This window comes from Bidens hawaiensis, unplaced genomic scaffold, assembly GCF_021521415.1.
Source record: "Bidens hawaiensis isolate Kalapana, Puna unplaced genomic scaffold, B.hawaiensis_p1.1 tig00000780_1, whole genome shotgun sequence".
Lineage (NCBI taxonomy): Eukaryota > Viridiplantae > Streptophyta > Magnoliopsida > Asterales > Asteraceae > Bidens > Bidens hawaiensis.
The window spans coordinates 3,737,263-3,809,351 of record NW_027491045.1 but is presented as its reverse complement, the minus strand read 5'-3'; the positions used below and the strand labels follow the sequence as shown (position 1 = coordinate 3,809,351).

Genomic DNA, 72,089 nt, shown 5'->3' with positions numbered 1-72,089 from the left:
GCAATACGGGCAAAATTTTGAACAGGCCACGTGGTGGCGTCAGGGCCTAATTATTGATCCGATTCTTTCTTAGGGCCATAACATATTGTATGGCAGTCTCCATGATCAAATTTATGATTCGATTCAGTGGTTCGAACCATACACAGTTTTTCCTCCAGCTCGTGTACTACCCCCTTCGGCAATACTTGCATAACTTCGAACGGGTCACGGGGTGGTGTCAGGGCATAATTATTGATCCGATTCTTTCTTATGGCCATAAAATATTGTATGGCAGTCTCCATGACTGAATTTATGATCCGGTTCAGTGCTTCGACCCATACCCCTTTTGCAATACTAGCAAAATTTTGAATGGGCCACGGGTGGGCGTCAGGGCATAATTATTGATCCGATTCTTTCTTAGGGTCACAATATTTTATATTGCAGTCTCTATTACCGAATTTATGATCCGATTCAGTTATTCCACACATACTCAGTTTTTCCTCCGGCGCGTGTACTACCCCATTTGGCAATACGTGCAAAATTTCGAACGGGCCACGTGGTAGCGTCAGGGCATAATTATTAATCCAATTCTTTCTTAAGGCCAAAAAAATATTGTATGGCAGTCTCCATAACCGAATTTATGATCCGGTTCAGTGATTCGACCCACACTCAATTATTCCTCCGGCTCGTGTACTACCCGTTTTGGCAATACAAGCAAAATTTCGAACGTGCCACTTGGTGGCGTCAGGGCATAAATATTGATACGAATTTTTCTTAGAGCCATAAAATATTGTATGGAAGTTTCCAAGACCGAATTTATGATCCGATTCAATGGTTCGACACATACTAAGTTTTTTCTCCGGCTCGTGAACTACCCATTTTGGCAATATTGGCAAAATTTCGAACTGGCCACGAGGTGGCGTTAGGGTATAATTATTGATCCAATTCTTTCTTAGGGCCATAAAATATTGTATGGTAGTCTTTTAGACCGAATTTACGATCTGATTCAGTGGTTCTACCCATACTCAGTTTTTCCTCTGGCTCGTGTACTACCCCCTTTAGAAATACGGGCAAAATGTCGAAAGGGCAACGGGGTGGTGTCAAGGCATAATTATTGCTCCGATTCTTTCTCAATATCATAAAATTCTGTATGGCTGTCTCCATGATCGAATTTATGATTCGATTCAGTGGTTCGACCCATACTTAGTTTTTCCTCTAGCTCGTGTACTACCCCCTTTGGCAATACTTGCAAAATTTCGACGGGTCATGGGTTGGCGTTAGGACATAATTATTGATCCGATTCTTTCTTAGGGTCATAAAATATTGTAGAGCAGTCTCCTAGACCGAATTTATAATCCGATTCAGTGGTTCCACAAATACTCAGTTTTTACTCCGGCGCGTGTAATACCCCTTTGGCAATACGGGCAAAATTTCGAACGGGACACGTGGTGGCGTCAGGGCATAATTATTGATCCGATTCATTCTTAAGGCCATAAAATATTGTATGGCAGTCTTCCTGATCGAATTTATGAACCGGTTCAGTGGCTCACCCATACTCAGTTTTTCCTCTGTCTCGTCTACTACTCCATTTGGCAATACAGGCAAAATTTCGAACGTGCCACGGGGTGGCGTCAGGGCATAAATATTGATCCTTAGGGCCATAAAATATTGTATGTAAGTCTCTATGACCGAATTTAAGATCCGGTTCAGTGGTTCGACCTATATTCAGTTTTTCCTCCGGCTCGTGTACTACCCATTTTGGCAATACTGGCAAAATTTCGAACCGGCCACGGGGTGGCGTCAGGGCATAATTATTGATCCCATTCTTTCTTAGGGCCGTAAAATATTGTATGGCAGTCTCCATGATCGAATTTATGATTCGATTCAGTGGTTCGACCCACACACAGTTTTTCCTCCAGCTCGTGTACTACCCCATTCGGTAATACTTGCAAAACTTCGAACGGGTCATGGGGTGGTGTAAGGGCATAATTATTGATCCGATTCTTTCTTAAGGCCATAAAATATTGTATGGAAGTCTCCGTGACTGAATTTATGATCCGGTTCAGTGGTTCGACCCATACACAGTTTTTCCTCCGGCTCGTGTACTACCCCCTTTGGCAATATTAGCAAATTTTTGAACGGGCCACGGGTGGGCGTCAGGGCGTAATTATTGATCCGATTCTTTCTTAAGGTCACAAAATATTATATTATAGTCTCCATGACCGAATTTATGATCCAATTCAGTGGTTCCACACATATTCAATTTTTCCTCCGGCGCGTGTACTACCCCATTTGACAATACGGGCAAAATTTCGAACGGGCCACGTGGTGGCGTCAGGGAATAATTATTGATACGATTTTTTCTTAGGGCCAAAAATATTGTATGGCAGTCTCCATGACCGAATTTAAGATCCGGTTCAGTGGTTCGACCTATACTTAGCTTTTCCTCCGGCTCGTGCACTACCCGCTTTGGTAATACTCGCAAAATTTCGAACGGGCCACGGGGTGGCGTCAGGGCATAAATATTGATCCGATTCTTTTTTAGGGCCATAAAAAATTGTTTGGCAGTTTCAATGACCGAATTTATGATCTGTACAACAAAATCCCAGATTATTTATCATTACTAAAACACAAGAAACAGCTCGACATATTGACCGCGATTGCCGGTATTGTTGTCCACTTAAACCCAGCCACTAACCAATCAAGCCCTCAATTGCATTAAGCGTTTTAAGTCTAAAAATCAAAGCTACACCTACCCCATCTCAGACAAAGAGAGCTAGAAGAACTAGAGTCGAAGCAAACTGGTTCGACAAATCACCATAAGCTAAGGACTCGTTGATGGTACTAATTAGATGCACTCGGTGAAATTTGATGGATGAATGGTCCTGTGGAGGTCGTACGAGCTATTCCTAAATATTATTGGACTTTGTCCTATAAATTCCTAATTTGATATTTATTGACTAAGAACCTTCGAGCCCCAATAGTGTATCCTCAGAGTCACTATCCCCTTGGTAACATGTAAACTCTAAGTCACGTCTAGTATGTGCATCTTTGGCCTCTTTTACTAACTTTAAAGAATGCTTCTTTGGCATTTTACAATGCATAACTTTCTTCACATTCATTTTTTTTTCGGAATGATTTCTCATAATACACTTTCAAAACATATTTCTTTTTGTGTTTTATTTTCTTTTTTTTTTCTTTTTTTTTTGTTTTTTTATATCACCCTAAATTATATAACTATTTTCTATGCTCGTAAAAAGATGGATATGTGGTGGGGTGCTGGTTTGAGTGCATCTAAGTATAACCATCTCAAAGTTTTCAGATTATGGTAATCCTCCCTAAGCATCGAAATTCGGTTTCACCGTTTTTCAAATTATTATATAAAAATCTGCTAAAGAGGACTATCAAAGCTAGTTGGGCCTACCGACACATCCCAAATAAGATATGCAAACCATCTCTTCTTTTATTATTATATTTTATTTTTCAAAAGTTCCGAGAGTTCGTTAACACAACGGTAATAATCCATTTCCTGCTTAACGTAGAAGAAAAACAATTTCAAGGGACATTTTTCTTTAAAACCTTTTTTGTAAAATATTAACTACCAAGATTTTCAATATTCTTTTATGTTTCTTAAAAATGAAAACGTCAGTTCCCCATCCCTATACTTAAATTTCACATTGTCATCAATGTTAGTGTGCGGTGAAAGTGTGCTCATGAAAGTGTGCGGTGAATTATGTTCCTCGCCCTCCTATTTGAACGCAAGCTTAAAACTCCGTGCTCTCTATCAAGCTATCGCTCACAAACGGAAGCGGCAATCTTTAAGCAAATTGCATCCCCACACTTGTTTAAAACTCAAGCTCATCAACCAACTTCAACCAACCAAGGAATAACCTGCAAGTAAGAGAAGAAACACCCGGCAAAACACGGAAATTAAAATAAAAATGAAAATAAAATAATAAGGAAAGATATTACCAGGTTGCCTCCCGGGAAGCGCTAAGTTTATTGAATAGTCTTCAGCCGGACTTGCTCCCGAAACCTCAATCAGGAGGCTTCTCCTTTAAAGCCATGAAATATTGTATGGCAGTCTCGTAGACCGAATTTATGATCTGATTCAGTGGTTCTACCCATACTCAATTTTTCCTCCGGCTCGTGTACTACCCCCTTTAGCAATACGGGCAAAATTTCGAACGAGCCACGGGGTGGCCACAGGGCATAATTATTGATCCGATTCTTTCTTAGGGCCATAAAATATTGTATGGCAGTCTCCCTGACCGAATTTATGATCTGCTTCAGTGGTTCGACCCGTACTCAGTTTTTCCCCCGGCTCATATACTACCCCCTTTGGCAATACAGGCAAAATTTTGAACGTGCCACGGGGTGGCGTCAGGGCATAAATATTGATCCGATTCTTTCTTAGAGCCATAAAATATTGTATGGCAGTTTCCATGACCGAATTTATGATCCGATTCAGTGGTTCCACACAAACTCAGTTTTTCCTCCGGCTAGTGTACTACCCCCTTTGGCAATACAGGCAAAATTTCGAACGGACCACGGGGTGGCTTCAGGGCATAATTATTGATCTGATTATTAGGGTCACAAAATATTTTAGGGCAGTCTCTATGACCGAATTTATGATCCGATTCAGTGGTTCCACACATACTCAGTTTTTCCTCCGGCTCGTGTACTACCCCCTTTGGCAATACGGGCAAACTATCAAACGGGCCACTGGTTGGCGTCAGGGCATAATTATTGATCCGATTCTTCCTTAGGGCCATAATATATTGTATGGCAGTAACCATGACCGATTTTATGATCCGATTCAGTGGGTCGACCCATATTCAGTTTTTTCTCCGGCTCGTGTACTACCCCCTTTGGTAATACTGGCAAAATTTCGAACATGCCACGGGGTGGCATCAGGGCCTAATTATTGATCAGATTCTTTCTTAGGGTTATAAAATATTGTATGGAAGTCTCCATGACCGAATTTATGATCCGATTTAGTGGTTGACCCATACTTAGTTTTTCTTTCCGCCCGTGTACTATCCCCTTTGGCAATACTTGAAAATTTTCGAACGGGTCACGGGGTGGCGTCTGGGCATAATTATTGATGCGATTCTTTTTAAGGCCATAAAATATTGTATGGCAGTCTCCATTACCGAATTTATGATCTGATTCAGTGGTTCCACACATACTCAGTTTTTCCTCCGGCTCGTGTACTACCTCCTTTGGCAATACGAGCAAAATTTCGAACGGGCCACGGGGTGGCATCAGGGCATAATTATTGATCTGATTCTTTCTTAGGGCCATAAAATATTGTATGGAAGTCTCCATGATCAAATTTATGATTCGATTCAGTGGTTCGGACCATACACGGTTTTTCCTCCAGCTCATGTACAATCACCTTTGGCAATACTTGCAAATTTTCGAACGGGTCACGGGGTGGCGTCAGGACATAATTATTGATCTGATTCTTTCTTAAGGCCATAAATTATTTTATGGCAGTCTCCATGACCGAATTTATGATCCGGTTCAGTGGTTCGACCCATACTCAGTTTTTCCTCCGGCTCGTGTACTACACTCTTTGGCAATACTGGCAAAATTTCGAACTGGCCACGGGGTGGCGTCAGGGCATAATTATTGATCCGATTCTTTCTTATGACCATAAAATATTGTATGGAAGTCTCCATTATCGAATTTATGATCCGATTCAATAGTTCGACACATACTCAGTGTTTCCTCCGGCTCGTGTACTACCCCTTTGGCAATACTGGCAAAATTTCGAACGGGTCTCGGGGTGGCGTCAGGACATAATTATTGATCCGATTCTTTCTTAGGGCCATTAAATATTGTATGGAAGTCACCATGATCGAATTTATGATTCGATTTAGTGGTTCGACCTATACTCAGTTTTTCCTCCCGCTCGTGTACTACCCCCTTTGGCAATACGAGCAAAATTTCGAACGGGCCACGGGGTGGCGTCAGGGCATAATTATTGATCCGATTCTTTCTTAAGGCCATAAAATATTGTATGGCAGTCTCCATGACAAAATTTATGATCCGGTTCAGTAGTTCGGCCCATACTAAGTTTTTCCTCCGGCTCGTGAACTACCAATTTTGACAATATTGGCAAAATTTCGAACGGGCCACGGGGTGGCGTTAGGGTATAATTATTGATCCAATTCTTTCTTAGGGCCATAAAATATTGTATGGCAGTCTTTTAGACCGAATTTACGATCTGATTCAGTGGTTCTACCCATACTCAGTTTTTCCCCTGGCTCGTGTACTACCCCCTTTAGCAATACGGGCATAATGTCGAACGGGCAACGTGGTGGTGTCAAGGCATAATTATTGCTCCGATTCTTTCTTAATATCGTAAAATATTGTATGGCAGTCTTCATGATCGAATTTATGATTCGATTCAGTGGTTGGACCCATACTCAGTTTTTCCTCCGGCTCGAGTACTACCCCTTTGGCAATACTTGCAAAATTTCGAACGGGTCTCGGTGTGGCGTCAGAGCAAACTTATTGATTCGATTCTTTCTTAGGGTCACAAAATATTGTATTGCAGTCTCCATGACCGAATTTATGATCTGATTCAGTGGTTCTACCCATACTCAGTTTTTCCTCCGGCTCGTGTACTACCCCCTTTGGCAATACGGGTAAAATTTCGAACGAGCCACGAGGTGGCGTCAGGGCATAATTATTGATCCTATTTTTTCTTAGGACCATAAATTATTGTATGTCAGTCTCCATGATCGAATTTATGATCCGACTTAATGGTTCGACCCATACTCAGTTTTTTCTCCGGCTCGTGTACTACCCCTTTTCGCAATTCGGGCAAAATTTCGAACGGGCCACGGGGTGGCGTCAGGGCATAATTATTGATCCGATTCTTTCTTATGGTCATAAAATATTGTATGGCAGTATCCATGACCGAATTTATGATCCGATTCAGTGGTTCGACACATATTCAGTTTTTCCTCAGGCTCGTGAACTACCTCATTTGGCAATACTGGCAAAATTTCGAACGGGTCTCGGGGTAGCGTCAGGGCATAGTTATTGATCAGATTCTTTCTTAGGGCCATAAAATATAGTAAGGCAGTCTTCATGATCGAATTTATGATCCGATTCAATGGTTCGACCCATACTCAGTTTTTCCTCCGGCACGTGTACTACCCCCTTTTGGCAATACTTGCAAAATTTCGAACGTGTTACGGGGTGGCGTCAAGGCATAATTATTGATACGATTCTTTCTTAAGGCCATTAAATATTGTATGGCAGTATCCATGACCGAATTCATGTTCCGGTTCAGTGGTTCGACCCATACTCAGTTTTTCCTCCGGCTCGTGTACTACCCCCTTTGGCAATACAGGCAAAATTTTGAACGGGTCACGGGGTGGCGTCAGTGCATAATTATTGATCCGATTCTTTTTTGGGTCATAAAATATTGTATGGCAGTCTCCTAAATCAAATTTATGATCTGATTCAATGATTCTACCCATACTCAGTTTTTCCTCCGGCTCATGTACTACCCCCTTTGGCAATACTGGCAAAATTTTGAACGAGCCACGGGGTGGTGTCAGGTCATAATTATTGATCCGATTCTTTCTTAGGGCCATAAAATATTGTATGGCAGTTTCCATGACCGAATTTATAATCCGATTCAGTGGGTCGACCCATAGTCAGTTTTTCCTCCGGCTCGTGTACTACCCTCTTTGGAAATACCAGCAAAATTTCGAACATGCCATGGGGTGGCGTCAGGGCGTAAATATTGATCCGATTCTTTTTTAAAGCCATAAAATATTTTACGGCAGTCTCCATGACCGAATTTATGATCTGATTCAGTGGTTCCACACATACTCAGTTTTTCCTCCGGCTCGTGTACTACCCCCATTAGCAATACGGGCAAAATTTCGAAGGGGCACGGGGTGGCCTTAGGGAATAATTATTGATCTGATTCTTTCTTAGGGACATAAAATATTGTATGGCAGTCTCCATAATCGAATTTATGATTCGATTCAGTGGTTCGACCCATACTAAGTTTTTCCTCCAGCTCGTGTACTACTTCCTTAGGCAATACTTGCAAAATTTCGAACGGGCCACTTGGTGGTGTTAGGGCATAATTATTGATCCGATTCTTTCTTAAGGCCATAAAATATTGTATGACAGTCTCCATGACCGAATTTATTATTCGATTCAGTGGATCATCCCATACTCAGTTTTTCCTCCGGCTCGTATACTACCCCCCTTCGACAATACTGGAAAATTTTCGAACGGGCCACGAGGTGGCGTCAGGGCATAATTATTGATCTGATTCTTACTTAGGGTCATAAAATATTGTTTGACAGTCTCGTAGACCGAATTTATGATCCGATTCAGTGGTTCGACCCATACTCAGTTTTTCCTCTGGCTCGTGTACTACCCTCTTTGGCGATAATGGCAAAATTTCGAACGTGCCACATGGTGGCGTCAGGGCATAAATATTGATCCGATTATTTCTTAGGGTCATAAAATTTTGTATGACAGTCTCCGTGACCAAATTTATGATCCGATACAGTGGTTCAAACATTACTCAATTTTTCCTCCGGCTCGTGTACTACCCCCTTTGGCAAATCTGGCAAAATTTCGAACGGGCCACGAGGTGGCGTCAGGGCAAAATTATTGATCCGATTCTTTCTTAGGGTCATAAAATTTTGTATGACAGACTCCATGACCGAATTTATGATCCGATTCAGTGGTTCGAACCATACTCAGTTTTTCCTCCGCCTCGTGTACTACCCCCTTTGGCAATACTGGCAAAATTTCGAACTGGCCACGAGGTGGCGTCAGGGCATAATTATTGATCCGATTCTTTATTAGGGTCATAAAATATTGTATGACAGTCTCGTAGACCGAATTTATGATCCGATTTGGCAGTTCGACCCATACTCAGTTTTTCCTCCGGCTCGTGTACTACCCCATTTGGCAATTCGGGCAAAATTTCGAACGGGCCACGAGGTGACGTCAGGGCATAATTATTGATTCGATTCTTTCTTAGGGCCATAAAATACTGTATGTCAGTCTCAATGACCAAATTTATGATCTGATTCAGTTGTTCGACTCATACTCAGTTTTTCCTCCTCCTCGTGTACTACCCACATTGGCAATACTAACAAAATTTCGAACGTGCCACGGGGTGGCGTCAGGGCATAATTATTGATCCAATTCTTTCTTTCAGTTATAAAATATTGTATGAAAGTCTCCATGATCGAATTTATGATCCTATTTATTGGTTCGACCTATACTCAGTTTTTCCTACGGCTCCTGTACTACCCCATTTGGCAATACTGGCAAAATTTCAAACGTGTCACAGGGTGGCGTTAGGGCATAATTATTGATCCGATTCTTTCTTAGGATCACAAAATATTGTATGGCAGTCTCCATGACCGAATTTATGTTCCGATTCAGTGGTTCAACCCATACTTAGTTTTTCCTCCGGCTCGTGTACTACCCGGTTTAGCAATACTAGCAAAATTTCGAACGGACCACAGGGTGGCCTCAAGGCATAATTATTGATCCGATTCTTTCTTAGGGTCATAAAATAATGTATGGCAGTCTCAATGACCGAATTTATGATCTAATTCAGATGTTCGACCCATACACGGTTTTTCCTCCGGCTCGTGTACTATCCCCTTGGCCAATACTCGCAAAATTTCGAACGGGCCAAGGGGTGGCGTTAGGGCATAATTATTTATTCGATTCTTTCTAAGGGCCATAAAATATTGTATGGCAGTCCCCATGACCGAATTTATGATCCGATTTAGTGGTTCGACCCATACTCAGTTTTTCCTCCGGTTCGTGTACTACCCCTTTAGGCAATACTGGCAAAATTTCGAACGGGCAACGGAGTGGCGTCAGGGCATACTTATTGATCCGATTCTTTCTTAAAGGCATAAAATAATGTATGATAGTCTCCATGACCGAATTTATGATCCGATTCAGTGGTTCCACACATACTCAGTTTTTCCTCCGGCTCGTGTACTACCCCATTTGGCAATACGGGCAAAATTTCGAACGAGCCACGGGGTGGCCACAGGGCATAATTATTGATCCGATTCTTTCTTAGGGCCATAATATATTGTATGGCAGTCTCCATGACCGAATTTATGATCTGCTTCAGTGGTTCGACCCGTACTCAGTTTTTCCCCCGGCTCGTGTACTACCCCCCCCCCCTTTGGCAATACAGGAAAAATTTTGAACGTGCCACGGGGTGGCGTCAGGGCATAAATATTGATCCGATTCTTTCTTAGAGCCATAAAATATTGTATTGCAGTTTCCATGACCGAATTTATGATCCGATTCAGTGGTTCCATACAAACTCAGTTTTTCCTCCGGCTCGTGTACTACCCCCTTTGGCAATACAGGCAAAATTTCGAACGGACCACGGGGTGGCTTCAGGGCATAATTATTGATCTGATTCTTTCTTAGGGTCACAAAATATTGTAGGGCAGTCTCTATGACCGAATTTATGATCCGATTCAGTGGTTCAACACATACTCAGTTTTTCCTCCGGCTCGTGTACTACCCCCTTTGGCAATACGGGCAAACTTTCAAACGGGCCACTGGTTAGCGTCAGGGCATAATTATTGATCCGATTCTTCCTTAGGGCCATAATATATTGTATGGCAGTAACCATGACCGAATTTATGATCCGATTCAGTGGGTCGACCCATATTCAGTTTTTTCTCCAGCTCGTGTACTACCCCCTTTGGCAATACTGGCAAAATTTCGAACGTGCCACGGGGGTGGCGTCAGGGTATAATTATTGATCCAATTCTTTCTTAGGGTCACAAAATATTGTATGGCAGTCTCCATGACCGAATTTATGATCTGATTTAGTGGTTCGACCCATACTCAGTTTTTCCTCCGGCTCGTATACTACCCGGTTTGGCAATACTGGCAAAATATCGAACGGACCACGGGGTGGCCTCAAGGCATAATTATTGATCCGATTCTTTCTTAGGGTCATAAAATAATGTATGGCGGTCTCAATGACCGAATTTATCTTATTCGAGGCCAAAAACCAAAAAACGCTCAAAAGCCAAAATACAAAAAACGCTCAAAATCCGTAATACGCTCAAAACAGGTTTCTTGAAGAAAGGTATAAAACTGATCGATTAATGATCCAAATCTGTTTTTTCGTTGAATTGATGATTAATTGGTTACGTATTTGATAATTTCGAGATCTTGTGATATGATTTCATGGAATAATTTAAAGAATATATGTATTTTTGATAAATATATGTATTTTTGTACATTTAGGTAGGTTAAAGATTATCTTATTATATCTTTTATTAAGAACATGAAAAATATAGCCATTTTTAAAAAGTATATGAGGATAATATAAAGGATAGAGTTAAAATAAAAAGGGAGACAAAAATGGGAAGTGTGAGAGAAGGATTTGTGGCCACATAAAAATCTCATCAACAAAAAATTAATAAATAAATAATAAAAAAATCATAACTTAAAATATAAATTAAAAACCAAAAAAATTTAAAACCAAAATGTTTCCTCCGTCATTCTGGTTAACAAAAAAAATACTCGTCGAAAAGACACAATGTAGTGAAAAATGAAACAATGCCGAAAATGAACAAATAACACAATGATTAATAAAAAAACACAATAGGTCGCAAAATCTACATAATGCCGAACAAAATATAATACAATGTTGAGTAATATAACATAATATCAAGAAAAAAAACATAATATTAAGGAAAAAAGAAACAATCAATGACGAAATAAAAACAAAACACAATGATGTTTTTTACTCAACATTGTGTCTTTTCGAATTTTTTTTAGAACGGGGTCGATGGTGGAAACATTTTTGCGTTTTTACATTTTTCATTTTTAATTAAATTTTGAGTTATGATTTTTTTTTATTTTTTAGGTGTTTATTTTATGCCTAGAAATTCTTCATATCCTTTTCATTTTTGTCCCAATTTATAGAATAACTTGACCTTAATATAAAAAGGAGTGAAAAAATATAAACTAGTTATTTAAATAAATAAAAACTATTCAAATAATTAAAAATATCAAGTAGAACCCCGTTCATTCATATAAACTGGATTATAAGAGGGGAATGGCACCCATATGGTTAGGGTGTATGGCTTTCAAACCACATGGCAACACCACCCCATCTTATGTGGGTAAGGTGCATGGTTTCATTTCATGGCAAAGGTTTGCCACACAACATTGATTCATTATTGGTCATTGAAGAATTAAAATCTGATAATAATAATAATAATAATAATAATAATAATAATAATAATAATAATAATAAAGTTTTAGGGTACTTGTGGGTAGGTGTTGCCTGTAAGTTTGTGATCTGTTGGTAATTAAGAGTAAAAATGAGGTGGCACTATATAATTGACCAATGCATGGGTAATATCCTTAAGTGCCCCTTCCCCTCTAATAGTAGCACGTTTTATCCTAAATTTGAAGTTTTGAACTATGATGCTCATATTTTAATATGTAGACATCACACACTCACGTCCTTAGTATGACAAGCTATCATATTCAGGTCATGCATACATGACCCTTTTTTATTTAAAGATCTCTCATTACATAAGGAATGATCGGTTGAACTTACTGATCAAGTGGATCAAGAAATCAAATACGATATTATATAAATCTTATATGATTACTTTTTATATATATTAAACGAGAACTTAATATACTAAAATGAAAAAAAATAATTAGAAAACAATTTATAATATAACACCCACAATCCTAGTCCTAGTCTTGCTTTTTTTAGAACGATATTTTTTTGTTGTGTTTAGACCATCACACTCTTCAATTTGAAGAGTCTCGTTGCCCCACTCTAGCTACACTATGCTATCTTAACCAGGCCCATGCTAGCTTCAAAGTTTGGCTTGAATGTTCCCCCGAAAACTATACCGCCGGATACCACTTACAGTTGTTGTGCCGCCACAAGAGCAGAACTCTATGGTGTAACACAAGATGGGATGAAAAACCAGGTGGACTCGGGATCCGAATTGATAACATCACAACGCCTGCTTTAACTAGGAAACATTTAATTATAATGTAAAATACTAAATAATATTTATCTTAAACATTAAGAATATAAAAAACTTAGATTCCAAGAAATCTAAATTACCCCTTGTAGTTTAGATCTTTACCAAATTGCTCTGAGATCTTTCATATTACCGTTATACTTTTCGTATTCGTCATTCAAGTCCTTCAAATTGGTATTGCACTAAATCGACACTTAAGATAACGAGATGAGGTTTTGATGTTAGTAATGTCTAATCCGAATAGGGGTGTTCATCGAATTGAATAACGAATTATCAAGTTAATCGAATCGAATAATTTATTTTTTTGATGGTATTCGTATTCGATTATTATTCGTTTAAAAGTTGGATTATTCGATTCGTATTCGTATTCGTATTACATCCCATATTCGAAATTCGATTTTATTCGTATTTGAATCGAATGCGAATAAATTTGAATTGATTCAAGTTCACATATGTCAAAAACTTCAAAATTTATAATCATCAACGTAAAACATATAAATATAAATTTAAAGTAGCTATAATAACACAAGAAAATAAGTTCAAAATTAAGTATAGTATGGGTTATTGTGATTTATTATTATTTTTTGACATTTATTATTTAAGGATTTTACCCAAATTAATAAATTAAATATATATTAATATATTATATAATTTGAATTCGAATTCTGAATCGAATCGAATAAAAAATCATGAATTAGTATTCAATTCCCATTTGATTACCATACTCGAATACGAATACGAATCGAATCTAATTCGAATCAAATTTTGAACACCCCTAAATCCTAATCCGAATGTTGACTCTCACGCAAATATAGCACAATAGTTTAATTTGTTGTTTAATATAATATTTTACTTTCTTAAATAAAAATATAAAATTAACACAGTCTTAAATATGATTATTATTTCGTTGATGACTCAATGGAAACCTGATTTTATATAGCAGCCACATCACACACATAAACCCTAGAAAGCCATCCATAATCTCAAATCACAATGTCAGACAACATACCACTCGAAATCCAACAGGAAATCATCAAAAGGTTTCCTGTCAAATTATTGATTCAGTTCCGGTCGGTCTCCAAAACATGGAAGTCTCTCATCGACAGCACTGATTTTATTATTAAGCATTACAACGGCCACCACGCACAGGTGCATCATCTACTAGTGAAGTATGAGTCTGACCAACCTGATTATGAAAACAAATATGTTTCACTTATTGATGATGACACCTTACACCAACAGAAATTAGTTTCACTAACTCTTCCTACTGTTGTTAAGACGCTTGTATGGCCTAGAATAGTCGGTTGCTCTGACGGCTTGGTATGTTTGTACAGCCCCACTTCCTCCGATGACTATACAAAGGGTGGTACGGTTGTTCTTTGGAATATTTCAATTAGAAAAGCTATTGCTATTGTTTTGCCTAAGGTCATAGGACGTATATATAGATCTGCTATAGGTTTTGGGGTTTGTCGTAAGACTAATGACCTTAAGATTGTCAATATTACATATGCTGATCGCCACATGACGAAGGGTATGGAAACCGAAACTTGCAACCCTCCCGAGGTTGAGGTTTTTACATTACGCACAAAGGTTTGGAGAAGGTCATATGGCAATCTCCCTCGTAAATCAATTCATTTTAACCGCCATAATGAGGTAGTTGCAGATGGAGTTTTTTATTGGCTTGCTGCCGATAGGGGTCTTGATTATGGAATGTCATATTGTAATATGATTATTTCATTTGATATGACAAGTGAGGAATTTAGAGAAATAACCTTTCCGGATAGTTTAACAGACATTGTTTGGTCTTTGACCATGTATAAGCTAGGGGAGTCTCTTGTTATTATGGGACAAGAAGATGAGTTTGAGAATTCAGGTCTCGATGTATGGATGATGGGGGGTGGTGATTCTAAATCGTTCACAAAGCTCTTCACTATTACTTCAGAAATAGATTCAGTAGCGGGATTTCGGAGGAGTGGTGAACCTGTAATTGTAATTTCGAAAGGAAATGGTTGTAACCAACTTTCTATTTACGAGCCCAACTCAAAACGCATAGATAATGTTGGTAATATTGATGGAGTTGGGGGGGGGGGGGGGGGGGTTTCTGCGTATCCCTACATGGAAACACTGCTTTTGCTTGATCAGCCAGATCTTAAGGTTTATAACGGCGTTTTAAAGTGGGACGCTAAGAACAAAAGGCCTTGGATTGATGCAACCAAAGTATAAAGTTTGAGGTGCAATATAAGATGACCCTCAAGTTTCAAGCTGATCTGGTTTCATTTCATCACCCCGTGTTTTCGGAACAAAATTTATGTTTTTATTATGTTTAATTATGAATTTCAATTTCCTGTTGCTTATAACTAGAATGCCTATGTTACCTATGTTATTTGATTTTAAATCTGTCAACTACTTTGCTATTATTTGGAAGTTTGAATGGCTTCTTGATGATTTTATTATTATCATTATTATTATTTAATCCAATCCAGAACAAGTAGAGTCATAAAATCTTTGGATCAATGCAGTTATGTGCAGCTTTGATTCAAGTAGCACATAAGATTTTTAATTTTAAAAGTAATTGCTAAATCTTAAATCAAATGCCGTGTCATATACATTTATAATGACAACAAAAGAAAAATATAACAGTTGATAATAAAATGTATTTCTTCAAGGAATGGTTAAACTGTTAGTGCCTAAAACCTAGGAGACTTTATATTTCATGGAAAGAATCTGGGTACCGAAAACCAGGGTCCTGCGTGAGTTAGTTTTAGACAAAGCTCACAAGTCCAAATACTCAATACACACATACAAAGACCTTAAGGAGTTGTATCGATGGACCAATTTAAAGGTGATATTGCCACATACGTAGGTAGGTGTTTAACTTTTGCAACATGAGATATACCACAATGGAAATGGGAGCAAATTTCCACGGACTGTTAAACTTTTAGCAAGTGAATCAAGAACACAAACACGAGATTTGATCAACACACAATCAACTCTTTTATTAAGAAAACAACAAACGAGAAAAACTTAATAATTACTAACACATTAAACCTAGGGTATATATAAACCCACGGTTCTAATCCTATACTAACTCAAATACACAATTTAAAACCAAATATAGTTAGGATTAAAGATAAGAATAATTTATCTATAATAATAAACTTTTTTTCATATTTTACTTCCTGTTTAGCATTTTTATAATTCACTATAAAACGATTACAATAAAGTGGCAGGTAAACGGGCAACAAGCTGCGCCGCAACCCCCTTTTGAATAGTAAAACCAATCCTGCTAAAAACGAAGCTTTGGGACCTAGAAGCTGAAGAGGTTCCGAGTACGACGCGCTGAACCCTACTCAAAAATTTCATAGCCTCTGGGCCAGAAAACCAAATGTATCAAAGGCAAATGGTAGAAAGACATGTTAATTATCTAAACAAGCTTTCTCGTGTTTAGCAACTTTGCCTGATTCAGCCTTCAACACAGCCTGACCCACAACAAACCCACGGTCCCTGAGCCCAACAAGAGGAGACACTCCTGTAAGATCCACACAGGCGTGTTTCCCCCCTGCCCACCCGAACACAAGAATATCAGTTGGTCGTAAAGTAGACCTCCCTTCAAGAGGATCCGTGAGAAAGTTAACAGGGGCCTCATTTTTAGCAGAAATCCCTGCCCGTTTAAGAACATCACACAGAACATCCCTAACCAAATCATGTCTGTATTTAAAGCCAGGTAATTCTTTGCAATGCACCGCATGGTCACCAAAAGAATCCAAACATACCTTGCGACAAATTGGGCAAGGTTCATCAGTCGGGAACATAGGGATCATTAACCGGTACTTAAGGATAGCCCGATACTTAATAATAATAAACTTATTATTATTATTATATTTAATATTCTCCAAGATTTTAGGTGACTTCAATCTAATTTGGTGTTGGACACGATTAACATAGACTTCATCACAAAATCACCCAAAACATCTAGTGGTCCTTACGCTATTTGGATAATTGTTGACCGATTGACGAAGTCCTCACATTTTGTTCCCATCAGGGAATCCAACCGGATAGAGAAGTTAAATTGAGCCTACATGAAGGATCGTAGCCAGGCACGAAGTGCCTATCTCCATTATCTGTAACAATATAATCGTTATACTTCATGATTTTTCACAATAGCAAGTGAATTCAAACATGATCATATATGGAGAAATGGGTGCACACAATGCAAAATAAATGTTTCCTTCATTTCATAACCAAACACCATTACAGAGAATGATTGACAATGTGGGATTACAATAATTGAGCAAAATCAACAAAAAGACCTATATTGCTTTCAGACAAGTCAGCATTCTACCGATGCGGTATGATAGCATACCAACACCCTTTATGTCCACACCAACCGTCAGTTCTACATCAACTGTTTCATAGCCGGCACAGTTGACTTCATTTTCGGCAATGCTGCAGCCGTTTTGCAAGATTGCGACATCCATGCCCGCAAACCAGGCCCAAAACAAAAGAACATGGTCACGGCCCAAGGCCGAACCGACCCTAACCAAAACACCGGGATCGTGATTCAAAATCAAGAATTGGAGCCACGTCAGATTTAAAACCGGTACAAAAGGACTTTCCAACGTACTTAGGGCGTCCGTGGAAGGAATATTCAAGAACGGTTGTAATGCAAACGACGATAAGTGATGTGATACACCCGGAGGGATGGTTCCCTTGGGACGGGAACTTTGCGCTTAATACATTGTATTATGGTGAGTATCAGAATAATAGGGTTGGGGCGGGTACGACAAAAAGAGTGAAGTGGAAGGGGTTCAAGGTGATTACTAGTGCTTCGGAAGCTCGAGGTTTTACCCCCGGAAGCTTTATTGACGGCGGTAATTGGTTAAAGAACACGGGTTTTCCTTACTCTCTTGGGCTGTAACGTGTAACGTTTTCGTTTGTGTCGAATAAGTTGTTTGAATTAATGTGGCATTTTGTTAATAAGCATTTGACGTTAATTCATTGTTTATTGTTGAGTGTGGTATATGTATATAGACTCTTTTCCAGGGGCGTCTATGATTCCGGGGGGGGGTCGATGGTCTCAGACCCGATCACCTAGATATGCCCGAAAATTGTAAAAAAGAAAAAATATATATTTTATATATACATGTATATTTGAAAAAAAAATTGTATCTATACTCTCTAATAAAAGACAAATTTTGCCACTTGTCACTCCTACATTAAACCTCATTCTTTTTAACAAATTTATAATAGTAAAATAATAATTACCATTCTTAAAATTTATGCTCCAAATTTTGTTATTTCAATATTTACTTCCTATTTCTTTCAAACATTTGATATTTAAAATTATCATTTACTTTAATATTGTTTTAAGAACATTATACAACAACTGTATTAATAGTGTTTAACAGGTTTATTGTTTCTTATATACTGATTATTTATTAAATATTGTATTTTCAAGAACTACTCATGTAATACACGGGCCTCAAACTAGTTTTTAATAAAATAAACAACACCAACCCATTTTTAATCAAAGAAATTACAATTACTATTGTATTATTTACTTTTATATATAATTTATCGAATTTATATTTTACTTAAAGTCCAAACTTTTACACGCCTTTGACCCAAGATATTTTAATAATTTTCAGGATGATCGTTCTCTTTTCTTGTGGGCTCCTGCCAATTTATTGCAGCCCATAACTATCACATGAGCCCATAATAAATGTTAATAAATGCAACCCAACTTTCATTTATTTTTTTATGTCATCCACTCCCAAAATAAATATCGGATCAGTTCGGTTCATTAAGTAACAAATTATATGTCTAACTTATGTAGTTTAACATTTCAAAAATAGTATAATTAAAGTAAAGTGTTGTAGATTAAAATTGTTTAGTTAAATAATAAAATGTGCGTAGAATGAAGGTGCCACTTTAGGTTCATTTGTTAAAACTTGATCTTGAGGTGATATACTTCTTATATGATCTTTCTATGATTTCAAGAATTACGGATAATCTTGGCTTAAGTGAAATCGGATCCAACAATATGTATATGAATAGTCAGATCTATAGATCTATCGATGATGCGATCAAAGACTCGTAATTTCAATAACCGTGTAATGCAAGAAGCTTCACAGTAAAAGAGTATATCAGAGGTAAAACCGAACAAACAAAATAGATAAACAAGGAAAACACTTTAGGACTTAAAAAATTAAACCAAATATTATCGGGAAAATAAAACAAAAAAGCATATAATATTAAGCGCACTAGCTCCACATACAACTACAATACTACATTATGATAATCGTCCTTAATTCATGCAATGGCTTAAAAGGTAAGTAAGGTATCATATCTACGAGATCATGCACTTTGTTAAAAAAAGGTGGTTTGGTTCGTTGATTTTTATTAAAAAAAAGTTGTTTGATTCGTTTATTTTGTTAAAAATGTGGTTCGGTTCGTTTATTTTTGTTAAAAAAGTTGTTCGGTTCGTTTAGTTTTGTTATAAAAATTTTTTTGATTCGCTTATTTTGTTAAAAAGAATGGCTCGGTTAAATTTTTTTTTTGTTAGAAAAGTAGCTCGGTTCATTTATTTAGTTTAGAATATTTTAATTTAAAAATAACTTTTGACCACATAAACAGTCCATGGCACTACTCTTGCCACATCATTGTACACGTCATAAAAAACTAACAGAATCTAACCCATATATTGAAAAGCTCGTTGGCAGCCAATATGTTGAAACTTGAGACTTGTACATTTTTTAGGTTTAGCTTAGCACTAGCCATTGAAACAAAATATGAATTATTAAAATCCGATATCTCTATAAAATAAAAAATTCAAAGTATTTGTTGACAAGGACATACATATAATTAGCGTTCCACTCCTCAAATAAGGGGAATGTTCATGTACATTTTGATCTTAACATGAGTACGTAGGAAATAATGCCAATTTATTTAAAAATGCGAACGTAAGAAACAATACCAACTACAATACCAATCTACATAAACAATGACTTATAATAACAAAGAAAAGAACCTAAAAACTACAACAAAAGAATCAAAATCAAGAACAAAATAATAACATATACCAACAAATACTTATAACAGCAAAAGAAAACATCTAATAATAACAACAAAATATAAATAAGCAAATACTTATAACGTCTCATAATCGAAAATTAGCAAATACGAACACAAAATAGCAGCAAACACCTATAAAAATAAACCTAATCATAACAATAAATTGGTTCTCACCGTTTTCATGTTAAAAATAAAATGTATTTGATCATGTTTCCCTCAGATAATGTTCATAATGTGAAAATTATTTGCAGGCTTAATATAAAAATTTGTAGGAATTAATGAATTATTGTGACAATGAAAAGTTGTAAGCTTTTGAATATAAGTTAAAAACGTTATTATTGTTATGGATATTTTTCAATGATTCTAATTATAGTAGGTACAAGATGATCCACAAATAATAAAACATGTACAACTAAATATATACATAAATGCAAACAGCCAAACTACTAGTGGTTGCTATTACTATACACAATTGCTCCCACAAGGCCACAAGTTCATTCAATTGTTGGCTCCATTACAAACTAAAACAATAATGATCAAGCAACTCTTTCTTGGAGTAATGCCGGAATCCGGCACGAAAAAATATATATTCTTCATAGTTTTCGCTTCAATCCTATTGCGGCACGAAAATATTATTGTGGTTGCTACGTCTGACAACATAAGAGCATCAACGACTCATGACATAGTGAAATCATCTTGTAGTGTCACACTCCACCCCGAGTTATGCTACTCCACGCTTTCCAACGTCCCTGATATTACTGGAAAACTTAAAACGTCGAAAGATGTGGTCGAACTGGCTATTAATCAAACGAAGGAGGGGATCATAAAGAATCACTTGATCATAAAGAATCTTACGGCTAGGACGAATCTCACAAAACGTGGGAAATTTGCTTTACAGGATTGTCTGGAGATGGTGGCCGATACATTGGAGGAGCTCGACGAAGTCATAGGTTACTTGAAAACATATCATGGGAGAACAGGAAATCGTCGGCTTGTTGACGACATAATTACTCTTATGAGCACCACTATAACCAACCAGGTAAATACCAAAATGGTTAGCTAAGAACATATAGTCTGACATCTAATCCCACATCGTTCAAGCGGCCGTCTGAATAGAGGTCAAACAGTCGTTTTGACCAAATGTTTTCAGTTTTCAAGTTGAGTGAATTGCGGTTTTCGTCCCTTTGGTTTGCCCAAATATGTGGTTTTAGTCCAATAGTTTCGAATTTGCGATTTTCGTCCATTTGATTTCATTTCACTTGCAATTAAATTCGAATTCACTAATCCTGTTAAGTCTGTTCGTTAAACCCATCAGCGTGCCCTTCACGTGAGGGGCAGTTTTGTCCTTTTTTTCAAAATACACTCCAACCCCTCACGTGAGAGGGTTTGCGAATTAGGACTGAGGTTTATTTATGGAGAAAAATGACAAAATTGCCCCTCACGCGAGGAGTATGTTGATGGCTTTAACGATCAGACTTAACGGGGTTAATGAATTCGGGTTTAACTACAAGTGAAATGAAACCACATGAATGAAAATCGTAAATTTAAAACTACTGGACTAAAACCGCTGATTTCGACAAACCACAGCGACGAAAACCACATGTTACTCTTTCAAGTTTGACCGTCTACAGTCAGGTCCATATTCTGACCAAGCGGTCATTCTGACTTCTGACCAATAATTTTTAAATTTTACCTCTATAGTCAGAGCAGTCATTCGAATATTGTTCAAATGATCATTCTGGCCAATAATTTCCAAATTTTAATTATTTTTTTTTATCAAAATGGCCGTTTGAGTGTTTTGTGGAATATAGTCATTCGATGACGTGAGATCAGATGGGGGTAGTGTAGCTACTAGCTGTATAGGTGTAACACGACCCGTCTTTTGATCAATTCTATCATCAGGAAACATGCATCGACGGATTCTCCCACAGCAAACACGACAGGGACCTACGCGCATCAATCCTCGACAACGAGATCAATGCCGGGAAGATGTGTAGCAACTCCCTAGCCTTAATAAAAAACATGACCGACACGGACAAAACAAACGAACCAAAGTCCACAAACACAAGAAAACTACTAAACGAAAAGTGGCCCGAGTGGTTATCCGTTGGAGACCGAAGACTCTTGCAGTCAGGGAGCGTGACACCTGACGTGGTCGTGGCTGCGGACGGTAGTGGTGACTTCACAACGGTGTCTGCAGCCGTTGCGGCCGCTCCGAATCGAAGTTCTACTAGATATGTGATTGGAATAAGTGCAGGAGTGTATAGGGAAAATGTGGATGTTCCGAATAATAAACAGAACTTGATGTTTTTGGGTGCTGGAAGAAGTACAACGTTTATTACTGCTAATAGAAGTGTGGCTGGCAATAGTACTACGTTTAATTCTGCTACTGTTGGTAAGTGGTATTTATGGTTAAATAGTTTTGTTTACAAAACATAATTAATAGCAATGTTTTAAAAACCGATGGATATTATAGGGATTAGTGGCGGAGCCAGGAATTTTTTCCTATGGGTTCGGGAATTTTTGGTGCTCGAATCTTTTCTGGCGCCAAAGTTTTCGGGCCGAGAAGGGTCGGGTCGGTCATTCGGTCAAATAAATAAAGAGTCATATCACTATCATAACAAAAGTACATCATTAACATTCAAATATACACAATCATATCACTATCATAACAAAAGTACATCATTAACATTCAAATATACACAGTCATATTCAATAAAAAGAAAGTGTCAGTCAGTCGTTGTTGTTTGGCTGAAGTCCGTCAGATGAGTGCTGAGGTCGTGAGGCGATGGTTGAAGCCCTGAGGTGAATTGGTGAAGCCGAAAGGTCTTGTTTTGAATGATTTTTAGTGGGTTTGAATGCTTTTTTTAAAACGATACCGGGTTCGTTCGGTGAAAAGAATGGGTTCGGCTGTTAGTTCACACTACAGGTTCTATATAAAACCGAAAAACAACCGGGTTCGGCCGAACCCGGTGTACTCAATGTGGCTCCGCCACTGATAGGGATGACAATGAGTCGGGTTTGGGACGGGTTTAGGCAATCCCAAACCCATACCCGATTAGTAAAACCCATCCCAAACCCATCGGGTATCGGGCAAACCCGTCGGGTATGCCCAATCAAAAGCCCATCAAGTATCTATCGGGTTTGATATATTATTACTAATTGATTATAACAAATAAAAAATGATATTTATTTTACAATCTCTCAAATAACTGGCTAAATAAGTTTATGTATGTTGTTTGAATTTTATTTTTTTGCTGCTGAGGTATCCACTTAGTAACAATATTTAATAATAATATAAGTTATGTTGGGTATATAACTGGGTAAATGGGTTAATGTTATCGGGTAATCGGCTCGGGTAACCGGGTATTTTAGAAATCCCAAACCCACGAAAAATTTCAAAACTAAACCCAAATCCGTCCCATTTATGTCGGGTTTCGGTATTCCCATCGAGTTCGAGTTTCATTGCCATCCCTAGGTGGATTGAGCTAAAAATTGTACAACCAATTGAATCGTGTTGTACCGGAATGTACAGCCGGGTTAAATAATTTACATTGTAATTTCATATAAATGCAACATCAGCTCAAAAAGTAACCTAAAATTATGTAATTCAATAATAAAATATAATCCAAAATAAAAAAAAAAAGAATACAAAAAAACTCATTTTTCAAAAAATAATACAAAAGTTTACTCGTTTCACTGTTAATGCTAGTTAAAAGGTAATTTAAAAAAATATGGGCCGCAAAATATCAAAAATCTTTTGGGCTTAAAACCGGTATTTAAAAAAAAACCGTCGGTTCAATCACTCGATGTGCTTGCAAACCGCCTTGAAATACCAGCTTGAAAATATTGGCTTGATATGCGAAACTCGGTATTACCAGTTTAGTCGGACGATATGTTTTTAAAGCAATGATTAATGATAAATTGGAATTTTCTTTGGATTGGCTTGCTACCACTAGTGAACTAAAGAAAAATCTGACATTGGAATATTGAGTTTGCTTGGACAGTTGGATGGATACATCGAATCTTTGAAAATGTTTGCTACTTTGACTAACAAATCACATCAACTTTTGCTTAATAAATCATTTCGATTAAAATTGAAAAGTAGATATTTTGTCGGCAGTGTATACCGGATGAGCTACAAAATGGGGTGATTTATGTTATGTGGCGCAATCAGCAAAATGTGGGTTTTTGTTTTAAGGGTATAATGGTGTTATAGCCCAATATATATATATATACATGTATATATATACCACACACAACACAATGTAATAATAATACTAATCTTCAAAGGATGGCCGGCGACAAAAACTCATCCCCTCCCTAATCGCCCCATTTGTCGTCGGGGGAGGAGGCGGTATTCCAAGCCAAAATCGCCCTCGTCGCCCTCCACTTCTTGCCAACTACACACGGCCTTAATCGGTTATAGTGTTACTGTCGGATCTGACGGATTAAAATGAGTATTTTAGGTAATATGTGAAAACCATGGTTAAAGTTAGAAGGAGATGATCAAAATAATTATTTTAGGGATTTCCCTTAATATAAATATTAAATAATTTGTAATATAAAGTAAGTTAGCTAGTATTCTTTGATAGTTAAATGAATAAATTGTATATTGTTATGTTTAAGTTGATGTGATTTTGCAAGACTTCATGTCTTTATCCAAGAAAGATAAGTTTGCTCACTAGGCCATGTGTTTTAGCAAAGGTGAGAGGGCGCTAATATAACAAAATATTTATCATCATCTCATCATCACATTTTACATTTCATCTCACCAGATTACATGTTTTGATGTTAAATATTAAAGCCACGATTGCTTATGTTATGCACACGTAACGTTTACATGGTCATTCATATTCGACACATAAACATATTCTTTGGCTTCGCTCATATTAGTCGCAAGCTAACTAGTTATATAATAAGTTAGCATAACTCTAAACCATCTATGAAAATCCAAAATTCCAAAGTAGTCAATTTGGAATTAAACAATGAAGCAAATCAATTATATAAAAATGTTTTTTATTCATTATGCATTTAAACCTTGACAAATCTTTCGTTTTCTCTATACATATTTTACTCATATTGTTAAAACATCGTTATCAACACTAATCTCACACCTAACCATGTGTTATATGCAGCCGCGGTGGGGTCCGGATTCCTAGCCCGCGATATAACCTTCCAAAACACTGCAGGACCGAACGGGCAACAAGCAGTGGCCCTACGAGTCGGGTCAGATCTCTCAGCATTCTACCGATGTGGCATGATAGCATACCAAGACACCCTTTATGTCCACTCAAACCGTCAGTTTTATGTCAGCTGTTACATAGCTGGCACAGTTGACTTCATTTTCGGCAATGCTGCAGCCGTTTTGCAAAACTGTGACATCCGTGCACGTAGACCGAACCCGCGCCAACGGAACATGGTCACGGCTCAAGGCCGAAGCGACCCAAACCAGAACACGGGGATTGTGATTCAAAAATCAAAAATTGGGGCCACTTCCGATTTACAAGCGGTGCAAGCAAACTTTTCGTCGTACCTAGGGCGCCCGTGGCGTAACTTTTCGAGAACCGTTGTGATGCAAACGGATATAAGTGATGTGATAAACCCCGCGGGTTGGTTCCCATGGGACGGGGATTTTGCGCTTGCTACATTGTATTATGGTGAGTATCAGAACACTGGGGCGGGGGCAAATACAACGAGTAGAGTAACGTGGCCCGGGTACCGGGTTATAACGAATGTTTCGGAAGCTCAAGGATTTACTGTTGGGAATTTTATTTCCGGTGGTGATTGGTTAGGGAGTACAGGTTTTCCTTTCTCTCATGGGTTGTGATTTTTGATCATGTCAAACAATTGTTGTTACATTAATAAGTGTATAACAATATGTTTGTAATAAGATATATAAACTTCATTTTTATAATAATAATAAGTTTCACCGTATTTTATAATTATATGAGTTTTAATTAGATTGTTTACTTTTTCGGTATTTATTTTGCATTGTATGTTCGTGAAGTGCATAAATACTAGTGGTGATAACTTTCGAAACAACAAGAACATGACATAATGGTAATCGGGTTTTGGGTTGGCATATCATGTCCGTTTAAAAAGCATGTTATGTTTAGGTAGACTTGTTTTACTAAACAGGTCATATTAACTTGTTTAGTTAAACAAAGCAACCCACTAATTTGTTGGTTAAACAAGACAAACCACTAACCCATTCATAAAGGATGGTGTTATGTTTTGAGTTGATATATGTCATTTATATAGTTCCTTGAAGTGGAATACCGGTTCAAAGGTAGTGGGTTCATGATACTTACGGGGAAAATATCTACATTTGGTTGGATATTCCTTCTATATTTGTAAAGTTTGTAAGTAGGCACAATGGTTTTCTCCATGTTGAAACCCGCTTCTCGTCCAGCATGTTTCACGCGATCTATCAACACTGAATATGTAAATCACAAAGTAACTAGAAAACAAGTTTTCGTACATTCTTTCCCTTGTAAAGTTGTGTTTCATCTCCTCCCGGATACACAATGACTACCATGCCCTCTAAAGCCAGATTTCCACGAAGGTACATGCCAAAAGTGTAGACTTGTTGTCAGATGACGATTCCATGATTCTTCGAATTTAAAATCAATCAACGATGGTGTGTGTGTGAGTTGCTTCTGGTTATGTCTTCATCTCCAACCATAGTAGAAGATGATGGAAGGGATGTGAATGAATAAGAGCGATAGGGTTTTAAACCACTTTGATACAATCTAAAGTTTGATGAAAATCAAGAGTCTTATTTTACTGAATTGTTACGTGAATATATCTATTACAAAAAATGAATAAATAGAGAAACATAAACATGTAAACTCCTAAATCCAAGGAACTATATAAAGGAAATAGATCAACCCAATATGTTAATATTCTTTAGCTCATAATAACTCGTTTAACCTTTTTTTCTACATGAGTAACATATGTTTACAATTTGATTATCACAAGCTAACTCGTTTGACTTGTTTAGATGAATATGTAGCTTGTGTTTAGTGAAATTTGGAGTAACGGGGCTTGAAAACAAATAAAAAAGATAAGTTTCTTTTTGTTTAGTAAGAAGGATGAAGTAAAATAATAATCATAAAAAAAAGTTATATAGTATCTTTATTTGACACTTGTTTAGCCAGAAGTAGACACTTGTTTAGCCAGAAGTAGAAAACACAAACCAAATGTTAGTTTAGTCAATTTATTTAATAAATAATACAAAATGCTAGTATGGATTTGAGTATTTGACAAATGTGAAGCAGTGTTTCATAAAAATAAGCTAGTTCTGAGTACAACAATTTTAAAATGTATCTTTTAAATATTATAATGGTTTAAAAATTATGTCTGGTTGGTTATTTTTTTCATTGGAATTCCAAATGCACGCACCTAGCCTTCCAAGTTCCACGTTCACACTTTACATTTGCAAAAGAAAACCACATGGGGTTGTGGAAGATGTTCCACATGTTACCATGGGCTTTTAATTTGCCATTTGTTTTGTAAAAGATAGTTTGCTGGTATAAATATAAAGGGAATTGACATGCTGATCAAAAATTAATGTTTTGGGTCTAATAGTCTAAGGTTCGAATCCTGACTTAACTGAGGTTTCTTACAATAACATTCTTCATTGACGGTGTTTCTGAATGAGTCAGGTCTGGAGTGTTAAAATCAGTATAAATGATGAACATTTCGTTTAAAAAATGCTCACTTGAATATTAAGAGTAGTTATGTTGTTTAAAAAGAAAGCTTGCCAATTTAAATAATACAATAGGCATACTAACTGAAAAACTTATAGCACAAAATACAGATCACAAAAACAAAATGTAACATGTTTGCCAAAATTTTAAATAATAAACTAAATACAGTGTTAAAAATTAAAATCATTAATATCCGATCTTTTATTGAATTACCTACATCTTTCAAATTTATTTTCAAAGTACATTTTAAGGTCACTAGTCCCCGAATGTCCTTGAAACCGAGCAAGCCGAATGACAACCAACATTCATTTTCGGTTTTATTCACTCCCCGAATGAATTCGGGTCACATGCTGCAAAAGCCAATTTTGGATACACTCACATTTCCCACTCGGGTAACAAACTTGAAACTGATCACCAATTGCACTACTCGACGAAGCCGAAAGCGCTACCCGAGATTTTCCTGAGTACCCTAAGAATCAAACATTCTAACACTAACATTAGCCGGTATTCAACAAATCAAACTCAAATACATCATTAAACCTTTTTTTCTTTTCTTTTTTTTCTTTTTTTCGTTTTTTTGCAATCAACTTGTCTTCGTATATTAAACAAAATAAAAGGATTCAACTACAATAAAGAAGTGGGTAAGCGGCAACAAGATGCACCGCCACCCTCTTTTGAATGACTAACCCGATCCTACTGAAAACAAAGTTATCATTCTTTAGCGTCGATAAGTTCTCGTGCACGGCCCGTTGAACTCTTTTAAGAAACGTAATAGCTTCAGGGGCAATAGACCCAAATATATCAAAAACAAAATGAATGAAGACGTGTTGATTCTCGACACATGCTTAACATTTTAACAAAGCCTTAAATGAATGTGACACTTTGAATAAACAAAAAGGACATATTATGTGATTAAACCCATAACCAAGGGGCAAATCTTTAAACCTTCAAGCATATCTCTTCTCTGCAAATCGTGTCCGAATTTTGATTTTTGGTTTTGATTTGGTTTTCCTTTTCGATTTCGTGCGAATACGAACCTTCTTCTTATTGGCCGTCCATCTTTATTTCTTTATAAACCAAAACCACCAAACATGCGGAAATTAGTCGCCCACAGAGCCAAAACTCTGCTCACTAACGCCACCGTTAATTCGCTTTTAAATCCACACCGTCCATCACCCTCTTTGTGTACACCTAATAATAATAATAATAATAATAATAATAATAATTATTATTATTATAGGCTTGCTCGATTCTTAACGTCAGTACCGTCCGATACGTCTATGGCTTCCGATCACTCTACTCCACCTCTCACCGTTGATTCACTTAACCCTAAGGTTATTATTATTGTTATAGTTGTTTAGCTTGATTATTAAGTTAATGCTGTTTGTTTTAGTCAGGTGACTTGATTTTTAGCTACTTAGGGTTTTTATTTGTGTTTTAAGTTTGTGTTAATTTAATAATTAGTGCTATTGAATGCTTTGATGTGTGATTTGTATTCAGTTAATCTGTGTGTTTATTTTTTTAATTACCTCTTAATTTCTAGGTTTTGATGTTATTGTTGTTGTAATTGTTGTTATTGTTATTAGTTTAGCTTGATTATTTAAGTTAATGCTGTTTGTTTTAGTTAGCTGACTTGATTTTTAGCTATTTTTAGCTACCTAGGGTTTTTATTTGTGTTTTAAGTTTGTGTTAATTCAAATTTGTACTGTTGAATGCTTTGATGTGTGATTTATATTCAATTAATTTGTGTGTTATTTTTTTACCCCTTAATTTCTAGGTTTTGATGTTGTTATTATTATTATTATTATTATCATTATTATTACCATTATTATTTTTTTTGTTATTAATGTTGTTGTTGTTGTTGTTAGTTTAGCTTAATTAATAAGTTAATGCTGTTTGTTTTAGTTAGCTGACTTTATTTTTAGCTACTTAGGGTTTTTTTTTGTGTTAGTTCAATAATTTGTACTATTGAATGCTTTGATGTGTGATTTGTATTCAATTAATTTGTGTGTTAATTTTTTTGCCTCTTAATTTCTAGGTTTTGATGCTGCTGCTGCTGTTGTTGTTGTTGTTATTGTTATTATTGTTATTGTTATTGTTATTGTTATTAGTTTACTTGATTATTAAGTTAATGTTGTTTGTTTTAGTTTGGTGAATTGATTTTTAGTTAGTTAGGGTTTTTAATTTGTGTTGATTTGTACTCTTGAATGAATTAATTTGTACTTTGATGAGATGTATATCAAATTGGGGAAAACGAGCATGTTTTATATATTCACAGTTGATGGTAAATTGGTAATCTAATCATAATATTGAAATTAGGAGTTAGCTAAAACCGAACCGTTAACTGAAAGTATTAATCTGAACTAATCATGACCGAACAAAACCGATGGTTATGGTTACGGTTAATGTGTTTTTGTTAACCTACTTTAACCGAATCCGAACTGAACTGAACTGAATTGAATTTTGTATGTTTGTGTAAATCTAAATTTTATACCTTTATTTTCATTTTGTTACTTTTATTTCTAGCTTCGAGCATTTAATTTTATGCTGCAACTGTTTTACAAGTTATAACATAGCTTGGCACTGGCGTATTTCAGCTTTGAAACTTCATATTAGAGCTTAGAACCATTTTCAACTGGAAGGAAAATAAATACATTGGACAATTAATTGAAACTTAACCGTCCTATGGTTAACGACCATTCGATTGTGGTTGTGATTATGGTTAAGCAATTTTCTATAACAGAAGCTCGGTTACGGTTAGTTCAGCCCCCATAACCGACCCAAAGCGACTTTGAACACCCCTAATTAAAATCATCATTAAAGGATAGATAAAAGTGCTTGTTTGCTTTTGAAATATTCAGTCACTTGTGTATTAATGTTTTCCTCTTTATTTTCTAGGTTTTGAAATGTGAGTATGCTGTCCGTGGTGAAATTGTGTCACTGGCTCAGGTAATTAAGTGAACTGATACCGCTAGAAACCCTAATTTAGTTAAGCATGATTATCATTAATGTATAAATTGATAATATAAGTTACTAAATTAGTTAAATGATGATTTAATAACAGAAATTACAGCTAGATTTGCAAGCAAATCCAGGTTCTCATCCTTTTGAGGAGGTATTGCTTTTATATGTGTTTTGCTAATATGCTTTTAGGAAGTTATATGTTCTGATTCACGGGTCGTGTGTTTAAAACATGTGCAGATAATTTACTGTAACATTGGAAATCCGCAATCGCTTGGTCAACAGCCGATCACTTTCTTCAGAGAGGTTTACATTCTGCAATTCTGTTTATTGTTGCCTTTGTATGTAGTTGTTGCTTATGATTGCGCGTTGTGTAATTATAGGTTCTTGCATTATGTGATCATCCCTCCATTTTGGATAGGAGTGAAACACAGGGTTTGTTTAGGTAAATACATAATATAAACTAGTGTTAGTTATGTACTTTTTCATAACTTCCTGTATGAATTCAAGTAACCTTAACATGCATCATTAAACATACAGTGCGGATTCCATTGAGCGAGCATGGCAGATCCTTGATCAAATTCCTGGTAGAGCTACTGGTGCATATAGTCACAGTCAGGTAAAAAGGCTGTCTTTTGATCTCTGAAACATATATGAGCTTATATTCTGTAGCATGACTTATTTTTTGTAACTGGCATCAGGGTATTAAAGGATTGCGTGACACTATTGCTGCTGGAATTGAAGCTCGTGATGGTTTTCCTGCTGATCCAAATGATATCTTCTTGACAGACGGTGCAAGTCCAGCGGTATAAAGATTTATTTTCTGTGCTTTTAACATGTGTAATGTATAAAAATATTTTGTGGAAAATGTGAAATTGATTACAGATTGTATCTTCTTTCTGTACCAGGTACATATGATGATGCAGTTACTAATTAGATCTGAAAATGATGGAATTTTCTGCCCAATTCCTCAGTATCCTCTTTACTCTGCTTCAATTGCTCTTCATGGTGGCACTCTTGTATGTGTTTCTGTTACTGATTTAACAATATCTTTTTTATTGTGTTGAGAATGAATATTTGAACTTTTATTCCATAAGCAGCGTATAATAATTTGAGCAATGCATAATGATGTTTCAGGTTCCTTATTATCTTGATGAAGCAACAGGTTGGGGACTTGAGATCTCTGAACTCAAGAAGCAACTAGAAGCTGCTAGACAAAAGGGTATTACTGTTCGGGCTTTGGTTGTGATTAACCCAGGAAACCCAACAGGCCAGGTAATATACACGTATGCTAGCTTTGAAAAACATCTAGTAATTCATTCTCTCTCTCTCTCTCTCTCTCTCTCTCTTTTTCTAATTATTTATTTTTTAAAATTTTAAAAATATGTATGCAGGTTCTTGCTGAGGAGAACCAACGTGATATTGTTGAATTCTGCAAGAAAGGAGGTTTGGTTCTTCTAGCAGATGAGGTAAATAATTCCTGCAAATTAGCCAAAACATTATATATGAAAACATTCATGTACCGTATATATTATGGACGTTGACGTTACGCAGGTATACCAAGAAAATATCTATGTCCCGGAGAAGCAGTTTCACTCTTTTAAAAAAGTTGCTCGTTCAATGGGATACGGTGACAAGGATATCCCCTTGGTTTCTTTCCAATCCGTGTCTAAAGGTTCTTTTTTTTTCCTTTTTGGAATAATAACACTCGTCGCGCAAGATTTTGAATCCAACTAAAAAGTTACTGTTTTTTATTTTTCAGGGTATTATGGTGAGTGCGGGAAAAGAGGTGGTTAAGGTGACTGGTTTTAGTCCGGAGGTTAGGGAGCAAATTTACAAGGTGGCATCTGTGAATCTGTGCTCAAATATTTCAGGTCAAATTCTTGCTAGCCTTGTTATGAGCCCACCAAAGGTATGTTTGGTTTCGTTACACGACAAGCGGTTAATTCATTATGATTATAAGTTATTCAGTTATTATGCAGGTTGGAAATGAATCATATGAATCCTACTCTGCTGAAAAGGATGGCATCTTACAATCACTGGCGAGGCGTGCAAAGGTCGGTAATCGGAAGTTTAGCACTGTCCTTTATATATTATGATTTTGTTTTTTGATATATTTTGTTATCAAACTATAGACATTGGAAGATGCACTGAACAGCTTAGAGGGTGTTACTTGCAACAAAGCCGAAGGCGCAATGTATCTTTTCCCGCGCATTGTGTTACCCAACAAAGCAATCAAAGAAGCAGAATCACTTAAAAAGGCGCCTGATGCATATTACGCCACCCGTCTTCTTAATGCCACTGGTATTGTTGTGGTTCCTGGTTCTGGTTTTGGTCAGGTAAGAAGTTAGGTTTATTAAATTTTGGTATATTGGTTTTTATTAATCCCAACTATCGCCTTTTGGTCGCTGTCGGTCCCAACTAACGAATTGGTTGCTGTCGGTCCCAACGTACTTGTTCCCAACGGTCCACGACTAACGAAAGCCTAACACCGTTAGTTGCAGGTCGCCAGAAAAACGTTTTTGGCTGGAAACTCACATTTTTTTCCGAAAAACTCAACATTTTTGTCCCAAACATCTTTGTAACTTTGTATCAGACCTTTAGGAACCTTTTTCTAGTAAAAACCTCAATTATTGAGGTCGCCGGAACTCTAAAAAATTAATCTGAGCAAATAAATTTAAGGTATATTGGTTTTTAATTTTTTACTAGTCCCAGCTATCTTCTTTTGGTCGCTGTCGGTCCCAACTAACGTATTGGCTGCTGACGGTCCCAACTTTTAACGTATCTGTTCCTAACGGTCCGCGACTAACGGAAGCCTAACACCGTTAGTTGCAGGTCGCCGGAAAAACGTTTTTTGTCGGAAAAGTAACATTTTTTTCCAAAAAACACCACCCGAACACCGTCACCACCAACCAACCACCACCACATGAGCACCACCAACCGTTTCCAACGATTTTTTTATAAATGTCGGCAGTTTAATGATATTAAAATGTTGTATTGCTTGGTTTACTATAGGTTCCTGGGACATGGCATTTTAGATGCACAATATTGCCACAGGAAGAAAAGATTCCAGCCATAGTTACACAGTTGACTGAATTTCACAAAAAGTTCATGGACGAGTTCCGTGATTGAACGGGTACGCGTGCGCTAGGGAGATTTTAAATAAAAGGTCAAATAAATTGTTTTACAGTTTTGCTAAATGTTTTGTTGGTTGCGCGTGGAACGTTGTAAAACGGGAAGTTTATGACCAGGAATCCTGACGAGTGAGACTTTTGTTTTGTGTTGATTTATGTCGAGAACATATTTAGTGCTAGCATTGTCGTCTCAAGCATATGATTAAAAGCTCATTCAATAAACGAACTTGAAATTTTTATTATAACATCAGGGTGTTGTCTAATAATCTTGAAACATATGTATTCAATTCAATTATGAAATGTCACTTGGATACATAAACTCAACTTAAAAAAACATCAGTACCAAACTTGTGAAATAAAACGTAGATTCAAAATATTAGTACCATTTATGTATAATTAATGTTAGTACTGTTTAAAAATAGAATTCAAGATGAAGAGTAAAAAACAATGACTCTTTCGTGTACCATTTAAAAAAGAATTCATTATATGAGAAAAGATCATATAAGAAGTTTGATTTTTCTAAGAAGGCAAGGAAGGGGAGTATTTTTGTCTAATACCTTAATATTGAAAACCCATTTAAATTTTCACTTATATCTTACAACCACCACTGCCCACCGCCATCACCTTGCCGGACTAGTCTTTGGAAATTTTGTCGGAAATTAAAACACTATGAAAAACGCAATGAAAAAGACACAATGGAAAAAACACTATGAAAATAAAAACACAATAACAAAAACACAATTAAATAACACAATGTAAAAACACAATTCAAAAAACACTATGAAAAAATAAAACACAATTGTATAACACAATTTTGTAAAACACAATTATGGTAAAACACACTTTGTAAAAAACCAGGATTTTTTTTTTATTTTTATAAAGTAATATGGTACTCATATAAAAGATAAAAAAACACTCGTTTTTATGGTGAAATTGTTTTGAAAAAAAATGTCGTATAAAAAAGTTATAGACGTTTTAAAATGATGGAGGAAATTTGACATGTGTTATCCTTATTATACCTTTACCATTGTTTTACACTTGATGATCTCTCTAATCTAATCTCAACATTCAATTCTCAAATGAATGGACAAGATTATTTCCTATCCTTCCTAGGAGAACTAATCTTCTTATTATAACTCAACCCTTTATTATAAGTACTGTTTAATATGTGAGGAAATATTTATCAAATATATGTATGATTATGATCATGTGAGAATTATTTTGAAATTAATAACTTTAAGAATCATTTTAGACCACAAAACACAAAATATTTATTAAATATATGCATTTTAATGTTCACATAGACAGCCATTTTGTAAAAAAAAAATAGTTAAACTTTGAAAATTATCATGTTTCACATCATAAAATCAGACGGTTGTTTTGAAAAAAAAAATAATAATAAATAATCAAACTTTGAAGTACCCTAGCGGCCGTTCTGACCATAAAGGGGGTCAAACTTTGAATATTAGAAGTTAAAACTGCCATTTGGCCAAATATTTGAACCACCATTCTAACCATTAATAGACAAACTTTGCAAGTTTTTGTTTTAAACGATATAGATTAAATATCAGATAGCTATACGCCAAGAAACTACCGACCAACAGTAGCCGAATTGAAGGTGGTGCTGTCACCCGCACGCTTCTACTCGCCAATGTTGTAAAAGTAGGTCTACAAGGCCGAGTACTTGCTACAAGGTATGGTGCTGAGGAGAGTTTATTTAACTCCACATGGTTACTACGAATTGGTCAAAGGTGGTCAACATTAGCTTGAATCACATCTAGTCGGTTAACTTGGGTTTATTTTGACTTAAAAAATACAACATAATTCGTATTTCTATAATATTAAAGAACGAATATCATTATTTTTAATTAATGATTAACATTTTTTTAGAATAATTTAGTGTTTAAAAATGTATTTCTCTTATTTATATTGATATTCATTTATTTTGTTATAAATATTAGTAAACTTATGATATTTGAAATATATAAATATATATATTACCCAAAATCTAATTTTTTTTATATTTATCATGTCCGAGTACTCTCCGAGTACTCCCTCCAAGGGGGTCGGCCGCCTAGGGACCGCCTAGCGACTTTTGCAACATTGCTACTCGCCGTGACAATCGTTTTCTCTATACACTCCTGCCGCTATTCCAATAACATGTCGTTTCGAGCTTCTAGTTGGAGCAGCCGCAAAGGCTGCAGAAATCGTTCTAAAGTTGCCACTACCGTCCGCAGCCATAGTCACGTCAGGTTTCACAGTCCCAGACTGCTACAGCCTTCTATCTCCTACACACAACCACTCGGGCCTGTTTTCAGCATTGTTTTCGTTCATTAATTTTCTTGTATTCGTCGTGAATTCGTCTGCAATATCTGTATCAGTCAGGGTTTTTATCAAGGCCAAAGAATTGCTGCTCATCTTCTCGGCTTTGATCTCGCTGTCGATAATTAATTCGCAACAGGGTCCTTTCGTGTTTGTCGTGGGAGAATCTATCAATGCATGTTTCCTGATAGTAGAATTGGTTAGCACTTAGCATAGAGAATGAAAAATAATAATAATTATATTATTTGTTATTGTTTTTATTTTTTATTTTTTTAACAACAAAAATTTTCCCCACCTAGGGGTATGCACGGGCCGCGTTTAGATTAAAACTAACCAAAATTTTAAAACTGTTCGGTTTCGGTTTTTCGGTTTTCGATTTGAGTTCTACTCAGTTTTGGGTTTTTTGGTTTTGTTATTTGAGCTTGAAATTTTGGCAGAAAATAAAGAATTTGTGTCTAAATCATTTTGTTAGTTTAATAACTAATTAATTATTGTACAAGTGGGATAATATATTTGACTTGCACGTTTATTAAAATTCTTATAAATTACTTAAAATGAAAAAAAATGAAAATTTATAAATCAGGTGATCAGTTCGGTTCCGTTTTTTAGGTTTTTATTATATGCAAAACAAAAACCAAACCATAAGTTTGGTTTTTACAAAAAGATAAAACCACATCGCCAGACTAATAGGTCATGGGTATTATTTTTGTACTTACCTGGTTGGTTATAATGGTGCTCATAAGAGTAATTATGTCGTCAACATGTCGGCGAATTCCTTTTTTCGCAGGATATGTTTTCAAGTAACCTATGACTTCGTCGAGCTCTTCCAATGTTTCGACCACCATTTCCAGGAAATCCTGAAGAGCGATTTTCCCACGTTTCGTGAGATTCGTCCTAGCCAAGATTCTTTATGATCAAGTGGTTTGTTTGGATTCTCTCTTTTGTTTTATCAAGAGCTAGTTCAATGACATCTTTCGACGTTTTAACCTTTTCAGTAATATCAAGATCACTAGAAAGCGTGGAGTAGCATAATTCGGGGTGGAGGGTGACACTACATGATCATTTAACAATGGCATGAGCGGTTGATGCTCTTAAGTTGTCGTACGTTGAGCTAGCGGATTTGGAGTTATTAACTCCAACCACAATGCTGATAACTGCCGCGACAAGTATGAATGTAGCGAAAACGGTTAAGAAGATCTTTTTCTTCTTGCCGGAATCCGGCATTACTCCGGAGAAGAGTTGCTTGAACATTGCTAATTTTGTGTGTGGTCCAGCCAAGGAGTGAATGAATTTGTGTAGGTACTTGTGAATAGTAATAGGAGCCAAAGGTGTTTGGTTGTTTGCATTGATGGATATTTGTATTTGTGCATGTTTTTTGTGTGGCTTCTCATTGCCACAATAATTTGAGTCATAAAAAAATAAATTTCACATATGAAAACCTTTTTTTTAGCATATTAATTATCATAAGCTTACAAGTTTTTATTTTCGCAATAATTGCTACAAATTTTGTATGGTATTTATTTGTTGACTCATAAGGCTCCATATGAGTCGTATAGGAGCATCTGGCACATTTTAAATACGCGCTATATGAGTAACCTTGGTTTTTACTGCCTTTAACGTTATGCAAGTTGTATGAAGGAACCTACTTCATCCCAATTGTAACTATATATTGAGACACACTAGTCTAGCTAGAAAATCGTGTCTTACTCGTGCATACAACTTGGAAATACTTAGCCGCACTATCATCGGTAGTACATAGATAATTTGTTATACATGCACTTTATTGGGTGAATGTTGTTTTGTTAAACTACTATGTATGCATCAAGTGTTTTCGCGTCAAAAAGAGTTTTGATTAACATGTATCTCAGTTTTGAAAATAGTTCATTTGTATTCACATTCGAGTCTCAAAGCATCGTTTTATAAGCGTCTCTTTCCTCAGTCACGCCAATCAAAAATCTAAATGTATCATTTTATAACAAGTTCATGTCTACATTCAGTTCGTAAACATTAATAAGTTTAGTTATTTACTTTTATTAATAAGTATTTGGTAGGCTAAGGAGTTGTTTTAACCAATCGTGTGAGCCATTAAAAGGGTTGATCGATTCAGAGGCTCCATTCAGCATATTTGTAAATTTGATAGGGTAAGAGGCTCCGAAACTAATACAGACCTTTCCTTTTAGTGAACTTAACACACTTTGGTGTTGACTGATTCAATGGTAAAAAGCCCCAAAAAGGAAGGATTGTTTTGAATTTATTTTTTTGGTTAAAGTGACTATTTTGTTTGGACATTTTGCATAAAATGTTGCTTATGCTGGTTCCAAAGCCAAATGGGCCGCTGTAGTTTGTTCCGCTGCACAAATCAGGTTTTTCAAATACTCGGTTCTGGGTAGACTGGGCATTGGAAAATCGGACATCGGCTATACCCGGGTCAGGTTCGAGTCCAGGTATTATCTCTAAAAATCATATCCTATGCAATAAGTTTGGGTCGGGTTTAGAATCAGGTATTCTAAAACCCTATTTTCGAGTTTTATCTGGTCTTTTTCGGTTATAGATTGGGTTTTTTAAGGGACTACACTTTTACGGGGTATTTTTCGGTATTTTCAGTTATATTTCAGGTAAAGATCGGGTATTTGAAAAACCCGGTTTCAGGTGTTGGAAAAACCCGGTTTCGGGTATGGAACCGGTCCCGTTTTCAGGTATTACCGGGTACAAATCGGGTCTGGTTTTGATTTTGGGTACTGAAGTGCACAACCTATTCATACCCTACGAGTAGGGTCGGGTAGTAAAAACCCGGGTATAAAAAAACCCTACTCTAGTCTTTTATTTTCGGATTCCGTTTTTTATGCACGCACCTCTAGACGTTATATTGGTTTTGAAAGCATTGTCAGGTTAGTCATATTTTCATTTCTTTCTCCATTCCTTCTACTAAATTATTTTGGTAACTGTGAGAACCTGTTTTTAGAAAACTTACGAGTCTCCATCATTGGTCTTCAAGGGGGTTAAAGCCAGAAAAACAGCGTAGGCTAGATCCGAACATGTGATCTCTGCTAGACGGACTCATGTGTTCATGTCAACTTAATTTACTAAGTTATGATAAATCGATAATTGAAAGGACTAATAAACAATTCACATTTCTAAACTCTTTACATTCAAATCGAAAACGAACAACTTCAAGATCAACAAAGCTAGAATCTTTTCACCAAACATACAAAACTAAAAATCTTATGTGCTACTTGAATCAAAGCTGCACATAACTGTATTGATCCAAAGATTTTATCACTCTACTTGTTCTGGATTGGATTAAATAATAATAATGATGATAATAAAATCATCAAGAAGCCATTCAAACTTCCAAATAGTAGCAAAGTAGTTGACAGATTTAAAATCAAATTCAGGTTATTAGGAATTAACAGGCAATTGAAATTCAAAATTAAACAAAAAAAAATAAATTTAGTTCCGAAAACGCACGGAGACGAAGGGCATACCAAATATAAAGTGATATACTATGAAACCAGATCATCTTGAAATTTGAGGGTCATCTTATATTGCACCTCAAACTTTTTACTTTGCTAGTATCAATCCAATGCCTTTTGCTCTTAGCTTCCCACTTTAAAACGCCGTTATAAACCTTAAGATCTGGCTGATCAAGCAAAAGCAGTGTTTCCGAGTAGGGATGCGCAGAAAATTCACTCCCTAATCCCTCACTCCCAAGATTATCTATGCGTTTTGAGTTGGGCTCGTAAACAGCAAGTTGTTCACTGTAATATCCTTTTGGAATTTCAATTACAGGTTCACCACTCCGCCGAAATCCTGCTACTGAAGCTTGTAATTCTGGTGTAATGGTGAATAGCTTGGTAAACGATTTAGAATCACCACCCCCCATCTTCCATAAATCGAGACCTGAATTATCAAACTCGTCTTCTTGTCCAATAATAACAAGAGACTCCCCTAGCTTATACATGGACAAAGACCAAACAATGTTTGCTAAACTATCTGGAAAGGTTATTTCTCTAAATTCTTCACTTGTGATATCAAATGAAATAATCATATTACAATGTAGCATTCCATCATCGGGACCCCTATCAGTAGCAAGCCAATAAAAAACTCCATCTGTAACTACCTCACTATGGCGGAAAAAATGAATTGATTTACGAGGGAGATTGCCATATGACCTTCTCCAAACCCCTGTGCGTAATGTAAAAACCTCAACCTCGGGAGGGTTGCAAGATACAGTTTCCATGCCATTCGTCAAGTGGCGATCGACATATGTAATCTTGACAATCTTAAGGTCATTAGTCTTACGACAAACCCCAAAACCTATAGCAGACTCATATATACGTCCTATGACATCAGGCACAACAATAGCAATAGATTTTCTAATTGAAATATTCCAAAGAACAACCGTACCACCCTTTGTATAGTCAACAGAGGAAGTCGGGCTGTACAAACAGACCAGGCCGTCAGAGCAGCCGACTATCCTAGGCCATACAAGCGTCTTAACCGATGCAGGAAGAGTCATGGAAACTATATTTTGTTGGTGCAAAGTGTCATCATCAATAAGTGAAACATAATTTTTTTCATATTCAGGTTGGTCATATTTTAAAAGTAGATGATGCACCTGTGCGTGGTGGCCGTTGTAATGCTTAATAATAAAATCAGTGTTGCCGATGAGAGACTTCCATGTTTTGGAGACCGACCGGAACTGAATAGGGATGGCAATGGGTCGGGTTTAGGTATTCCCAAACCCATACCCGGTTACTAAAGTCCATCCCAAACCCGTCCCAAACCCGTCGGGATTTAATCGGGTAATTACCCGTCGGGTTTCGGGTTTTCCCATCGGGTTTCGGGTTTCTTATCGGGTTTTGATAAAAATACCCGTCGGGTATACCCGGCTCAAAACCCGCCGAGTTTTAACAAAATATAACTAATCGATTACAAATATGCTTACCATAAAGATAAAATATCTCAAATAATTAACATAAACAAGTTTCGACAAATAATATATTTGGAATATGGTATATATATAATATAATTACCTATATCGGGTGCATCGGGTATATAATCGGGTAAATGGGTTTATGTTATCGGGTAATTGGGTCGGGTAATCGGGTATATTAGAAATCCCAAACCCGTCCCAAACCCGCTAAATATTTTAAAACTAAACCCAAACCCGTCCCAAACCCTAATGGGTCGGGTATTACCCGTCCCATTTATGTCGGGTTTCGGGTTTTCCCATCAGGTTCGGGTTTTATTGCCATCCCTAGAAGTGAATCAACGATTTGACAGGAAGCCTTTTGATGATTTCCTCTTGGATTTCGAGTGGTATGTTGTCTGACATTGTGATTTGTGATTATGGATGGATTTATAGGGTTTATGTGTGATGTGGCCGCTATATATAAATCAGGTTTCCATTGAGTGCATAATAATAATCATATTTAACATTGTGTTAATTTTATTTAAGAAACTAAAATAGTATCTTAAAAAACAAATTAAACTATTGTGATATATTTGCGTGAGAGCCAACACTCGGATAAGACATTGTTAACATCACACCCTAGTCTCGTTATCCCCGTGCATATTGGTGTACACAGACCGGACGAACACGGACGAGACCTTGTTCGTGTCCGTCCGTTAAGCTTTTTTGACGGGCAAACGGATGGTTCGCGAACACTCTACCGAACAAAAATTTATGTCCGTGTCCGACCATTAAAAATTGAGTTTGTCCGTGTCCGTCCATGTTCGTCCGTTAATATTGTAAACGGACAATAACGGACACTAATGGACAAACAGACATTAATGGGCAAACGGACACTAATAGACTCTAATGGACAAACAAACACATGAACATTAATGGACACTAATGAACATTAATAGACATTAATGGACAAACAAACATATAAACATTAATGGACACTAATGGAAAATGAACATTAATATTTTCGTTAACGATGAACGAACATACACAAACCTATCCGTACAGACGTTACCGGGCGGACATTACCGGGCGTAATTGAACGGACATTTTTGAACGGGCCTGGCCTTTGTCCGTGTTCGTCCATTAAGCTTACCGAACGAAATTTTTTTGTTCATGTCCGATTCGTTTATTAAACGGACAAAAGCAAACGAACTTCTTGCCGAATCCCGGACGTCCGGTGGATGTCCGGTTCGCTTACAGCCTTACATGCAACACTAATTTGAAGGACAACGACGAATACGAAAAGTATAACCGTGGTACAAAAGATCTCAAGGGACAATTTGATAAAGATCTAAACTTCAAGGGGTAATTTAGATTTCTTGGAGTCTATGTTTTTTTCTTTTTAAATTCATGTTAATGTTTAAAATAAATATTATTTAGTATTTATATTATAATTAATTGTTTCCTAATTTAATTTGGACTAGGATTATGGGTGTTACATTAATTAATTGTTTCGTATGTAACTATACTATTAAAAGCAGGACCAACAAAACGATTTTGATGGCTTAAATCAAAATGAGATTTTATGGCCCTTTTATGAATATTAGTTTCAAAAATAAAACGTGCAAATAACGAGACTTGAACCCATGACCAGCAAGTTAGCAACACACGAGCTTACACAAACTAATAGACATATTTGTTTCTAATTCTTCGATTAAATATATATCTATATAATGTTTCTTTATTTTTTCTTTAATTTGGAGGCCTTAACCAAGTGTGGTCCTAAAGTCATATCTTCATTTTCTGACCTATGGGCCGACTATGATTAAAAAAAGACTTATTGTTCACATGACATTCAACTAAGCCCTTCATATACGATGTCAAATGTACAAGATCTATTTCGGTTTAATTAAATTGTTTAATTTTTAAAGTTTTGATAAAATAAAATGAAAAATATGTTGTTGATGAAAATCAAACTCAATACATTGCTTCTAAAATGTTTATGGCTTACCAGTCAACTAAGATAAATTGATAATAACCTCTATTTTCCTTAATAGCACAACCTTTATGTAGGTCACATGACCGGATCAAACAACAAACAAACTAATTACTAGTTGTCTTGAATCAACCCCTCAACTAGTTGGCAGAAACAACTAGCTAGGACCGAGATCTCGGATCTTGTAGTGTGCTTAGGTTCAGCCGAGAATGGGAAGAGAAGGGAGAGAGAATTTGTAGGTTTGTAAAATTGTATTTGCAAAAGGTTACATGGTGTATGTGATACACACACTTATATAATGTGTGTATTCTCATACACTATTTCATTACAATTCGCCCAATGGGCTCCAAGTACATAAGGCCTCGGCCCAAACATGCATAAGTAAACAAACTAACAACATAAACGTAACTTAATACAAATACGAAAGACTAATACAAAAGGCCTTACAATCTCCCTCTAGTTTTTAGTATTTGCTTTATTTTCTTCCATCACCACTCGCACTCGGACTCGTACTCGAATACATTGTCTGGATCTTCAAATGGTTGCTTTTCAACAAATAGATTGACAAACTTGTTGAACTTTTCGACGATAGCGTCCGTGTTGTCACGACGGACGTCTTCAACAGTAGAAAAGGGGCGATTTGGCAAGCTTTTCCAAGTCGCGGAGTCCAAAACCTGCAAGTTCGTGTTTGCAAAGAACGTCAGGTCATGAGTGTGAGTGCAATGAATGATGACATCGTCGTGCACGTTGTCGAACTCCCAAGCGATGAAGTCATGGAGAAAGTCGTCCTCGAAGGGCATCCCATGGCAGATTGGTCCACCATGATCTTCAGGCACCTGTATAGCCTTTCCTTGGACAACTTGTTGTAGAAGGGGTTGATCTTGTTAGTCTTGAATGACCTACCCGGATTGACTGCAGACGTCGGGTAGTTAGCTCTCCATTCTCTCCACAATAACTTGTTCTTGAACCATGATTCTAAGGTGTCTTTGCTATCATCTCGAGCTATCGTCTTTCTGAAGTAATTCATGTCGAGTTCTGATAACGTGTGCATATCTCCGTAAGTGAGATATGTAAGATCCCCATTAGCATGTCGGACAGCCCAACTTTGGCTATCCTTGTGGTATTTTGCATAGAGAATGGGATCCGAGTCATGGTAAGGCTTCGACCTCCATCGCAAGCTTCCCATCCTGCTCACGCTATAGTATTTGATTCCCGAGCAATGGTGAAGGATAGTTGGTCATCCGTTTTTTTGTGCGACAGTGTATATTTATCTGTTTTCGTCTGACATTTTTTATATATAGTAATTTACATGTTTTCAACTGAAAATTTGATTCTGGCCCCCTTTGTTTACAAATTTTTTAATGTGTATTTTCGTTCGTCCCTTCGACATCTTCGTCCGAGCTTCGCCACTAATTCCGAGTCAAACCAAGTTTGATTTCCTTTAAGTTGGCACGTGTTATTAAAGTACCTTGTAATCTTGTACAGAATTCCGTGTACCATTTAAAAAAGAATTTATATAGTACTGTTTAATTTGTGAGGAAATATCTATCTATTATAATAAAGTAAATAATTATAGACACATGTCAGTTTATGGTTAATCCTCATAATTATTTTTCCTCAAAAACTAATATATGTCATAGATTAATAATTATTCACTTTCCTTTTTCACTCTATTTATATAATATCTATAACATGATTAAATTATTCACTTTTCTTTAAACTCTATTTATATTATATCTATACACTTTTATAAAAATAAATATTTACATATTATACTACTATATATTGTTAGAATATATTTCACAACATACTTAGTGAAATCCAAAAATCAACAACAAACCGTGTTTGTTAAATATTGAAAATAATATAATTTTAAATTCTATCATTTACTTATTATGTTATGTATATTGTTGAAGATCGTAAATAAAAAAAAAACTCTAATATGCTTTCAATTTACGAAGTAATTTTTTTAATCATTAAATTATAAATATATGCTTAAAAGTTTATCCATTTTTTAAAAATAAATCAATTTCTCTATTGGTTTTTTTTTACATTGTCATATAAATTTAAAAATTATAAATATATAATTTAAATCTATATATTTACTTTTTCGGTTAATTTAGTAAACTATACATATATGTGTTAAATTGTAAGGATAATATATACCAATCACTTTCAAATAAAATAAAATTTATCATATTTAGTTTCTTGGGTTTTTTTATCAAGGATTGCTTCGGGTTTTTTGTGGAACTTAAATTTGATTGTTTTTGGTTAAAAGTTAGTAAATTGATTGTTTAGTACAAATTAACAACATTTGGCTCAAATTTGTTACGGGTATAAAATGGGTAATCTACATATTTTTAAAAATTTTAGAATGAAAATAGATTTATCGTCAAACTTGTTACGGGTTCAAAGTTTTGACTTGAAAATATAAAACAAATGAAAGTTAGAATTTTAAATGTTATTGGGTTTCGAATTTATTTTTAAAGACATATTTTGAAAGAATCAAAAGATTCGGGATTTTGCACATTGAGTATATTTTCCATGACTATTTAAGTTTAAGAAAAAATGACAAATACTTCCGACGTGCCATCTCCAGGCCTATCAACGCTTCTAACTTTTATCAAATTAGAAACATTTATGCCAACATTGACTTTTCCTTGAATAGTAATAAGAATGTTTTATGTGAAGCATGTAGTACAAAATTATGCTCAATTGAAGTAAAACATTCACAAAATTGATGGGTTAACCTGTTATTTTTTGTCAATTGGCAAAGTCGAGAAGCCACTCAAACTTATTAAAAAAAATTAATGGTGTATCTCAAAACTATTATTATATGAAAAGTATTCTTTAAAATTGGTTAATAACCAAATTTCTTTCAATTATACATATATGATACTGAGAATAACTTTTTAATATATGGAGTGTTCTTGGGTATGTTTTTGCACGTGCATTATTGTTTTCTATTAAGTTCATTTTTTTTGAAAAAAAATCATTTGGTGATATAAATAAAATCAATTTATGTGTAATGATACAAGTATAAATGTAATACATTTTTTTATATGCATTTTGTATTACTTTATTTGTAACTTAATTATTTAGATTATATCGTGTTTTACACGTGCTTTAAAACTAGTTTATTAAATATATGTATAGCTTATGATTTTATGTTACATCAAGATGAAGAGTAAAAAACAATGACTTTTTCTTTTTTGACTTTTTTGTCTTAACACAAGCTAAACTAATTACCACATTGCAATTGATCCGCAAGTGGATATTATTAAACGATTATTAATTTATAGCCACTAGATTAATTTTATAATATTTAAAACTATTGTTTAAAATTTTAAATTGAAAATCAACATCAACATCAACATCAACATCAACATCAACATCAACATTAACATTATGAAGTTAAGCCACCCTACCCCACCCATTATTCTTAATTAATTAATACTATTCCCATCCAATAATTCAACTTATTTCTCTTGTACTACCTACTGTTATTAATTATGCCCATACAAAAATAAAAGAGAATCCTTATATTCATCCACTTATGCATAACGAATTAGTTCTATGGTTGCTTTGATTATTCCAATCTCGTATTTAAGTTTTTATTAACAATATTATAAATTTTGTCCTTTAAATATATGTGTTTTATGAGTCAGGTCATTTATAATTTATTTGCGGACGGTGTCCTTTATATGATAAAAGACATTCGTTTTTTGTCCTTTACACTAAATATTGTCATCCAAAAACTCAGTTAAATCAACATGTCAAGACTTAACGGGGGTTTTATTTAACATAATTTATTTAGTTTTTTTTCTAATGATATATTTAATTTTTTTAATTATAAATACTTAAATAGTATGCGTAAAATACTTAAATGGCCTCAAATGCAAGATTTAACGGGGGTTTTGCATGTCTGTTAGTCAAAAGAACGAAATTCAAACAAACATGTCATGTAAAGAATACAACCTGCAAATAAACTTTTTAAATTACCTGATTCATAAATTGTATATGTTTAAACGACAAAATTTGTAATTTTGTCCTTTTTATATTGGGATCTTTTGAAGGTAGTCAAATTCAAACAAGACTAGTAGTCGAAATAATGATTCGATTCATGCTAAGTTGAAGTGTTGAACAAAACCGAATTAGAAGAAAAGGCTTTAAATTCGTAACTTGAATCGAGTTAATTCAAAAGATGTTATGCACCACCAAGTAATTTTGTGTGAATTTTTTTCGAATTTTAGTAGTCTAGCTTAAAAAAATAAATTTTAATATTTTTCAGTGTAGGAGATGAATGTAGTAAAATTTAATGAACGATATTTATACGTATAAGAAGATAAAAACAAAAGGAAATTATGAATGAATAGCAATTGTATTCTTACGTATTCATTCAACCAGGGCCGTCTCCGAGAATCCTCAAAAATTCGAGGGCTTGGGGGAAATGAAAAAATAGGCCTTGAAAATTAAAATAAATCAATAACTTGTATATAAAAATTCAATATTACAATGATAATTATGATAATAATTAACAGAGAAGAATGGTCAAATTTAAATACTTAAACAATTCGTGAGTCTCTTTTAACTTTTTTTTATTTTATATCAAAAGTTATTTTGTTCTTTAAATATAAAAAATAAAGAAACATAAGACACATGGGCATACTAGTAAACTAGCAATCAAGAATAAACACAAATGAAAAACAAATAAAATTTAGAAAAAAAATAGAAAAATAGAAAAAAACTGTCAGCAAGAATCGAACATGACCAACCTGTTTATAGCAAATGGTCTTATCAACTACACCAATGTACATCTTCTAGCATGGAATTGTTTATTTATATATTATATAATAAATGCATAAAAATAATTATGGGCCCTAAAAGAGGGTGGGCCTTGGGCTGTTGCCCTCTCTGCCTGCTCTATGGGCCAGGCCTGTATTCAATCTCCATGGATCCATGATGTTCTCATCCACCTCTTTTAAATATGTATACAAAAGCGGTGTTTTAGTCATGCTAATTTTATATATCGATATTATCTTTTTATGTCATTTATAATGAAATATCTTTTCATCTTTTGTTAGAATTCGCTATTTCATTAAAAATATAATTACAACTTATAAAATCACTAGGTGCTTCTTTTTTGTGATTATGAAGAAATTGTGTTAGAACGCATCACGTATTCGTATGAATATTACATTAGAAAATATAATTTGAACTTATTTAACTATTTATAGTGATAAATATAGGTTTTTTTTTATTTTTTAATTTAGTCATTTAATTTCTATAGTTTAATTATATATTTTTTACGCTTCTCGTGCATCACACGAGTTCTAAAGCTACTGATGTATAAAATAATTGTATATGAATCAGTCACCAGTCACCAGTCTCTCAACCCTCACCCCACCCCACCCTCAAATAAAGATGCTTAATATAAAACCTATGTGATAGTAACCGGATTCGAGATCGGCGGTCTCCCAAGATATGACCATTTGTGCAGGTTAGACTCCAAAGAAATAAGATAAAGAATTAGACATTTGTCTTCATAATTTTCTTCTTCTTAATAGCATAATTCAAATGCCTTTTATAGGCAACAAACCAAAACAAAAGAAACCACCCACAATCCTATTAAGTCGAACCATTACCTATAAACCGAATTATAACTTAAATACTTAATGCAAACTAAATAAACAAAACACTAGATAATATGTTGCATGAGAACATGATTGAGGACATGCATGAATTATGGCCTACGTGGGTGACTTGGTGAGGAAGGAGCACTCGGATCGTATCACTATGTTAATTAACAACTATGAATCCTCCAATCCTAGAAACCTACTCTAATGATGGCAAAACACTACAAATGGATTTGAAGACTATTTATATTATAATTTTCTAATATATAGCAGAAGCCCAACACTATCTATATTTCAAAACTTTCATAACAACATCAAATTATGTCTACAAGTATCATTTCATCACCCTTATTCCTACTTCATCCTAACCTTAATCCCATCAAGAAAACATCATCAACAACAATATCAAAAAGGATGTTAATGCTTGCCAAACAAGACTCCCATAACACATCTTCATCTCTCATTCGGGTCGGATCATCCATCAAGATACAAAAAGTATGTTTTTTCATCTTATTATTCCATCCAACTACAAATTATACAAATCATGCCTTGTTCTTGAACATGTTTTCGAAGATCAATCTAGAGGCATAGTTTGTTATTTGGATGATCAAGGAGAGATTACTTGTGAAGGATACGATGAAGGGCCTCGCCTTCATCCGGGCGTCACAAGATTTTCGTGTCATCAAAGGTAAACTTTTTTTTTCAAGTTTAATCTTTTTACATGTGACACTTGGTATTTGTCGATTTCGACGTTAGTTTTTAAGTTAACAAGTTTTATAATTAATCCCAAATGAACTTGTTTTAAGTCAACGTAAATTGACACGTTATATAATTTCAGTAAAACTGAATTGACTTGTCATATAACTTTAAAAGACCTGAATTGACCCATAAACAAACGGGTGGTGTTCATCGATTTGGACTATATTAAAGCTAGCAAATTATATAAAGACCAATTTGGCACGTTGTATAATTTAAGTCGAATTAAATTGACATGTCAGTGCATCTAAATTGACATGTTATTAATTTTAATAGACCCTAAAATTAAATGACTCATAAGAAAACCGGTGGTGTTAGCAGATTTGAACCTTTTTTTAAAATGGCACGTTATATAATTTTAGTAGAACTGAATTACCCAGAAGCAAAATCTTTTTACCATATCAGTTTCTCGATAAACGGGTCATAATTGTCACTTGATGTTTTTTAGGATTTTATATGAACTTTTGATTGAATTTGAAATTTGCACAGAGGAAAAAAAGATATTGTTCATCTTCTTGAAAGGAGTCTGCTTCAAGTCAGAGATGGTGGTAAAGTCAACTAACTATGATTTATGCCTTATGAAGAGATGGTGGGATAAACCATCTTAGCCGTTAAATAAACAACCTTGTAAGTAGTTATGTAGACAAAACATGCCCAAAGGCGTTTATATGTATGTGTGTAAGTGTTTGGGCATTGTGTCATTGAATAATGGAACATTACTAGATGTGTTTTTGGATATATGTTGAATGAGCAATAAAAAATAATCAAATAATAAAATATATTTATGGATATATGTTGAATATTGAAGGTGTATGTTGAATAATAAATATATTTATGGATATACGTTGAATATTTGAGATTTCTATTAATCTCAATTATTATCTTATCGTTGTTGTTGGTTTCATCTTTAACATATTTGTTTCTAATGGTTCGTGATTAACAGAATCCTTACGTTGTTACTTGCAGGTCGTTGGAAAAATGTTTTTGACCGCTAGTCACATTTTTTGCCGTAAAACACCACCTGAACACCACCACCACCTTCACTTGAGCACCACCAACTGATTCCGACGATTTTTTTGGGTTCTGGCGACCTCAATAATTAGGGACTTTTACTAGAAAAAGGTTCCTAAAGGTCCGGTATAAGGTTACAAAGATGTTTGGGACAAAAATGTTGACTTTGATGTTTTCCAGCAAAATAAGTTTTCCCAGCGACATGCAACTAACGGTGTTAGAATTATGTTAGTCACGAACCGCTGGAAACACATATGATAAAAGGTTGGATCGTTATCAGTCAATTCGTTAGTTCGGATCGACAAAGACCAAAAATGATAGATGGGATTAATATTAATAAAAACCAAAAAATCAATCTTGAAAAATCACTAAATTGAAACTACTAAGAACAGAAATTTACAAAATTATATTTCAAAACAATATGAGCTGATGTTAGCCAAAGACATGTGACAAATATAGCCAAAAGCTTATGATAGCCATGGCGATTTTGGGTGGATTGTATGCAATTTGTGTGCGGTTGCTTCTTCTCAAATGTTCAAAAGGCGGCGTCAACCAGCAACACCCGCCAAGAAAGTTCATCTGACATAGGTGATTTCACACATGCAACGTTTTTTTTTCTTTTGGTTATAGCTAGCTTTGAGATATTGTTGCTTTGTTGTGCAACTTTTTTCTTGCTTATGGCTTTATCATGTGATTAGTTGTTAACATAGACGGGGCGTGTCAAGATGCTTTCTTGAGATTGTGTCCTGAGACGAGGGGTGGAGGCTAGAGAAGAAGAAATCGGGTATAGTTTGTGTCTTTCTTCTTGGAATGTAGGAACTCCTGATAGTAAGTTGTTGGAGTTGCTAGATGTTCTTAGAAGACGCATGGTACATGCGCCATGCCTTTAGGAGACTAGGTGGAAGGGTAAAGGAGTCGAATAAGAAACTAGAAAGGACGATACATCTAAACATTATATTATTTAATAAAAGTCTGGGGTTCCCTTAAACTTCAAATTCTCGAAATCCATAGCTTCAGGGCCACGTATGACATCTTATCGATCACCTAAGAGATGCGAACAAAGAAAACATCAGCAAAAAGTGAAAACTGGTGAATACATATACGGTTAGCCGACACGATATATTTATCATTAAACAAATCAACTTAAACATATTAAATCAATCATTTATCACATGATTAGACAATGAATGTTGTACTTTCACTAGATTGCACAAATAAGTTGCCCAAAACTATCATGTGTGTCCACTACTAGTTCATGACCACCAATTTCCGTACAAAATCAGTGTTGCCATACGTGTACAACTAGCTCGAATGTTTATTACTTATGTATTGTGTGCATAATGTGATTCAATTTCATAAAGCGTTTAACATAGCATGCTTCTCGGTTTTAGAGAGTAGTTAAAAGTGTATTTACATGTATCAAGGTTTTGGATTTTGGTCTCGTTAATCAAGCCCGTTTAGGGTTACAATATTGGTCACATTCCTATAATCAAATTTCAAGTTTAAGGATTATAGATCCTAACTAGAATCATATTCTAAGTTGAAAACATTTTGTTGTGTGAGAACTCGGTTTCAGGCATTAAAAATGTTATTTTAGATAAATTTAGCATTTGGTAAACACACTGACCCTATGAGGGTTTGCAAAATATCACACGGTTCGTGTAATTACATCATCGCAGAAAGAATTACAAACCAGCTCAGAAAAATGACTCGCAAATGCGAGTACAAGATTAGAAGAGAAACATGTTTACATAAACTTAAATCGATAAGGAAAAGTCACGCCACCATTAAATATAAAATAATTTGCTTTTTGGTTGTACTTTGTAAAGCTCATTGGTTGCTAAAATAGGCAAGTATAAAGTACATTGGTTGACAATAGAACCGGAAATTAAGTTTCTATTTTGCTTAGAACTTTGCTATAAACAGAAAAACATAAATTCGTTACGTTTCATGCAATTGTCATATGTCATGTATTTATAGATAACAAGATATACTATTTTATCTTTTCATGACATAAGGCTATGCAATGCAACCATCATATTCATCGGGAAAATGATTATCATATACTATTTTCTTATAATGATTCCACGGTAATACTTAAATGGCTCAAGAATAAAATAATTAATTTATAGACTTCATCTTACCAAAAGATTAAAGACGAACCTACAGGTTCAAGAACTATGTTCTTTACAAAAATTATCTATTCTTATGGACCTAGACGTTCTTAAAAAATAGAGATTCTTGGTTACACGTAATAAATGAAGCAAATAAATAATAGCCAAAATTAAGTGAATTTAAATCTTAAATAAATCTATAACTCAATCTCTTTATGAATCACCCATCGAATTTGGTCATAATGTTAGATCGGATGCTTTTTATCACAATGACTTTCACTTCTTGGATTTTATATCCTCTTCACGTTTTATATGTATTTTTTTCCAACATTTTATTTAGCATCACTTTAACGGTATGACCAGGCTTGGCCACGATATAAAGGACCCACAGTTTTATAGGGTAACAATTTAACCTATGTTTTTAAGAATTTTTTTTTTATAATGTAATATATGTTTTATGTTAATGATGGAAAAAAAATGTTAATGATGTTTATGGGATTGATGATTCAGAAACGGTAGGAATTGGTATTTGGAATTTCTCATAACCTTAAAAAAATAGGTTGTGGTAATATAATCTACATAATTAAGGTATTAATTCATCGAGTCAGTTTTCGGTTTATTCGAATTAAAACTATGACTAGTTTAAAACCGAATTCAAATTTGAAAAATAGTTGAAAACTAGGTTGAATTAATGACAATAATGGGTCAGTTTCCATACTCGCTAAAATCAAACGAACCAAACCAATCATATTTATTTTTTAAAAATATTATTAATTATAAGTAACTCAAGTCCAAATTTTCTGGCCTAAATAGTGCATTGTTGTATTTGTTGAGTTATTCTTAGCTAGGCTCAAATTCAGGCCCGGCTCCGAGAACGGTTAAAAGTTTCTGGGCCGAAGGCGAAAATTTTTTTAGGCCTTAATAAAAAAGGGATATCTTGTTGGGTTTACAGTTTAGTTTTTTTAAAAAGCCTTAACTTTTTGGGCCTTATGATTTGGTTGTGTAAAAAAAAGTTTTATATAAAAATATAGTCAAAATGTCTCAAGTGAGGCTAGAACTCACAACCCTTTGGTTGTAAGTCATACCCCTTTGCCACTAAACCAAGCTAGTGGTTGTGATATTAAGTTTAAACATTATATATACATATTGTTTTTCATTAAAATATATATATAATTTTTTTTTAAAAAAAAAATCCGGGCCTATCGAGGTGTCGGGCCGGGGTCCGTCGACCACCCGGCCCTCCCTTATAGCCGGGCCTGCTCAAATTCAGGGTTAACTAACCAATAAGTGACCAACCATAACATTTAAAATTGATTAACCAAAACAGTCATTACCAACTGGGTATGGCTATCCATTAGCTTACACTTTATTATGGTTATTATGATTTTGAAGCAAAACCGATCCAAGCCGACTGATACAGACCCCGAGTCCACACCCTCAAATTATGGGTGTAAGCGAGCCAAGTTGCTAGCGAGCTACTTGAGATCGGTTCTTGAAAAAGCTCAATCGATCTGATCTTAAACGAGCTCGAGCCTAAAAGTAAGCTCGTTTAATAATCGAGCCCGAGCTCAAGCTTCACTTATCGAGCTTTAGTTGGCTCGTGATCCTAAACAAGTCTGTAATATATATATATATATATATATATGTTGTAAATATGTTAAATTTACATATAATAGTTATGTTGAAAAACTACTCACCAACTGAGCTCGAGCTTTAATCATGAAGCGAGCCAAGCTCGACTCCCTCAAATCATGCAGATTCGGTTTGTAGATTCGGCACATAACTTTCATAACCCGAGATAAATAATCGGATCGCCTGCTTAGGCTATTTGTTATGGTTTAACAAACTTAGCTAGTTAAAATGCCATATCAACGCCATATCACTGCCATGTAAGCAACACATTCTAACTAGCCAATCCTTTAATTGGTACGTTATGGTTTAACTAGCAGGCAATTATTTTCTAATCATTGTGCTTATATTTATTTATTTATTTTTTCTTGATTTTATTAAAAAGCAACAAAAATATAACATAAATATTACTTAAAAAAAATACAAACCAAGTTTCAAATAAAAACAATAATGCAAATTAATAAATAAAAATATAAAAGCGTTTAGTTTTGTTGATATTTCGCGCGAGTTGATTCTTTCATTGCCTCCAATATAAGTCGGTCCTCTGTCGGTAAATGTGAAGTGTCTTTCGCGAGGACAGCAAAATCTTTTTCCCTTTCCCGTTCCTTTTGCCGTGCCAATAGCAGTTGTTGTCTCTCTTCATGCATTGTTTTCTTTCCACGTGAGTTTGTTTTCTAAACGAGAGGATCTCTTTAAGTTTATCGTCCAAACTTTCAAAATGTGTCTTCACATCGGGATTCATTGTAGATGAGGAGGTTCGTCGGGATCTCGCCGCCTCCTTGCTTTTGTCTCTACCGGTTGGTCGAGGTAGTTCCTCCACTTCATCAAACTCAAAGTCGGCATCAAATCCGTTTAAGTTTATATGGGATCGAGCATCCGAAATGGCTTTAGACGAAGTTGGTTCAGTTGTAGAAGTGGAGGTCTTGGATCGTTTGGACGATCGATTGACCTTCATCAGGGGAACAAGATGCCACTTTGCCGATTTATTAATTACCTCCCAAGGTTCAATCATTGTAAGCGAATGTGATTTTTCAGCTCTATATTGTTTATGGGCCTCTTTCATTACATCGAAATCATTTGTACCGCCTTTTCTATTTCGATTGTTTGCAAGTCGGTCGTAAATGTTGTTGAAATATGTGAGTTTGGTGCGCATTGCCGTCCATTTTCCGGAAATGGCGTCGGGATTACGGTAATCACCCCGACCCATTGCTTGAAAAAACTTGGCCCGAATATCCGCCCAAAATACATTAGTACTTTGACCATCGCCTGATAAAAAACAGACGTAACATTAGTAATAAATTAAAATAAAACAAACTAGCACTTGTAAAACAAATATTAGTAATTACCCTTGATGGAATTTTTCGACGCGTCAACCCAAGCACGCGTCAATGCAAGCTCCTCCGTCGAAGTCCACTTCTCTACTTCACGAGATTCTTTTGGTTCGATGGTTGGTTGTGTTTTTTTTTTGTGTGTTTTCGTTTAGAGGTGGTTGGTTTTGTTTGAGGTAACGGTTGTGACTCGGGTGTTGGTTGGGTTTCGGGTACTTGAGACGAGAAGAAAAAATCAGGGCTTTGCGGTATGGGGATTATCGGTCGATACACACCCTCGTTTAGTAGTTGGTTATAAAAATATGGGTTATTCGGATCAATTGGTGGAAGGTTAGCCCATAACGGGTTTCTCAGATTCCACTCATTGTTCGGCTCCATATTTGAAAATACAGAGATTATTTATAAAAATTGAGAAAGGAAATGAATAAAAATATACGTCTGTTGGTTGAAATGTGTCGTATGCATGCATATATATATATAGAGAGTTTAAGTGATTAATTAATTAATTTGCTTTTAAACAATTAGCCGTTGCCAAAGTCAAACTGCATGTGCTTTTATTTACCTTGGGACCACAAATCTCAACCATTTTCATCCGTTAAGGCCTTGGCGCTTTCATCCATATTGCCACTTTGGCACCAGATTTAATATTGGTTGCATGCATGGGTTGGTAGCGTTAAAAAAAATGAAATGGCATGTTTGGCTGTTGGGCGTGAAGGCATAACAATCAGCCTTAAAACCCATGGGCTAGGCCGTTAAACCATAACAATAATAACAACATAACAGCACACCTTTTTATTCATTTCATTATATTATTATTATTATTATTATTTTATTATTATCTGCACACAGTCGCCGTATAGTTATCTCGTGTTCTGATTCACAACACAGCGTTGAATCTTTTGTTCCGTGTATAATTATTATTGTTATTATTTATTATTATAATTCAGCTTTTAGTTCAGCGAATAATATTAATATGTACAGAGTACCAAAATTAGGGTTTACTGCCGCCTAATTTCGCGCTAAGTTAGGGTTTCTGACGGAACAATGACGTCAGAGATTGATCAGCTGGATTGGATCACGGAGGTTCCGAAAGTTAGAAATGATTATTTGCAGAAATTCAGACTCTACGAAACTCGCTCTGTATGATTATTACTATATATATTGCTTTAATTTTAATATTATATGACGTTGATGTTATGCTTTGAATTAATTTTGTTGAAATTAGGTTACATGTAATTGAGTATATACTAGTTGATATAAGGATGTATACAGATCAATCGAGACTCTACGAAACTCGCTCTGTATGATTAGTATATGTGTGTGTGTGTATTCCTTTAGTTATAATATTATATGATGTTATGCTTTGTATTATATAAGTTTGTTGAAATTAGGTTACATGTAATTGAGTATATACTAGTTGATATAATCATATAAGGATGTATACAGATCAATTGAGACTTTACGAAACTCGCGCTGTATGATTACTATATTGCTTGAATTATGTGATGTTATGGTTTGAGTTATAGACTTGTTAGAATTAGGTTACGTGTAATTAAGCTAGTATTAGTTTACATTAGGAAGTATGCAGATCAATTGAGCGTAAAATAAGTTTATGATTACGCGTGAGATTAGCGTTTATGTGATTGATTAGGGAGGTTAACAATGACTATTTGTAGAACTTCAGACTCTACGAAACTCGCTCTGTATGATTACGTTATCTCTTGTTCGGTTTTCAGCTTTTTTGTTAGTTGTATTGATTGAATTATATGATGTTATGGTTTGTGTTATGGAGTTGTTAGAATTAGGTTACATGTAATTGAGTATATGATATATATATATATTAGTTGACATAAGGATATATGCAGATCAGTTGAGCCTAAAACTAGTTTTAGGTTTTATTCTTTTGCTGCTATTATTTTTTGTACTTTTAAGACCTCTTGTCGATAGGAGTATGTTTGTTGATTAACTATTGTGGTTTATATGTATATTTGGTGTTAGGTTTAGATCACACGAATAACCGAGAACAATAAGCGCAAAGAACATGAGGGGTTTATATTTTGTTGAGTGATAATATTTTACAAGTACAATGATCGATTATAGGTAACATAATTAGGGCTAGTATCTTGGTAACTTAATCAGTAAAATAATTATTTGGGCTCGAGGCTTGCTAGGGTCGGCCAAACCTTTCCATTTCCTCCTTCTAATCGGCTTAACCCATAGGGGGGACGGGGCCTATATCCCGACACTTGGTGCACTGTTATTTCTCTTAAATATACTTGTGTGAAAGTGTGCATGGGGTAGTAGTGAAAAACCTCGATCTACCTTAAGTCATTAAGGTTTTATTGGCCTCTAACTTGAGGTTTCATTGCTTGAACTGTGTCAGACAGAGATATTGGCATCCCTTGAGTGATCGTAAGGTGCTTGTAAGAAATGTATGCTTATACAATGTATCAATGAATTTGAATAGCAATCCAAATTGTTAAGTGTAGTTACATTTTAACAGTCAGTGGATGGGTTCCTGTAATACGCCCCGCCTTTGCAGTTCTAATGTAGCTCGGGGTCATTTTTTAGTTCAGAAATGTCCTAAGTTCAGTAATGTTATTTTGATCTAATAGCCCAACCACTCCCTTGAATTTGTCACATACCCTATTATTTATCACTGTATGCCAAAATAATTATTTCCAAAGTGATAGAATTTTTCTTCATAATTCCATCTTTTGTTTAGACTAAATCACATTATTAAGTGATGACTGATTGGTAGGCACATTGCTGACCACTAACAAACTTTTGCATCTATTACAGAACTTTTATATGATTGGAAGCAGTAAGGATAGATCAGTTTGGAGGGTGTTAAAAATTGACAGGTCGGAACCTACTGAGCTAAACATTACTGAAGATCCCACGACATACACTGAAATTGAATATTGTGATCTTCTAAAGCGTGTACATGATGGAAATAAGTCTACAGGAGGGCTTAGATTAGTTTGCACTTGTTATGGGATTGTTGGTATGCTCTATTTTGATGTTTTAAAAGGATGGACATTTACTACAATAGTTGATTCTCACAATTTTATTGATGCTATTCTGATTTTAGGATTCGTAAAGCTTTTGGGACCTTATTATATGCTGCTTATTACAGAAAGACGGAAAATTGGTGTAATATGTGGTCATGCAATTTATGCAATTACCAAGAGCGAGGTCTTACCAATTCCCAGTTCTACTGTTCAACCAAGTGTGGCTTACTCTAAGAATGAAAACAGGTTTTTGTCAATTCTGCATGTAAATGTAAAATGTACTTTTGGTATTGTTAAGTCAGAACTACTTTTTATTCAATATTCATATGTATCCTTAATTCCTTATACATAAGATTGTTAATGACAGATATATGTGACATATTTAGTTCTTGCTTTTATGATTCTTCTCTAGCATTATGGTTGTTGTGATGTTAATTTGAATTGTTGTTGTTAGGGTTTTAATGTGAATGTATTTTCTACATTACAGGTTGGCATTTTTTGATTTATTTATTTTCTACACATTCGTTTATAATAATTGTTGACTTTGAGATGATGTTTTGACTAGATATAAGAAGCTCCTGTGCTCGGTGGATCTTACAAAGGACTTCTATTTCAGCTACTCGTACCGTATTATGCATAGTTTTCAAAATAATTTATCCACCCACAAGACAGGAAATGAAACTATGTTTGTTTGGAATGAGTTTTTAACTAGCACGATTCACAATCAACTGAGGAATAATCTTTGGACAGTGCAACTAGTTTATGGCTTCTTCAAACAGGTATATTTAGGATTTATTGTTTCATTAAAAATAGTATATAATGCTAGCATACTTTTAAAGCCAAGTATAATCGTGTAAATGATATATGAATTTTCCTCACCAAAATTCAGGTCAAAGTTTCAATAGGTGAAAAAGATTTCAACTTGACCCTCATTGCTAGGCGGTCTCGCCATTATGCTGGAACCAGGTTTGATACTACTATTGATGAGACTGTTACCGTTGATTTTATGAAGCAAAAATAAGATGCTTTTTTTGCTAATAAAGTTTAATATCTACTGTTTTTTAGATATTTAAAACGAGGGGTAAATGAGAAGGGCCGTGTTGCCAATGATGTTGAAACAGAACAGATTGTATTTGAAGATGTACCTGAAGGATGTCCTGTGCAAATAAGCTCTGTTGTTCAGAACAGGGGTTCAATACCCTTGTTTTGGTCCCAAGAAGCTTCAAAAATAAATGTTAAGCCTGACATAATATGTAAGACAGTATATAATCAATTGTTTGATTGGAATTTTCTAGTTCATTTGGTTTAACCATTGCTTATCCTTGTAGTGTCAAAGAAGGACCCCAAGTATGAGGCCACCAGACTTCACTTTGAGAATCTTACCAAGAGATACGGAAATCCTATAATAATTTTGAATCTGATAAAGGTAAATATGTTTCAGTTATCTGCAGTGTGTTTCTTATTAATATCTAATCATTGTGTGGTTTTTCAGACTAAAGAAAAGAAACCCCGGGAATCCCTTCTTCGTGAGGAATTTGCTCACGCTATTGAGTTGATTAATAAAGATTTGCCCGAGGAAAAGCGTTTAAAGTTTCTTCATTGGGATTTAAGCAAGCATTCTAGAAAGTATGTTGTACTCTGCGCCTACTATGTTTTCTGGAATTAATCTGGTGTTGACTTTTTTTTAAACTTTGATTTTTCAGCAAATCTACAAATGTGTTGGCACTTTTGGGGAAAGTAGCTACTTATGCATTGAATCTAACTGGCTTCTTTTATTGTCAAGTAATCCCAAGTTCAGGGTCCCAAGAGCTGTTAAACTGTTCGAGGTAAAACCAAATGTAAACTCAACTATGCAGATATTAGTTATGTTATTGTACTACTGGAAAACTTAAATAGACTTCAACTTAACTGTTTTTAGATGTTTCTTCTAGTCCCTTTATTTAATTGAAATTTTTTGGCAAGCTTTCGACTTTTACATTTTTTTTCAACCTTTACAATTAAAGGTTGTTTACCGTCATTGAGTAAAATTGTTGTTGATGATTCTACGAAGTTTCAAAGTCATCAACATGCATACTTGGATCTTAGCTATGGCATATACTAATAAAGGACAATCTATTGTCATTTCCCGTGTTTTACACACTGCCAAATGATAAAAAGAATTGATAACTTTATTGTGTTTAGAGGCAAGCTTACTTGATAAATGCACCTTATCTTTTTACATTGCTTTCATAAAACGTTTACATATATTAATAAAGGACAATCTATTGTCATTTCCCGTCTTTTCTAAATGACTGTTTACAGTGGTTACTCCTTTCTGGAGTTGTAAATTCATTTAAACTAAAACGTTTGCTCTCAGTTTCAATATTACAAATGAAAAATCTTGCTGTTTTACATAAAGACGCAATTCAAAATCGAAATAAATAAATACACTATCTTTATGTAGTACATTAATTTACTAATTCAATAAACACTGCAATCAGCCACCTAGTTGATTTTATTTTAATTTTCTTTCTGAGTCTGCAAGTGTCATTAATGCCTAGAGTCATGTCACAGGGATGATAATGGTGACCATCACAGTGTCCGGACTAAAAACAAAGACGCTGTCAACTTTAGTTTCAAGCCTCCTAAATATCAAACTGGAGTCTTAAGAACAAACTGTATAGATTGTTTGGATCGTACAAATGTTGCTCAATTTGCATATGGTTGGGTTGCGCTTGGTCATCAATTGCATAGTATCGGTTTTATAGATACCCCTGATATTGAGCTGGACTCCACTTTAGCAGATGGTTTAATGAGAATTTATGAAAAAATGGGTGACACTCTAGCACTGCAATATGGTGGTTCTGCAGCTCACAATAAGGTAATGCATTATAATAATATTGATTTAGACATCAATAAAATGTTCATACTCAAAGTGCTAATCGCATAAAGTTATAGCAAGCTTTTTGGTAATATTTTAGTTTCGGGTAACCAACTTATTTTACACCAGAAATTTTTTTTATCGAAGTTCCGTTTTCTTGTTTTGTGGTAATTTACGTAAGATAAATGGTTTTCAAGTGCCATGTTAGCATAAAGTCAACATGTCAAACGTTACCTTCATGCCACATCATCATTTTGACATTTAACTTGATATGCAATTAGCCCATCAGAAAAAGTTTAAGCAAATCTATGGTTTATTCACAGTTTATAATTCTTGAATTGACAACTATGCTTTGGTAATCACTTTTTGTATTATAATTTACACTTTTAAACTGCGTAATAAATTAGTAATTAAGTTATTTAATGTTTTATTATATTTTTTTATGTAGATATTTTGTCAGAGAAGAGGTCAATGGAAGGCTGCAACTCAGTCACAGGAGTTCCTTAGAACTCTACAACGTTACTACAGTAATGCATACATGGATGCTGAAAAGCAAGATGCCATTAATTTGTAAGTGAAATAATATTATTATTTACTCATGGCATTCTCCATAATCTTGAACCGGGTCAATGTATAAACAGGTTCCTGGGTCACTATCAGCCACAAATTGGGAGACCTGCACTGTGGGAATTGGATTCAGATCAACATTACAATGTTGGTAGCCAAGGTTCTAACTTTTCGGTGGAAAGAGCTAGGTACTGTTTTGTGATATTTATCATCAAAGAAATTATTTAATAAATAAATAAAGATATTCAAAGATACTTTTATCATTTTTAAGTGACTGTGATAAGAGGAATAAAAAAATCTTTCTTCCACACAAAATCTGACTAAGCGAAAGTTTTATGTATGTGCAGGCTTATTAAAAGGTCATTGTCGGTTGGCAACAGGCTTTGTGATGACAACATTCTCTGTGATAGAACTTCTATTGGAACTGCTAAAAATAATGAAAAAACCGAAAGTGATCCGTCTCATCAAAGGTCGGATATTTTTTTTCTTAATTTTTACCATGAATTTTAAAGTTGTGAGTTAAAAGTTGTAAAATATGTGAGAAATTGTGCAGGCATACAAACTCAATGTCTTCTGAAGAGTGCACCGACAGTGCTCGAATGTTTTACAATAAAGATTCCTTTAACTACTCAAATTTTCTTGATATTGATTGGCTTTCATCGTCTGGAAATTCATGTGAAGACGAAACATATGAAAGGTAATTTATGATCTGTTTTATCTAGGGTTGTCAATCTTGTCGGCAGGTCGGCTTGCGGGTCAACCTGTTTAGTTAAACGGGTAGAGTGGGTCAACCCGGGCATGACCCGTTTATTAATCAGGTTAGGTATAACAAACCTGATTATTTTCATGGTTGTGTTCTGGGTTATGTTCACCCCTAGTTATCTATATATAATTTGTCACTTGTAAACCCTATGTTAACTTTGTCATCACTTACTGGCTGCAGGTCAACAGTTGTAGGCTCCCCAATGGGCGGTCGATCATCTGATAATGTTGTAAATGAAATTTGCACTGTCGCTGGTGATTCCGAGATATGTACTAATTTAAAGGTTGGTTCTCTTTTCACCGAATTCTTATATCTATAATATATATAAACGAAACCTTTAAAAGCTCTCTGGTTGCTCTCTACATTTTCTCAAGCCACCAAATTGCTTTATTTGTAAATGGAGGTTTTTCGTGCATTTGACCCGAATTCACGGGTATGGGTCTCACCAAACCCATATAGTCCTTAAACGGGTTATAACATCTTATTAAATAAAAAATTAATTTCACCAAATATATGATATGAAAATCGTATAAAATAGGGATTACTAAAAATTAATATATGATTTTTTTTTAAAAAATATATTATTTACAATTAAGAAACAATTTATAGTAAAAAAATAAGCGGGTCTTGGGTCTCACCAAACCCGAATAGATTTTAAACCGGGTTATAACATCTTATTTATTTGTAAAACTCTTGTATTATCAAACCATATTATTAACTTCCTTACAATAATTAAAATTAAAATACAAAAAAAATATATAAATATGATAAACGAATAATGTAAAACAATCCCCGTAATACGGGGGATAAAAACTAGTGTGTGTGTGTGTATATATATATATTTACCAAAGTCACAGGCCTCATCAATACCCTACTAAGTACTAACCATTGGGACCAGTGACCTTCAAGTGGTTTTATTTGTTGATTTATATTTAGTGTTTAATATCTTATTATTATTTTTATTAACTTGGTTGCAGGATGGTAGGAACTCGATTGTAGGCGGGTTTTCAGATAGATTTGCAGAATGGGTGACCCATGGGGATATTGTGTTCCCTTGATCAGTTTTGTCAACGAAACCTAACAAACGACTTTACTTACCCGTGGGCCATTGAATCGAGTCATCCCCTACAAAGGTTGTGGGCTGCAAAGGAGAAATAAATGGCGAGATGATAACATTAGAGAAAAGTAATTGCTGCATATTTAAAATGATATAGAACTAGCCGAGCCGCTATAGAAGTAAAGTATGCTAACCGTGAAAAATTGTCAAAAAAAGCGTGAATGAAAGGATTAGAACCCTAGTGCAAGTACAAAGGAGTAAAAAGCTACAGTTTCTTTTTCATTATTTGAATCTCTGTAAATAGTTTCGGTTAAATTATTTTCAGTTCTGACAGTTTGGTTTCAAATTCTTATTTGATGGATATTTTAGTTTGTTTTTATAGTTTTCGGAATTGGTTAATTTATATCGTCTTTTGACCCGGATATTCAGTATTGAAATGCAAGTTGCATTTGTGTATTACTGTTTTCAGTTTTAAAAATTCTACAAATATAAGACGGACTTGTGTCCCAATGTTCTCAAAACCAGACCAGACTAGCCAGTAAAACCGAGAACTGTTACAACTAGTGTTGGGCCGATTAGAAAGTTTGTATTTATTCGTTCACTTTTACTGTGCTCACCAAGGATGTCCTCGATGTCCAATATGGTTTCCACATACCTGTCATATAAGGTGTGGTGTTGCTTCAAAGAAAACACAAAAAAGACGGTCTTTTATTAAGAAAAGTGACGCAATACTAAGGAGGCTAATCCACAGGGAATACGGTAAGTAAAACAATGATGTAGAAACAGAGATGTGTATGATTCCAATGTGTTACGCCCTCGGTCTGTTACGATATTTAGAAGGTTCTGCTCATAATCATTGGTTATCATTCTTATGTCTACACTATTAGATTCGTCTTTGTCAGCAGCGTATGGGGAGTGCTGCTTTTCCATCCGTGTTCTACTTTGCTTCGTCTACACTATTAGATTCGTCTTTGTCAGCAGAGTATGGGGAGTGCTGCTTTTCCATCCGTGTTCTACTTTGCTTAGTTTCGAAAATGGGACTCTTTTTCTAAAAAGTTAGATTTTAATAATCCAAACAGTGACTCATTTATTGGCACTTTTTTTGTTGACATGCAACCTCAGGTATAGGGGTGCACAAATGAACCGGTTCCGGACCCGACCCGGCGGTTCTACCTGGAACCGGACTTGACCGTACCCTACTCGCGGGTACAGACCGGGCTTTGGGTATCTCCCAGAACCGACCCAGATCCGGTGGAACCGGTTTCGCCAATACTAGGTCAAAATCCGACACTACCCTACTCGAAACCCGGAAAAAACCCGACTATACCCTGAAACGATTCCTACGCGGACCCGGTTTGAGCACCTATAGAAGTATCTTCAACAGTAAGAGTAGGATTGTTGACAACAAAAGTAAAATTTAAAATGCCAGTACATATGGATTATTATTAGCTGTCAAATTAACGTATGAACTATTATCAGTTAACTAGTCATAGTTTGTATTTTTAAAAACAATATGTATAAGACATGGTTCAATAGATTCATTTAACATTTTTTAACGAATCGGTAAATATTATTACTAAACAAATCACAGTCATAAGCTCCAAACAAGTAGCGGAAAAACAACAAAAAAGCAAAACTTGCATGTCCCACAAATTTATAGAAACTAAAACATCCGATTCAATAAAACATTAACAAAATCCCAGTACCAAAAAAAACAAAAATTTTAAACTTATCCTCATCCATTAAAACATTGTACTCTGACCTTAGAATAAAATTTCAAAAATAACATAAAGCTGATAAGATTAACTTCATTCCCAACCAGTAGAGACAGCAGCGCCTTCAGCTGCCGGTACAGGTGCAGCCACGGCTTCCCATCCATCACCCGCTGCAACTGGAGCTGAAAAAACAAAAAATAAATAAATTCCAAATACCGAATACATAAGTAAACAAAGATTAATATAAACATTATACAAATTTCTATTTTCTTACCATCAGCATCAGCCCAACTGCCTGCAGCTGCTGGTGCACCAGCAATTGGTGGTTGTGCCACATCAGCAGACCATTGTGCATCTGGAATCTGGGATGACCATTGATCATCAAGTCCAATGGCACCGGCTCCGTAATCCTTGTAGTCGGCAACAGCCAGCTCATCCTCTTCTTCCTTAGCCTCTTCTGGTTCCCTGTAGAAAAACAAGTCAACCTGCAAAAACAAGTTAATTTAAATCAAAACAGTTAAATCAAAAAAATATAAAAATTCAAAGTAACCGAATTTTTTATATTAATACCATAACATCCCACTTATGCCCTTGGTTGATCACACCTCGCATCTGCAAAACCATCCTTGCTAGAAGCCAAAACAAACAACCGATGCTGTGTTTGCCCTTGTTGTTAGCCGGGATACCAATGTCAACGTATCTCATTGGTGAATCGGTGTCACAGAAAGCAATGGTGGGTATGTTTCCTAATGCAGCTTCCTTAATAGGCTGTGAAGATACAATAATAATAATAATAATATAATGTCATAAATATCAACAATGATGTCATAAACAGTAACAGCATATAAAAGAACATAAACAAATTCCTTAATAGGCTGTGAAGATACAATAATAATAATAATAATAATAATAATGTCATAAATATCAATAATGATGTCATAAACAGAATACATCATATAAAAAAACATAGACAAATACATGAACTTGATTAACAATAATACAAACCTGGTGATCGGTACGTGGGTCGGTCAAAATGAGAAGACGTGGCTCGCTAAAAGAGGTTTGAAGCTGGTTGGTGAAGGTACCAGGAGTGTGGCGTCCGGCGATGGCATGGGCCCCGGTGTACTGAGCAAACTTGAGCACGGCTCTCTGACCGTATGGTCTAGCAGATTGGACAATGATGTCCTGTGGGTTCTCAATGGCAACAATTACCCTAGCAGCCATTTGCAGCTTCTCCCAAGTCTTTCCAAGGTTGATAATGTAAATTCCTAAGTGATAAAAGTACTAGAATTGTCAGTATATGATACAAATATCAATAAAGCAAGTGCAAAAAAAAATTCAAAACTACTCTAAATGTTGAACAAGCATATATCTAAAGCAACTATTGTTAATACTGAAATTATCAAAATTTGAATTCAACATGATGTAAATATCAACAAAAAAAAGCGTGCAATAAAATTCACTAATTAAAACTACTCAAAATGTTTCAGATATAAAGCTATATACAACTACAGTTAACACTGAAACTATCAAAATTTTATTCAAAATGATGTATTATTGAAGTCTCTTCTTCATGAAAAACATTCCAATAAATCCTTTTAGCAATTTAAAAAAAAATCACCGGCTAGTCAGAGGTCAACTGACTAATTTTTAGCTTGGCGGCCGTATCGCCCCTCTCATAGAACCAAATCAAGGCCTAATTAATCCAAATCCCAAACCTATTTCCGGCCAAGCTCTTTAAATTACATATAAAAATTTGTATACATATATATAACTGAAGTTTACATAAAAAATAAAAATGTGTATACATATATACAACTGAAAATTACATATAAAATAAAAATGCATAAACATATATAACAAAAAATTACATATAAAATGTGTATAATAAATAGATATAAAACTGAAAGCCACAAATATAAACTCCAATCCAATTAATTGCTAGCTCGTACCCACCTACGAACTAGCGCCTAGCTTGTTCAACAACACTGATCCTTCCTATAAATTTTTAATATTAATTGCTTTAAAAAGATATTCTACGATAACAAAACAAATCCAGTGTAACAAACACATTTCGATCTGCATCATTACAGATTCAAAACTCCAAAACATTTTATTAATTTAACCAATTACACAAAACACAGCTCAATTACAATAAAAATAATAATAATAACAATAATAAAACAATTTTATCGAAAAATAAATAAAAAATCTGTTGAATAAACACATACACTCTAATCAAACGTAACTACAAGCTATAAACCTAACGGTAACCTAATAATCAATAACCGATTATTAATTAACAAAAAGTGAAGAGATTATTATTATTATTAATTATTATTATATACCGTCGTTACGGCGCTTGAAGACGTAACGTTCCATTTGGAAGTCGCAGTTTTTGGTGCCGAGGTGGACTTCGGCGGACAACATCATCTGTATGTCTGCTTCTTTGGCGGACAAAGCTTTCGGTTGTGCCATTCTGTTAACGGTGGTTTGTGACGTTTGCCGGCGAAGAGAGAGTGAAAGCTTATTATTATTATTCAGAGTGGGCGATTTTACGGCTGCGCGATTAATATTATGTAGAGGGAGTCGATATAAACCCTAGCTGTGTTGGTTTTACCAAAATGCCCCTTTGTGTAATGTTACACTTCATCCTCTCTACAGATGGCAAAAATCCCCGAATCCGACGGGGAAACCCGAAAACCGGCTTATTTCGGGTCGGGTCGGGTTTCGGAGATTGTTTCGGGGATTTTTTCGGGTTCGGGTTTGGGTTCAGGTACCCCCGCCCCGACCCGCCCCGATATAATATATAAATATAAATATAAATAATATATATATATATATATATATTAAAAACCTAAACCTACATCCAGACTTCCACTCATCCAGACTCCGCCACCGCCAGTCCGCCCCCGATTCACTCAATCGCCGTCTGCACCACCATCACCATCCACTCAATCGCCGTCTGCACCACCGGACCACCCTCCTCCTCCTCGTTTTGATCCCAGCCGAAGTATGTAATCTCACTCTTTAATCACACACACACACCATTCTTTTCTTCCCCACTATCACACACACACCGAAGTATGTTTTCTCCTTTTTTAGGGTTTTTCATTTGAAATTGACCTAATTTTGTTGTTGTTGCATATCGTATGATACACCGTTCTCTTTGCGATTGATGATTGACATGATAATTGATTTGGGGAATCTAATTTGTTTTAGGGGTTTCCTCTTTCCATGATAATAGACTATATTAATATTAATATTATCCTCAATTATATTCATATTCTTACTCTATGGCCTCTCGGTCTCTGTTTCATTCCACCGCTTTCTCATCCTACCACCTGTAAGATCCCTAATTCTCTTATTATTATTATTATTATTTCACCTGTTTTCACTCCAACTTATGTTAACGTAAATATTAACGAACTTATTCCGATCGAATTGCATGTTTTAATGTAAATCGTATTGAACTTATTGATTTCTGCTAGCTAGCTATTTAACTGCTCCTGCATTGAATAATTAGACTGTAGTTGACTGTTGATTGTATTCGGTGAGTACGTGTAGTCAAATTAGACAGTTTGGCAGTTTGCGTGTTGTGGCTATTGAGATGAGTTTGGATTGGAGCTGGATAGTGTTTGTAAGTATGTGATCGATGGCTTGTTGATGAATGAGATGGCGATTTAGGTTAACTTGATTAACTCTGACATGAGTTCCGATTGAATTATATGTAACACGTAAGTCGTATTGAAGTTATTGATTTCGGTTAGCTAATTAGCTGCTGCATTGAATAATTTTTTTAGCTCTGATGATTTTCGTGTTTCGTTAGGTTGTTAATTATTGTTTTTGTGTCGTCGTCGTGTTAGAAGGAGCTAATTCGATTCTCCACCGCTCCTTTTAATACAACGAGCGGAAGTCATGTCATGTCATGTCAGAGTTCATCAAGTTAACCTAAATCGCCATCTCATTCACCAAGAAGCCATCAATCATACACTGAGAAACATTTCCAGTTTCCAATCCAAATCTATTTCAATAGTCAAATATGCAAACCGTTTAGATAAACACATGCTAACCATATACAATCAACGTCTCAAATTGATTATGAATGGTGATTTTGGGAATTTTCAAGCTGTAATAAGCGGAGGCGAATCGAAGAAGAATAGGTTTAAAGTTAATTCTTTTTGTTTTAAATAAATTAATAGATGTAAACACCAGTGAATAACCTGCTCATATTAAGTATGATCTCATTGTTTACTCTTGAATAAATTCAACAATAGAAGAAAGCAGTTAAGCCAAATAATTTGTAGTGTAGCAGGTATACATAGACCCATTGTGCAACTAGCAATCATGAGCCACTAGTCCATTCTATATAATCTTCTCTAGTTCTCTTTACTTTGGATAGGAAACTTGATAATGTTTTTAGAAATTTTCAAGTATTAAGCAGAGGTGAGTTGAAGAAAAATAGGTTTAAAGCTAACTCTCTTGTGTTTTAAATAATATGATTGACATAACCACTAATGAATAAGCCTGTTCATATGAAGTATAATCTCATTGATTCCTCTATAAATTCTATAATAGAAGAAAGCAGTCGAGCCTCTTAATTTGTAGTGTAGCTGGTATACATTGACCTATCAATCTATCATGCACTAGCAATCACGAGCCACTGGTCCATATTGTATAATCTTCTTTAATTCTCTTTACTATGTCTTTAATTTGTTATCTTCTAGCAGCCTGTAGTTGGCTTTTGCTTAAAGTCTTCTATGTGCCATTCTATTTCAGTTGCATCTACAACTATATGGCATCACAAGGTGATAAATTTGCTTCAGACACTTGTACTCCTACTCCCGTTGCTTCAAACACTCCTACTTATTCTACTCCTCAAGGAAGCAGTGAAGGGGTACATGATTCTAATGAACCACCACCAACTAACTTTACTACCCACGATGAGTCTAACCTTGATGATACTTTTGAAGATGGTCAAAATGTCGGTGGTAAAAGGAAAAGATCTGCCGTGTGGAACCATTTTAAATTAATGAAAGTGAACGGTGAAGATAAGGCGGAATGTAACTATTGTAAGAAAAAGCTAGGAGGTTCAAGCAAAAACGGCACATCGCATTTACGAGATCATTTTGAACGTTGTCCAAGACGAACTGTTAAAGATATACGACAAAGCATCTTGATTATGGAGCAAAAGAAAGTTGATGGTAGTTCATCATATCTCTCCAACTACACGTTTAATCCAGACAACTCAAGGAGAGATCTCGCGGAGATGATTATTGTGCACGAGTATCCTCTTACAACGGTGGACCATCATGGTTTTAGAAAGTTTGTTCAAGGTCTTCAACCTTTGTTTAAGGTTCCGAGTCGAAATACCATCAAGAGCGACATTTTAAAAATTTATGAATATGAAAGGGTGAAAACTAAGAAACTATTAGGGAGGATCACAAGTAGAGTGGCAATAACTACTGATATGTGGACAGCTAACCATCAAAGAAAAGGGTTTATGGCCGTCACTGCACACTTTATAGATGACTCTTGGAACTTGCAAAGCCGAATCATGAGGTAAAGCATATATATTGTACAAGTCTAATATAAAGTTAGTTTAAAACTTTAAATGTATTTTACACTTATATTGATGCATAAATTTTATATAGGTTTATTTATGTGCCTGCACCACATACAGCTGATGTTCTTGCAGATACGCTATATGATTGTCTATGTGATTGGAATATTGATAGAAAAGTGTCTGCTCTTACCGTTGATAATTGTACCACAAATGATGCAATTATCAACAAGTTACTACAGAAGCTTCCATTGAGATCACTCATGAGGAAAGGAGAGTTGTTTCATATGCGTTGTTGCGCGCACATTCTCAATTTGATTGTTCAAGATGGTTTGTCTGTTATTGAGGATGGGATTGAAAGAATTAGAGATAGTGTTTTATTTTGGTCTGCATCAGGAAAAAGAGAGCAAAAATTTGAGGAAGCAGCCAATCAACTTGAAATGGAATACACAAAGAAACTGATCGTTGATTGCAAGACTCGCTGGAACTCTACTTATTTGATGCTTAGTGTTGCTATACCTTATAGACATGTTTTCACGCGATTAAAGCAAAGATAGCCCAGGTATACTAGTTTGCCTACGGACCTTGATTGGGACTTAGCAACTGAGATATGTAACAAGCTACAACTATTCTATCGGGTAACTCTTTTGTTTTCTGGTAACAAGTATCCTACTGCTAATGTCTTTTTCCCTTTGATATGTGAGATTCGTTTTTCTATGCGGGAGTGGACTAAGTCTTCTATTGTTGACATTAGTCTAATGGCGTATAAAATGAGTATCAAGTTTGATAAATATTGGTCTGTAATTCATGGGATTATGGGGATGGCTGCGGTTTTAGATCCACGTTACAAGCTAAAATACGTAGAGTTGCTTATGCCTGCCTTATACGGTGAAGAAATGGCAAAGGA

General features: G+C 35.3%; 6 protein-coding genes and 1 pseudogene across 7 annotated transcripts; 5 read left to right on the top strand and 2 right to left on the bottom strand.

Moving 5' to 3' along the window:
- The first annotated feature begins 14,045 nt into the window (after nt 1–14,045).
- LOC143535908 (putative F-box protein At1g32420) lies at nt 14,046–15,275 on the top strand. Its single transcript, XM_077030032.1, has one exon. It carries the CDS (start codon nt 14,046–14,048, stop codon nt 15,273–15,275), a length of 1,230 nt encoding a protein of 409 aa, XP_076886147.1.
- Nucleotides 15,276–20,536: 5,261 nt separating this feature from the next.
- LOC143538578 (pectinesterase-like) lies at nt 20,537–25,979 on the top strand. The gene is made up of 3 exons (XM_077032099.1): nt 20,537–21,165; nt 22,029–22,521; nt 25,265–25,979. Exons 1-3 carry the CDS (start codon nt 20,659–20,661, stop codon nt 25,954–25,956), a joined length of 1,692 nt encoding a protein of 563 aa, XP_076888214.1. The 5' UTR covers nt 20,537–20,658; the 3' UTR covers nt 25,957–25,979.
- Nucleotides 25,980–28,781: 2,802 nt separating this feature from the next.
- On the top strand, nt 28,782–34,181 carry LOC143538567 (alanine aminotransferase 2-like; annotated as a pseudogene). Its single transcript, XR_013136266.1, has 15 exons — nt 28,782–29,175; nt 30,740–30,790; nt 30,906–30,956; nt 31,043–31,108; nt 31,186–31,247; nt 31,343–31,421; nt 31,504–31,608; nt 31,711–31,821; nt 31,940–32,077; nt 32,197–32,271; nt 32,357–32,477; nt 32,565–32,714; nt 32,785–32,859; nt 32,938–33,141; nt 33,818–34,181. The product of XR_013136266.1 is annotated as an alanine aminotransferase 2-like (transcript).
- A 5,612-nt stretch (nt 34,182–39,793) lies between these two features.
- On the bottom strand, nt 39,794–40,777 carry LOC143535897 (F-box protein CPR1-like). The gene has a single exon (XM_077030022.1). It carries the CDS (start codon nt 40,775–40,777, stop codon nt 39,794–39,796), a length of 984 nt encoding a protein of 327 aa, XP_076886137.1.
- Nucleotides 40,778–56,454: 15,677 nt separating this feature from the next.
- On the top strand, nt 56,455–64,307 carry LOC143538558 (phosphoinositide phosphatase SAC2-like). The gene is made up of 16 exons (XM_077032091.1): nt 56,455–56,783; nt 58,446–58,650; nt 58,738–58,903; nt 59,223–59,436; nt 59,547–59,623; nt 59,723–59,910; nt 59,986–60,083; nt 60,150–60,283; nt 60,361–60,483; nt 61,211–61,517; nt 61,966–62,087; nt 62,159–62,272; nt 62,432–62,554; nt 62,638–62,781; nt 63,028–63,130; nt 63,825–64,307. The coding sequence occupies exons 1-16, from the start codon at nt 56,688–56,690 to the stop codon at nt 63,903–63,905; spliced, it is 2,295 nt and encodes a 764-aa protein (XP_076888206.1). The 5' UTR covers nt 56,455–56,687; the 3' UTR covers nt 63,906–64,307.
- A 1,250-nt stretch (nt 64,308–65,557) lies between these two features.
- On the bottom strand, nt 65,558–68,151 carry LOC143538547 (small ribosomal subunit protein uS2-like). Its single transcript, XM_077032084.1, has 5 exons — nt 67,968–68,151; nt 66,625–66,887; nt 66,190–66,387; nt 65,894–66,104; nt 65,558–65,801 (listed from the first exon to the last, which is right to left on the bottom strand). Exons 1-5 carry the CDS (start codon nt 68,095–68,097, stop codon nt 65,713–65,715), a joined length of 891 nt encoding a protein of 296 aa, XP_076888199.1. The 5' UTR covers nt 68,098–68,151; the 3' UTR covers nt 65,558–65,712.
- A 2,263-nt stretch (nt 68,152–70,414) lies between these two features.
- Nucleotides 70,415–71,185, top strand: LOC143535884 (zinc finger BED domain-containing protein RICESLEEPER 3-like). Its single transcript, XM_077030015.1, has 2 exons — nt 70,415–70,709; nt 70,779–71,185. Exons 1-2 carry the CDS (start codon nt 70,415–70,417, stop codon nt 71,183–71,185), a joined length of 702 nt encoding a protein of 233 aa, XP_076886130.1.
- Nucleotides 71,186–72,089: the final 904 nt, after the last annotated feature.

What these genes read in the sequence shown, in the direction of transcription:
- LOC143535908 (XM_077030032.1), top strand. Translation starts at nt 14,046, where the DNA reads ATGTCAGACAACATACCACTCGAAATCCAACAGGAAATCATCAAAAGG.
- LOC143538578 (XM_077032099.1), top strand. Translation starts at nt 20,659, where the DNA reads ATGATCAAGCAACTCTTTCTTGGAGTAATGCCGGAATCCGGCACGAAA. An exon ending in GCACCACTATAACCAACCAG is followed by an intron (nt 21,166 to 22,028) that starts GTAAATACCAAA and finishes TTCTATCATCAG; the next exon opens with GAAACATGCATCGACGGATT. An exon ending in GTTTAATTCTGCTACTGTTG is followed by an intron (nt 22,522 to 25,264) that starts GTAAGTGGTATT and finishes TGTTATATGCAG; the next exon opens with CCGCGGTGGGGTCCGGATTC.
- LOC143535897 (XM_077030022.1), bottom strand. Translation starts at nt 40,777, where the DNA reads ATGACTCTTCCTGCATCGGTTAAGACGCTTGTATGGCCTAGGATAGTC.
- LOC143538558 (XM_077032091.1), top strand. Translation starts at nt 56,688, where the DNA reads ATGACGTCAGAGATTGATCAGCTGGATTGGATCACGGAGGTTCCGAAA. An exon ending in GACTCTACGAAACTCGCTCT is followed by an intron (nt 56,784 to 58,445) that starts GTATGATTATTA and finishes CATCTATTACAG; the next exon opens with AACTTTTATATGATTGGAAG. An exon ending in GAAGACGAAACATATGAAAG is followed by an intron (nt 62,782 to 63,027) that starts GTAATTTATGAT and finishes TACTGGCTGCAG; the next exon opens with GTCAACAGTTGTAGGCTCCC.
- LOC143538547 (XM_077032084.1), bottom strand. Translation starts at nt 68,097, where the DNA reads ATGGCACAACCGAAAGCTTTGTCCGCCAAAGAAGCAGACATACAGATG. An exon ending in CTTCAAGCGCCGTAACGACG is followed by an intron (nt 66,888 to 67,967) that starts GTATATAATAAT and finishes TTTATCACTTAG; the next exon opens with GAATTTACATTATCAACCTT. An exon ending in CAGTTGGGCTGATGCTGATG is followed by an intron (nt 65,802 to 65,893) that starts GTAAGAAAATAG and finishes TTGTTTTTTCAG; the next exon opens with CTCCAGTTGCAGCGGGTGAT.
- LOC143535884 (XM_077030015.1), top strand. Translation starts at nt 70,415, where the DNA reads ATGGCATCACAAGGTGATAAATTTGCTTCAGACACTTGTACTCCTACT. An exon ending in TTGTAAGAAAAAGCTAGGAG is followed by an intron (nt 70,710 to 70,778) that starts GTTCAAGCAAAA and finishes GAACTGTTAAAG; the next exon opens with ATATACGACAAAGCATCTTG.